Source organism: Cherax quadricarinatus, chromosome 30, assembly GCF_038502225.1.
Source record: "Cherax quadricarinatus isolate ZL_2023a chromosome 30, ASM3850222v1, whole genome shotgun sequence".
NCBI lineage: Eukaryota > Metazoa > Arthropoda > Malacostraca > Decapoda > Parastacidae > Cherax > Cherax quadricarinatus.
The window spans coordinates 37,263,345-37,335,433 of NC_091321.1; the positions used below are offsets into that span (position 1 = coordinate 37,263,345).

General features: G+C 41.4%; 2 protein-coding genes across 2 annotated transcripts; one reads left to right on the forward strand and one right to left on the reverse strand.

Annotated features, from left to right (window-relative positions):
- Nucleotides 1-41,948: 41,948 nt before the first annotated feature.
- Nucleotides 41,949-44,551, reverse strand: LOC138853441 (uncharacterized). Its single transcript, XM_070090114.1, has 3 exons — nucleotides 42,941-44,551; nucleotides 42,539-42,684; nucleotides 41,949-42,444 (listed from the first exon to the last, which is right to left on the reverse strand). Exons 1-3 carry the CDS (start codon nucleotides 42,969-42,971, stop codon nucleotides 42,034-42,036), a joined length of 588 nt encoding a protein of 195 aa, XP_069946215.1. The 5' UTR covers nucleotides 42,972-44,551; the 3' UTR covers nucleotides 41,949-42,033.
- A 7,034-nt stretch (nucleotides 44,552-51,585) lies between these two features.
- Nucleotides 51,586-56,736, forward strand: LOC128701023 (uncharacterized). Its single transcript, XM_070090128.1, has 4 exons — nucleotides 51,586-52,211; nucleotides 52,313-52,369; nucleotides 52,621-55,920; nucleotides 56,699-56,736. Exons 1-4 carry the CDS (start codon nucleotides 52,067-52,069, stop codon nucleotides 56,734-56,736), a joined length of 3,540 nt encoding a protein of 1,179 aa, XP_069946229.1. The 5' UTR covers nucleotides 51,586-52,066.
- The last annotated feature ends 15,353 nt before the right edge of the window (nucleotides 56,737-72,089 follow it).

Sequence of the window (72,089 nt, forward strand, 5' to 3'; positions counted from 1 at the left end):
ACATTCGCTGCCTGACCATGGTAGAGTGCGGTTGTGCTCTGCACCCCTTTGCTGTTTGTAGGCGAGCTCCCTTGTCAGTTACCTGGCTGCAGTGGTGTAAAGTGCTGTCACGCCACTGTTAACAACATAGGTGCACTGTGATTGTCAAGATGGCGGTTAGTCTGAGACGCCGGATAAATACTGTAGGCAATGAGCTACTAAAAGGAACGATAACGCCTAGTTCTACGCAAGTCTTATTGCCAAAGATCATCCAGGAGACATATGGCATACAAGATAGTGACTTGTATGGTGTAGAATTAAACGGAGGCCAAAGAATTTTCGTCAAACTGCTATCAGCTACGGTTTATGAATCGTTAGTCACCAGGTTTCAGGACGTAAGTCTTAGCGTCACACCAGCTGTCAGTGTAAGAATGGTAGATGTTTCACGGCATTATACGTGGATCAAGTTACGCAACGTTCCCTTTGAGGCGGACGAGGCGGATATAAGGAAAGTTTTTCAGACGTATGGGACGGTGCATTATGCTCAACATGGTACGTGGGTGGCAGGTGCCTATGCTGGTTTTCCAGAGGGTTCTTTCAACCTCGAAATGACTTTGAGGCACCCAATACCGTCCTACGTGTATCTCCAAGATTTCAGGACGTAGGTCATGGTAATGTACCCAGGACAACGACGTACATACCGCCTATGTGGTGAGTATGATCACATAGCGGCGACCTGTGACAAGCGAAGACGTGTGCCTGGACCTGTGGTGGACGTCGCAGACCCTGCTTCAAAGGTGGCAGGTGAGAAAAACAAACATCGGATGGAGGGCGTGGTGTTTTGTGGAGCGAGATAGTGGATCGGGCACACAGGACTGGCGGTGAGTTGGAGTCCCTCCCCCAGCTGCCTGATCAGGTATCGTCTCCTGTGGATAAGGAGGAGCAGCAATTACAGGAGAAGGTTCTTGAGATTGAGAAGGAATTGGTGGAGGTGTTGAAGACTTTGTCACCGCCAGAGAGGGACGTTACATCTGAGCGAGGTGTCATCGGAGAGTCGTCGCTTCCAGAAAGTCGGAGACATGATAGTTTGGGACGTGATGGTGGTTTGGAGTCGTCCGTTGAATCATTAAACCATTCTCAGGTAGAGGTGGAGGTTCATCGAGAGGCAACATCTGACCAAGAATGTGTAACATGACGGTCACGAGAAAGAGGGCGGCTACGTCAGATTCTGATGACGTCCTTACGCCTGCACAATGGCCTGGGAAACAGACTGAGGTGAAGTGTGAAGGTAGTGGTGTAGGTGGTGGTAGCCATGATAGGAGGCACCGGAAGAAGGGGGGAGGGAAAGAGAGCACTCTGAAGGTGTCAAACTTAAATTCAAGCTCTGGAGTTGTAAAGAGTGATGAGAGGAAGCAGGGGTGGAAACTTTAATAGGCCTTAGGTGTATGTCTGTAAATGTTAATGGGTTATGTAGCGGTATGAAGAGAAATTGGTCTCTTAATTTCCTGAATAAATCTAGAGTGGATGTTGTGTTCCTGCAGGAGCACAATTTTAAAGAGGGCAGGGTGTTGGAGGTGGCAGGATTTCGAGTAGTTACCCTGCCATCTCCCCGTCTAAAAGGTGGTGTGGGAATTTTAATAAGGGAGACGAGCCCGTTTGTTTTGCAGAGAAGCGAGGGAGGAGGGGAAGGGAGGATGTTGCGTGTGGATGGGTGGTGGATGGGTATGCGTGTGTCTTTTGTGAGTGTATATGCGCCGGCAGAAAATAACATAAAGGTAAAGAATGATTTTGTGTGAGGATCTTGTGTTTTTCTTAAGTGCACTGCCAGAGGTGGCAATAGTTGGTGGGGATTGGAATAGTGTAATCAGGGTGGCTGATGTGGACCCAAAAGGGGCTGGATATATGTCTGTGGCTCTTAGGTATTTATTAAGGGATGTTAGGTTACGTGATGCCTTCGGGGGGGGCGGTGTGGGAGACTGAATATACGTTTGTTAGGAGTGGATATGCTGCGAGACTAGATAGAGTGTACCTTTCTCAGGGAGTGGATGTGAAATCTTTCAGTACTGTTGAGGCTACAATGTCAGATCATAGGGCAGTGGTGGTGGAGGTTGGGTGGGGGACGCTCACGGACATATATAGAAGTTATTGGAAATTAAATATAAGTGTGTTAGGTGATGAGGAGGGGTTGGAGGGGTTTTCAGTCCTATGGAGGGAGCTTAGTGTGGAAGAACAGGGAGTGGATGACATTGTGACATGGTGGGATAGTGTTGCAAAGGAAAGGATTAGAAAGTTTTGTGAGAGAAGGATAACGTATTAATAATTTAAAATATGGACTGGCTAACTATTTAGAGGATAGGTTAAGAGGTTGCTATGGGCGGGGGGTGGGGAGGAATAATTTTCCTATGGATGAAATAGCTGAAATAAAGGGGAGGTTGAGGGTGTTGCAAAATGAAAGGTTTCAAGCTGTAAGGGTGCAGGCAGGGGTGGAAGAGGTGCTTTGGGGCGACAAGCTGTCAGCTTTTGTTTTGTGGCATCAAAAGCAAAGGCAGGCGGTGACAGCTATTCCATGTTTAGAGGTAACGGAGATGGTTGGGAATTATAGAGCAGGGCAGGAGATACGAACCACGAAGGGGATGTGTGTGTATGCGGAGGCTTGGTACGAGAAGTACTGGAACAGTGGGGGGGTGGGTGACGTGGCGTTGGACAAGGTGTGTACGTATGTCATGTGTAATTTAGGAAATAGTGAAAGAAAGGCTTTAGGTGGGACTATTACGGCAGAGGAAATAGAGAATGCGTTAAGGGGAATGAGGAAGGGGAAAGCGCCGGGTATTGACGGTCTCCCAGTAGAATTTTATTTACAACATTGGACGTTAATAAGGGGATTTATAGTTAGGTTATTTAATCGTATGAAGGAGAAGGGTAAGTTGGGGGAGAAGCAGGTAACAGCAGTTGTAGTGTTGGTCCCGAAGGTCAAGGGGCAGCCCACCCTTCGGGAGTACCGAGCCATATCACTGATGTGTGCAGACTATAAGGTGTTCGCAAAAATTTTAGGTAATAGGTTCAAAGGTGTTGTGGGAAGGGTCGTGTCAAAATCTCAGTTTGGGTTGCCGGGAAGGTCGATGACTGAAGGACATGGGATACTGAGAAGTTTTGTGGAAGCTAAGGGTGGGGGTGAAGGGGCGGCTTTGTTGGCTCTAGATTGGCAGGGAGCATATGATAGAGTGGAAAGGGGAGCTTTGCAGGTTATACTTAGGAGACAGGGTTTTGGGGAGGAAATAGAGTGGGTAAATACGTTATACAAGGGGGCGAAAATGAGGATACAGATTAATGGGTGTATGGGGAGGGATATTGCAATGGGTAGAGGCCTTAGACAGGGATGCCCCATGTCACAAATATTGTTTGCATGTTTCCAGGACCCCTTTTATAGAATGGTTGACTGCAGCTTATGTACGCCATGTGAGGGAAGTCTGGGGGGTGGGAGGGCCTGGCCGGGTTTAATTGGATATGTTGACGACACCACTGTTCTTATTCGTGAAGGGATGTCAATGGGAGTGTTGGACGAGGTTGTGCAATTATTTGGAAGTGCCACGGGTATGCAGGTAAATAGTGCGAAGTCAAGGTGCATGGGGTTGGGTTCTTGGGTGGGGGGTGTGGGGGGGAGATGTAATGTTGTTAAAGAATGGGCGATGTCTTTAAAGATTTGTGGTATTATTTATAAGGATGACATGGTTGCGGCGCGGGTGGAAAACTCGGATAGGTTATTGGAAAGGATCGTGGGGCGTCTAGGTGTTCTGAGACCCCAGCACCTAACTCTTATACAGCGAGTGATAGTCGTAAACATTTTATTGTATAGTAAGATTTGGCATGTTGCAGCTGTTCCCAATTACAGGGACAGCGATTGCGGGAATTCTAAGACGGATGTACAAATTTTTGTGGGGTTCACGTTGTGATTGGTTACGGAGGGAAGTTGTAATGTTACCTGTAAGTCAGGGTGGCTTGGGGTTGATGGATTTGAGACGGAGGGCTAAATGTGTGTTTATTAAATGGGAAGTGTAGCGTGAGGGTGTGAACGTGGGGCAGTTGGGAAGGATACACGACAGGCTGGGTGTGTGGTATCGAGGAATGGAGTTGAGGGAATGCAAAATCGTTTTGAGGGCTGTGATGTTGGTTAGGGAACTGAAAAAGGTTCGTATAAGGATTTTGTGTAGGTTACTTGTAGGTAGGTGCGTTATCCCAGTTGAGGGTTTGTTCCCCATGTATGCATGGAAGAGTATTTGGTTTAGATTTAGTAAAATGAAGTTAAACCCTCGTGCGCGTGAGGTGATGTTTCGTTTCCTGCATGGGATCCTTCCGTCTGGTGAGATACTACGAAACAGACAGGTTGTAGAGGGTGGGGGGTGTGGCATCTGTGGAGGGGATGAGACCGCGTTCCATGTAGTTTACTTTTGTGAAGGGCTAGAGGAGGTTAGGTGCTGGTTAAGTAGGTTGGTACAGAGGGTGAGGGGCCGTGGGGTGTCGGTTCTGCGTGCTTTAAGTCTAGATATAGGTGGGTTAGACGAGGGTGTCATAAGAGCTTTAGATTATATCATGGTAGATTATATATGTATGTCGTGGGTGATGAGGGGGAGAGGGGATAGTGAGGAGAGAAGGAAAGTTCTTGCGGTAACGTTCTATCGTACGATGTGTCGTAACAGATTTGTATGGGAGGAGGTGGGATCAGGCTTTCTCAGAGGGGTATAGAATGCTAACGTTAGGGATTCTCGTAAATCTGTGATTGATAATGAGTGAGTGAAGGGGTTTTCATAGGTTGGAGGGAGTCAGGGGGTCACAGCTGGCTCGCCTCCCTTGGGGGGGGGGTCGTGAGAGTGTTGTGAATGTGGGTTTGGAAAGGTTTTCTGGTTTTCATTGAGACTTTATGGCAGCCAAGTGTGGATGTAGAGCTCAAGGTCTCGTTATGTTAGATACACACTTTTCAGAATGTAGGTATAATATAGTAGATTTTTTATGTATAATTTTGATATGTTTCAGTATTGTTGGACACGATTCTTGAGTAATAAGTTCTTGGCGACATGAAGTGTTTTAATTTGTATTTATGTTACGTGCTGGGGTTTTACATGATGAGATATACTTAGATACTGTTTTGCTTTGTGCATACAGTGCATCTGATTAATGTGATTTTGCGAAACTTTTTGTGTGTACGTGTGTGTGTGGGCGTGTGTGTGTGTGTGTGTGTGTGTGTGTGTGTGTGTGTGTGGGTGTGTGTGTGTGTGTGTGTGTGTGTGTGTGTGTGTGTGTGGGTGTGTGTGTGTGTGTGTGTGGGTGTGTGTGGGTATGTGTGTGTGTGTGTGTGTGTGTGTGTGTGTGTGTGGGTGTGTATGTGTGTGTGTGCGTGTTTGGGTGTGGGTGTGTGTGTGTGTGTGCGTGTGTGTGCGTGTGTGGGTGTGTGTGTGGGTGTGTGTGTGGGTGTGTGTGTGTGTGTGTGTGTGGGTGTATATATATATATCCCTTTCTAATGTATTGAGCCTTTGTCATGGGTCAGACGTTATGTAATACTTTATGTATGATTCGATTCTTTTTAAAGTTTATAATTCTGGTCTGTACCCTGATACCGGTTTGGTGTCAATGCTAAGTTCTTGATGTTAAGTTTTAGTCTGTATGGTATACAGACATATCTAGACAGTTTGTTTTTTCCTATGTTGGTATATGTAAAGCTGTATTGTTAGGGAAACGTATGTAGATGTTCTAGTAAGATTATAATGTTAGGTTTTGGTTTTTTGATTAATGCGAAGGATGGGATTTAACTAATTTAACTTTTTTGTAAATTTCATGTTCAAGTGTATTGAGCCTTTGTCAGATGTCATGTTATATGTACAATTTATAGATATGCAAGGTTTTGCATCAATGAAGGTGTATATGTCAATTCATGACCCTGTGACAGTAATTTTTTTTTTAGTTATGTTCTTGCCGTAAGTTATTATTGTATGTTTTTGCAGCAATATCTTGCGAGCATATAGGTGAAATCTGTCTGGAAATCAATATTTATTTACGATTATGGATAAAGTAACCAGATATCCTGAAGCAATTCCCATGCGTAGTATTAATACTAAAGCTATTCTCAAAGCTTTAACCAAATTCATTTCTTGTTTTGGCATTCCTAAAACTATTCAAAGTGATCAAGGTACTAACTTTACTGCCAAAGCATTTAGGGAAGTATTAACTAGATTAGGGATATTCCACAACTTATCCACTGCCTATCATCCTCAGTCCCAAGGCGCCTTGGAAAGATTCCATTAGACGTTTAAAACTATGATGAGAACTTTTTGCATGCACTTTCCTACAGACTGGGATGAATCACTACCTTTGTTGCTGTTCTCAGTACGAGAGACGGTGCAAGAGTCTACTGGGTATAGTCCGTTTGAGCTGATCTTTGGGCACAATGTACGAGGTCCTCTTCGGGTGCTCAAAGAAGGATGGATGGGAGAAGACGTTAGCTCAACACTCTACAACCCGTCTTCAAGGTTGCAGGTGGCACGTCAGTTAGCCAAGGCTAACCTAAAGACAGCTCAAAGCAAGATGAAACAGAGGTATGACAGAAGTGCACAATTCCACTCCTTCCATCCAGGAGACAAGGTGTTGGTGCAGGAACCTATACCTGGCCACACCTTGAAAGCTAGATTCACGGGACCTATGCAGATTGTAAGTAGATTATCTGATGTAAATTATGTGGTAGCTCCCCTTGATAAGACCTCAAACTAAAATTTACCACATCAATCAATTAAAATCTTTTCATACACCAGATAAAGTCCCAGTAATGACTCTGTCCTCTACCTCTGAGGACGACTCTGATTCTTTGCACTTTATCTCTGAAATTAATATTAAACTTTCAAATTCTGTCCTCCTCAAGGATCCTAGCCCTTTAATGGAGGGATTAACTGAAACGCAAGCAACAAATTTAACTGAGCTTCTACAGTCATATCCTAATATTTTTCGGATGTGCCGAAAAAATGTACGTTAGGTTATCATGATGTAGATGTGGGAAACTCTAAACCAATTAAACTCTCCCCCTACAGAGCTAATCCTGAAAAGCAAAGGTTACTTCAGCAGGAAGTAGAATTTTTGTTAAAGCATGGTTTAGTGGAGGAGTCATCTAGTCCATGGGCTTCACGGTGCATCCTTGTGAAGAAGGCTGATGGAGGGTTTCGTATGTGTACAGACTACCGTAAGGTGAATGAGGTCACAATTACAGATGCTTACCCTCTTCCTCGTCTGGATGACGTAATTGACTTTGTGGGTAAGGCTACTTTTGTGTCCAAGTTAGATCTCCTTAAAGGTTACTATCAGGTACCTTTAACGGATAAGGCGAAGGAAATCTCTGCCTTCGTAATTCCAGGAGGTCATTATCAATACACAGTTACCCCCTTCGGAATAAAAAATTCCCCCTCTTCATTCCAGAAACTTATCCATCAGGCTATTAAAGGATTTGAAGGCACGGCAGCGTACCTAGATGATATTGTTGTGGTCTGATACTTAGGATCAACACCTACTTAGACTTAAGGCTCTTTTTGAAACCTTTCAGAGTTCCCATTTAACAGTTAATTTATCTAAATATTCCTTTGGCCAGGCCACTGTCACTTTTCTAGACCATGAAGTAGGTAGTGTTAAAGTTGCACCTAAACTTGCTAAAGTTCTTGCTATTAAAGATTATCCAGTTCCTCATGATAGGAAATCTCTTCAACGTTTCCTAGGCATGATAGGATTTTGCAGAAGATTCTGTAAGAATTTCTCAGATATTGTAGCCCCTCTTACCTCTCTTACCAGTCACAAAGTTCCCTTTAATTGGACCTCAGACTGTAACAGTGCTTTTAATAAAGCAAAAAGATTATTGTGTACTGCACCCATTCTTTTGTCTCCAGACTTCTCCAAACCTTTTTCATTACAGGTTGATGCTTGTGAGTCTGGGGTTGGGGCAGTACTACTACAAATCGAGAATGAGAAGTTGCAGACTGTAGCATACTTTTCAGACAAGTTCCAGCCACATCAGAGGGCTTATTCTACCATTGAAAAAGAAGCCCTCACGCTAGTACTGGCTTTGGAGCATTTCGATGTTTATGTGGGCCAGACATCGCAGGTGGTCAGTCTACAGTGATCACAATCCTCTAGCATATCTCCAAGCCATGAAGAACCACAACACAAGGCTCATGCACTGGACGCTAAGACTGCAACCATACTCACTCAGAATTAAATATATTGCCGGCAAACAAAATATGTAGGCTGACTCTTTATCTAGAGTCTAATATTTCTATTTATTTAGGTTAGGATGTTATTTGTGGTAACCCCTTTTCACGCTCTTTTTTTTTTTATCCCCTGGTGTGGGTTTTTTTTTAAGTGAGGGGATGCGGGCTACCATCCACCTGTATCTTGGACCTATGCTAGCCTGACTGACTGCTGTCTCACTTTGAGTTTAGGGTTTGGCTTTTTGTCACGAGAAAAGCTGAGCTCTATCTAAGAGTTGGATGGTGGAGAGGAAAGGCGGTCCCATTATTTTGTGCCATGGCGGCACGGTTACCACTGGGAGGTGGTAGCCTAATCCTGAGCCTTCTCGGGGTGGGGGTGTGGCATGCAAAGAGTACGTAACCTTTATTCGGCGCATGTACACACCCTCATTTACAGGCTATCTTCCCCAACCAGCGAACCAGGTTGCTAAGAGTTGATGATGGGGCCCCGTCGTTCAACTAGTGACCAGGTTCTAGCCAATAAGAAGATGGTTTTGGCAATCGCAGAGGTTATGTGGGTACCACTCTCCTGTCTGCCCTTGTCATTCCCATTCTAGAGCTGGTTGAAGCACGGTCTGCTATCTTGTGGCTTCTATTTCTGCCTTGCTTACCGTGGAGTGCACTATACTTATCACTGTACATAGTGTACATATTGCTGTTCTAAATTGGTGAAGGATAATATAAGTCTAAACTTTTTCTGCTGTGTTTATTTTGCTCCCATTACACCCGGGATAACAGGCCATTTGGAATCCTGGGTTGTAATACCTTCTTAATTCTGTTAGTTAGTATCCTTGCGAATAGCTTGTAGTCTCCACACAAGTGAAATGGCCCGATAATCCCATACTGTTGATGGCTCCCCCTTCGGTACCAAGACCACCACTGTCGTCTTTTGCTGTTCCCCCAATTCCCGGTCCCTCTTAAGTATGTTGAACAATCTTACTAAAAACCAATTTTTAACATAAAAATCGCTCGGTAACCCGTCTATACCCGGTGCCTTACCTAAGTTCACCCCTGATAAAGCCTCCCAAATCTCAAACTCCGTGATCAGCCCTCCCAATGCCACTCGATCTTACCCCTCCAGCTCACACTGCACAAACCCTCCCATTTCCTGTAATGCTATCCCACTTATACCAACACTTTGCATATTTGACTTAAACCAAGCATCAACATATCCACTTATACCCTCTGTCGTTGCTAAAACTTGACCTTCTCTATACCCTTCCATACCAACCTGAACATTTAACCCCATCATCTCCATTGCCTTTCTCCTCCTACACTGACTCCTCAACATGCAAGCCGACGGCCGATCTCCCCACAGTACCTCTTCTAGTCCGCCCCTAATTCTCTCCCCATCATACCTCTCATTTTGCAACATCATAATACTTTTCTTTAAACTCTCGATTTTGACTACTGGATAGTTTGCACTGCCTCTTGCATAACATTCACGCAGCTGCCATTCAAGGTATCTTTGTAATCCATACTTTAACGTATTATATTCCTTCCCTCTACTAATATAATATTCTTTGATACTCATTTTAGCCACTGTATCCCACCAAGTTACCAAGGCATCATCCCTAGGTGCTGCAACTACTAAACATTCCCACATTTTTCACAAAAGACTGGCGACATTCCACTCCCTGCAGTAGCTTTACATTTAATTTCCAATAACTTTGACCCCTTCGAGGCAATCCCTCCCAATCTATTACTACTCCCCTATGGTCTGAGAAAACCACATCTACCACAAGCACACTACGCACGCTTATCGCACGGGGCACGTACAAACGATCCAGTCTCGCCGCATAATCACGTCTAACAAAAGTATGCTCTACTTCTCCCTCCCCCCCTCCGCAAACATCCTTTAACCCCACCTCATTTAATAAATCCCCCAGTAGGCCCAAACAATACCCCGCCCCTCTAGGTTCCACAACCTTTCGTCTTATCACACAGTTCCAATCACCACCAATTGCTGCTACATTTGGTAAGGCACGCAAATGATATACTAGAACTTCTTTAACAAATTTAGTTTTAATATGCACATCTCCCTCTGCCGGACCATATACACACACCAAACTTATTTGTACCCAACCCCATAATCCATCCACTCTAATCAACCTCCTCTCCCCCCCCTTCACAACATTTCACTACAAACGGGCTAGTTTCCCTCACCAGGATGGCAACTCCTCCTTTCAACCTTGTCGCATGCATTAAGTACACATTATAACCACTCATTTCCAACTCGTATCCTGCTCTGTAGTTGTGTTCCTGTATGAACGCTACATCCACACCCAGACGCACCAAATACTCACTGAACCCCTTACTCTTTCTCTCAGCTCTCAAGCCATTAATATATATTGTCAAACACTTGAAGACTACTAAATGGGCTTTCCTTTTGTCCCCAGTTTTGACTTATCACCAGAACGTTTTGTTACTCCCTATCCTTCCCCCCTCCCTTTGGAACCACCTTTGCAAATCCCTGCTCCTTGGGGCCACTGGCTCCTCTCTTCATGACTTCCGCCCATAACTTTTTCCCAGTCCGCTGGGCAGGAGTGAGCACGTTGTCTGAGTCCAAAAGCGCCACCGTGCACTTTCGTGACTTACTCTCCACCTGCATTGTTGCAGCTTTTGCCACTTCCTGGTGCACCTCCACCTCCACTGTCTGCACCATCAAGACGTTTGCATCACTCTGCTGTATTGTTCCTTCGCCTCTCACTCCGTCGTCAGCAACAGACCCCGCAGTTAGGCCTGGGTCCCCCACCTGCCTTATAATTTTATCGTCTACCAAGGCGTCTAACGCCTCTGTTAACGACGCCTAGACATCTCCATCACATAAATCTGGTATGTTCTCGTCGCACATCTGATGTACATCCAATGAAGGCGCACCTCCCCTCTTGGTACACCTGCTGTCTCCCTTGCCTCTGCTTTATTGACCTCTTCACTCCATGACAACCTTTGCTTAGACTGGGTCGCATAAGGCGGCTCTCGCTTCTCACCACCCTCTTCTACAGCCTGCCGTCGCTGCTGTTTCGGATTTCCATGCCGCTTTCCACACTGCGCTGCAATGCAGTCATATGACCCACACAAGTGATACGTTCGACGTTGCCCAGTTTGTTACAAATACTTGGGTTCTAAAATCCTGTACCACTACGTATGATGGGATGGGATGAAGTAATGTCATTTTAACAGAAGATGTACCCTCAGGTATCCCAGTATATGGGCCAGCAACCCACCACCCTGCAGTGGCCATGTGTACCGTCCCGTATTTACTCATTTCACTTCGGATGTCAGAGTCATCCACCTCGAAAGGTACATTTCTTAACTTGACCTTGATACATCATGGAGTCGCACTGACACCACGTAGTTGACCACTATGGTGGTCTCCTGGTACTTGTCAACCACCGCCTCATATACAGATGCAGACGTTAATTTCAAGAAGATCCTCGTCGTTCTATTGAGCGCCACTCCACAAATCTCCTCTGATCTGTTTGTGACTTGTGGCAGTGGTGACGTCTACTTAGCTCTGTGAAGACCTGTTTGCACGCGCTCTACGAATTGAAGCAAGATGCCCTCCATCGAGCAACTTTACCAACAGCTTAAGGAAGAATTGAGGATGGCGAAGATGGAGATTCGGCGACTGACCGAGGAAAACAAGAAGATTCGTAGTAGTCCTCCTGTTTTGAGTCCTCAGGTCAAGAAGGGAAACTGGTCAGCGGCTGGACAGCAGGGAACGAAGTTGATGACCAAGAAGACGAATGGAAAGGTAGAAACGATGAAGAAGAAAGAGACTGCCGAGAAAACTGTTGTGGGAACATCTAATACATTCTCAGTGCTACCCGACAAATGTGAGTCGACTACTGGGAACGTCACGACGAACGACATCAAGGAAGGTAAGAATATTGTTGTTGTTGGGGATAGCCAAGTTAGGTATATGGATAGGGCATTCTGCTTGAAGGACAGGAGTAGGAGACAGAGTTTGCTTTCCTGGGGCTGGTATGGAGGATATTGGTAGCCATCTGGATGACATCATGAGAGGTAATGGGAGCAATCCTATTATCTCTCAGTGCTGGAGGCAACGATGTTGGCAGGCGTAAGAGTGAAGACCTGATTAGCAGGTATAGGTCAGCAATAGAAATAATTAGGAGTAATGGGAGCCCTGACATATGTGGTATTTTGCCAAGGAGAGGAGTTGGAAATGAATGGTTGTCCAGGGCAATTGGTGTCAATTGCTGGCTGGACAAATACTGTAAGGAAAATGCGGTAACATTCGTTGACAACTGGGACCTCTTCTATGGCAGAAATGACATGTATGCCAGGGATGGGGTTCACTTATCTAGGTCTGGGGTTGTAGCACTGGCAACTGCAGTGGAGGGAGCTGTTAGAACTTTAAACTAGGAATAGTCAGTGGTATGGGTTTTGGCAGGAAAACAGAGAAGTCCCAGTGTAGTAATATTACGAGTTCTAGGGGAACTAGTAATAAGCAGAACGAGGTAGTTATTGAAAAGCCAGTGACTTTGGGTGATAAGGACAGTAATAGGTTTAGTAGAAAAACAGAAATGAGCAGGAAGGGTAAAGAGAAAGGAGAGTCTTTCAATGTTTATTATGCTAATTGCATTAGTGCTTGGAATAAGATGGACGAGTTGAGATTAGTTGCTAGTGCAGGTAACATTGATGTATTTGCCTTAACTGAGATGTGGTTTAATTCAAAATGTCGGGACATGCCTGCGGAATGTCATATTCAGGGTTTTAAATTGTTCCAAGTAGATAGAAGTATCGGGAAAGGGGGTGGGGTGGCATTGTATGTCCGAGATCGCTTGAACTGTTGCATAAAAACGGGTATTAAGTCTGAAGTAACACATACAGAGTCTGTTTGGATAGAATTTTCAGAGGGGCATGAAAAACTGATTTTAGGAGTGATATACCGTCCCCAAACTTAGATAGGGATTAAGGGAGACTACTATGGGAGGAAATTGTTAAGGCCACAAGGCACGATAATGTAGTAATTCTAGGAGACTTTAACTTTAGTCATATTGATTGGAATTTCTTGACTGGGAATTTAGAATCATACGACTTCTTAGAAGTAGTTCAGGATTGTTTTTTGAAGCAGTTTGTGACAGAGCCTACAAGGGAAAATAACCTGCTTGACTTAGTTATGGCAAACAATGAATCCCTTGTTAATAATTTAGAAATTACAGAGGAACTGGGTGCTAGTGACCACAAATCAATTACATTTAGCATTGAATGGAAGTACGATAGTAGCGATAACTCAGTAACAGTCCCAGATTTTCTCTTAGCAGATTACGATGGGCTTAGAGAACACTTATCATCTGTTGATTGGGGTAACGAAGAGAGCTATCAATATGACAGTTTTCTGAACACTATACATGCTGGTCAAAGAACGTTTATCCCATATAAAGAAATTAGATCAAATAGAAATGACCCAAAATGGATGAATAATAGGCTCAAATATCTACTAGGGCATAAGAAAGGAATTTATAGGCGTATCAAAAGAGGTGAGGGTCATCTTATGAATCAGTATATTGACATTAAGAGGGACGTTAAAAAGGGGATAAGAAAAGCTAAAAGGGACAATGAAATTATAGTAGCTAGGGATTCTAAAACTAACCCAAAAAGTTTTTTCCAGGTCTATAGAACAAAGGTTAGAGATAAGATAGGTCCCCTTAAAAATAACTATGGGCACCTTACTGACAAAGAGAATGAAATGTGCTCGATTTTAAATAATTATTTTCTCTCAATTTTTACACAGGAAGACACTAATAATATTCCAGTAATTAATTTTTATAGTGGGCTACAAGAAGATAAATTATGTAACATCACAGTCACTAGTGAAATGGTTGTGAAGCAGATAGACAGACTGAAGCAAAATAAGTCGCCGGGTCCTGATGAGGTTTTTTCAAGGGTTCTTAAGGAATGCAAAATGGAACTCTGTGAACCATTAACTTATATTTTTAATTTATCTCTTGAAACAGGTGTAGTGTCTGATATGTGGAAGATGGCTATTGTAATTCCTATTTTTAAAACAGGGGACAAGTCGTTACCGTCAAATTACCGCCCAATAAGCCTGACCTCAATTGTAGGCAAATTACTAGAGTCAATTATAGCTGAGATTATAAGAAGCCATCTCGATAAGCATAGTTTGATTAATGATACTCAGCATGGATTCACAAGAGGCCGGTCTTGTCTAACTAATTTATTAACTTTCTTCAGTAAAGCTTTTGAGGCTGTTGACCACGATAAAGAATTTGATATTATTTACTTAGATTTTAGGAAGGCTTTTGATAGAGTTCCGCACCATAGACTGTTAAAGAAAGTGGCAGCTTATGGCACTGGGGGAAAAGTGCTCTCGTGGATCGAGTTATGGCTCACTGACAGGAAGCAGTGTCCATAAATGGGGTTAAATCCGAGTGGGGATCTGTAACAAGTGGCGTTCCACAGGGATCAGTCTTGGGCCCGTTGTTGTTTATAATATATATCAATGATCTTGATGAGGGAATTACTAGTGACATGAGCAAATTCGCCGATGACACAAAGATAGGTAGGATAATTGATTCAAACGTAGATGTTATGGAACTTCAGGAGGATTTAAACAAACTCTATTCTTGGTCAGAAAAGTGGCAGATGCAGTTCAATGTAGATAAATGCAAGGTTCTGAAGCTTGGGAGTGCCCATAACCCTAGTACTTTTAAGTTAAATGATGCGAAAAGGACTTGGGGGTTATGGTGAGCAGCAACCTTAAACCAAGACAGCAATGCCTAAGCGTACGTAATAAGGCAAATAGATTACTGGGATTTATATCAAGAAGTGTAAGCAACAGAAGTTCAGAGGTCATACTGCAGCTTTATACATCATTAGTAAGGCCTCACCTAGATTATGCAGCTCAGTTCTGGTCTCCATATTACAGAATGGACATAAATTCGTTAGAAAACATTCAGCGTAGGATGACTAAATTAATACATAGCATTAGAAATCTTCCTTATGAAGAAAGATTGAAGACTCTTAAGTTACATTCACTTGTTAGACGAAGAATGAGGGGAGACCTGATCGAAGTGTATAAGTGGAAGATAGGTATTAATAAAGGGGATATTAATAAGGTATTGAGGATGTCTCTCCAAGAGAGAACCCGCAGTAATGGATTTAAATTAGATAAGTTTAGATTTAGAAAGGACATAGGAAAGTATTGGTTTGGAAATAGGGTAGTTGATGAGTGGAACAGTCTACCTAGTTGGGTTATTGAGGCTGGGACTTTGGGTAGTTTCAAATATAGGTTGGATAAGAACATGAGTGGGAAGGGTTGGATTTGAGTGGGACTTTCACATCAGAGCTTATTTCTTGGATAGCATTGAAAATTGGGTTGGGCAAATGTTTTGTTAGTGGGATGAATTGTAAAGGACCTGCCTAGTATGGGCCAACAGGCCTCCTGCAGTGTTCCTCCTTTCTTATGTTCTATACCATATGTATCGCGAATAATCGCCGGTAATAACAAATCCATTGAAGATCCTGCAAGAGCCCCACGGATCAGCTCAATACAAATTGTATTGATGCGTCGCCGACTGTTCAGCACCATCTTGAGAAAATAAAGTTGCCACCAACCAACACTAGGGGCAGCAGCAGCATACGTCCTCACCACTCAAAGGTTGTGAGACGAATGACTAACGAATTTCCTTGAGAATTAAAGTTAAGAGTTGACTCATAGTTCACTCACCATTGTTCAGAAGATTGATTTACTCATACTCTCGGGCACTCGAGCAATCTTCAGAGAAATATGTCTTTCAGACAATATTTTGGTGACTGTCTTCTTCATGATAGGAGGCAGCGGTGTTGTTAAACTTTCCACAATTATGTAGTTCATTTCAATACATTGTTTGTCTAGTTGAGGTAAAGTCTTTCATGTTTGTGAAGACTCAAATTGTGAAGTGTTAACATCAGTCATTATGGTTAATGTGATACTGCCATGGGAATTAACTTGGATTTAAAGAGTTTCTTTAAGATTAAACTATTGTAGATGCAATTTTAAGTTGTTATATTACGTAAGAAGAAAAGAGGAAAGTATTGTATTTAAATATTTCACTATTAAAGACCGTTAATATTTATTTTATTGAATATAGTTTACTGGTAGAAATTAAAACATAATCCCTACACTCTAAAACATGCTAAGATAACTTTTGTTCCAATACCTCATTGCCTGTAAGGGGTGACCTTTGTTACAGGCCAAATACTAACGTAGTTTCTTAATACAATTCCAAGGAATAAATATTTCTCTTAAATCCTATACTTGCAATATTTATAAATGCATACATTTAGAAAGATGGGATACCTGGAGGGTATTCCGGGAATCAACGCCTTCGTGGCCTGATCCATGACCAGTGGGTCAGGGCCTGAACAACGAGATTATTACTGCTGGCCACACATAGTCAAACGTACAAACCACAGCCCAGCTGATCTAGTACTGACTTCAGGTATCTGTCCAGCTCCCTCTTAAAGGCAACCAGGGGTTTACTGGTAATTCCCCTTATGGTTTACCTGGAGTTTATCTGGATAGAGTTCCGGGGGTCAACGCCCCCGCGGCCCGGTCTGTGACCAGGCCTCCTGGTGGATCAGAGCCTGATCAACCAGGCTGTTGCTGCTGGCTGCAGTTGGTGGGAGCTGTTGAACAGTCTTGGGCCCTAGACACTTTTGGGGTCAATTCAGATATTTCTTTCATTTTCTTTATTTTTCGTCCGATTTCTTTTCTTTTTGGTGTACCTTTAGAAGCATGTATGTAAAGGAATGTGACAAAATTTCAATAAGATCGACCAAAAAACTGAGAAAAAAATATTTACTGATTTTGACACTTGACAGCATGAAGGAACAGACTGGCACTACGAGTGCATTGCCGACACTCCCCACTGACAGAAGACGTCTAACACGACTTTCTGGCTGAAGGAATGAATGTAATATACCTTATCTTTATGCCGAAAAAAAATACATTTGGTACGCTTTTGAGATTCTCCAAAATATCTGCCTTTTACCACCCCCTCCCCCCAAGAAATAAAAAATATTTGAGATTTTCCAAATGTCTGTTCACCAAAAAGTCAAACACACTTTGTTTCATATTGTCTGTGAGAATCATTTCAATATAATCATTAATAACGGCGTATCATCAAGAAATATGCCAAAATCTTACTTTCGAGGTATTGGGGAAAACTCGCGCACATCTCATTACCTCAAAAAAATTACGAAAATTGAGCGACTTTGGGCTTTTCCTATACAATGTAAGTGATTTCGTATTGTTACCATTGTATATTACACCATTTTCTTTAGTAAGAAACCAGAGATAAGAGAGAAAATCTTTCTATTTAGTGGGGTACCTAAGTAAATTGACCGCGGGCCACCACCCACACCCTCTGGAATAATACGACAAATAATATTATTTTGGCCGTTTTTATTATGCTTTTAACTTATTCATCTTATGTCTGCTATAATTATTGAATAAATAGTAGAAGCAGATAAAGTTTGAAGAATTGAGACACTTATGCGACATATGGGAATCTTTATTGAAGAAACGTTTCGCCACACAGTGGCTTAGTCAGTCTTATTCAAAGCAGGAAGGTATAAGGAGAGGAGGAGTTTGAGGTAATCAGTTCCTCAGCCTGGATTCGATATGTTCAGTCCATCAGTCTTGTAGAGAGTACAGCATAGGGCCGTAGCAGTGGCTTATATGTCGGTTTTCAAAACCATTCATCACAACTGTCAGACACTGCATCATCATGGGATCTTGATAGAAAGAATTCTTCAAACATGTCCAATCTTTGGACGAAGACCTACTTAGACCAGTGGATGGTACCACTATGACCCCGCCTCCGAGACAAAATTAGACTTCGACTCATTCTCTGGGAGAGAGCAGACGATTCTGCTGTTGACTCTCGCCCTGGCAGGTCATAGCAGCTCTCCTTACTTGCACAGTATCCCTACGATCCCCGTTGGGGAGGGGAACCTCTACCATCTCCACGATGTCTCATCGTGTGAGAATTAAGCCCAAGTCTGCTGTCGTCGATGACGCCACGAAGCTTGAGCTTGCAGCTTCTCTCAACACTTGTCTGCACGCAAAGTTCTCCAAGATCACGTCATTGAAGGAAGCTTTCATCGTCACTTTTCTCGATGATACTGAAGCTGACAAGGTGCTTACACCTACTGCCATGAAGACCTTAGAAGACCGAGGCTTTACCATCTCTACGTCACCATACATGCTTGCAAAACGTTCAGTGTTTATGAAACGTCTTGACAAGCTGATCACGAACATGACCATCCAGGAAATTACTACGTCACTTGAAGACCTCAACACCTGGGCCAAGATTGACACTGTAGTGAAGATCCCCAACGCTTCCTCAATGCTCAAGGTCACATTCCTGGACGTGACCATGGCGACCAGAGCACTGTCGGATGGCCTGGCCATCTCTTACTACTACATCAACCCTCGACAGATTGACCCTGAACGCTTCACGTACATAACAACTTGCTGGACATGTTACTCGTACAGTCACTCTACTGCCGACTGCCACGTGAAGAATAAGAAGATATGTTCCACCTGTGGGTCTGCAGGACACGATTTTCGTTCTTGCACTTCCACTGCAGCTCCCACTTGCATCAACTGTAAGAGTGATCACCATACTCTTGCAGCCAAGTGTCCAGTGCGAAAGGATATCCTTTCTAAGAAGCTAAAGGAAGAAACAAAGAAGTCATCTGGAACCTCTCCTACATACGCTGCAATTGCCAAGATTCAATCTACAACATCCAAGATTCTACAAGCTACTCAACAGTCGTCTCCACCACCTCTCACTACCCAACCTTCACCTGATGATATCTCTACCAAATTCTATTACTGCATGATGTTTGCCCACATGCAAAATGCTGCAAAACCTGGCTCTTTCAACACGACTATCAATGAACTTCTTGCACTCAACAACATGCCATCATTTAACTTCCCTGCAAGTCCACCATCAGCTGAAATTTTGAAAATAATCCCGAAGATCGTCAGTTTTGAAGCGCCAGATGACTTGAAGGAATTAATAATTGACAATGACGACGCATCCTTTTTTGAATCCTCCAATCAACGTTCACCTGATAACATCCAAGTCAGCACTACGCCTCCTATTCGTCGATCGCCTTCTACTCGTCGATTGGCTCGTCGTGGCGGCGTACCTCCTTCACCTCCACTCACCACTACTCATATGGACCAATCAGAAGCCACGATTCTACCACAGTCTTCTACACACTCTCTAGCGGAGACACCAACATTGAAAGACCCTTCAATGCTGCAACCACCAACAAAAACCTCTCCAGTCATCACTCGACGTATTAATACAGAAGACCAACATCGAGATCAATACCTGCACTGGAAAGATATAACTTTTTATACGACTCCTGACCAAGAACCCACCATGAATGTCGACACTTTGTACGAGAAATTACACGACAGAACAGTCAAGTTTACAAATCGTAAAGGATCCCACTGCTCCTTCACTACACTCAAGATGACCCTTGACCAGTTACAAGCCGACCCAGCATTTCGACCCAAGATTACAAGACTACTCATCGTTTCCTTCCAACAACTGCACAACATGAGGAATGCCTCCCACACTGAAGAAATGAAGTAACTCCTGACACAATTTAACGACACCTGACCAATCAAGAAGCTAGCCTCCCTTGACCACGCCTCCAGCTTCTGCCAGCCGCCAATCAACATCAAGATGCAGCAATCTTCCATCCAGCGAGTTGCAGTCAGCGCCCGCAGAGTTCCTGCTGTCTTCTATGTCGTCTTCGTTATTGTTATCCAGGCTTAGCAGTTGGGTCTAGTCCTGACTCTTCTCTCTTCAACTCAAGACATTCCTCTCACCGTCTATTCTTCGCACTGTCCCCACTTGCCCCTCGCCCCTCGTGGGTCCTTACCTGTGAGTCCTTGATTGATTGATTGTGCTGTACTTTCTACAAGATTGATGGACTGAACACATCGACTCCAGGCTGAGGGACTGATTACCTAAAACTCCTCCTCTCCTTATACCTTCCTGCTTTGTATAAAACTGATGAAGCCACTATGTGGTGAAATGTTCCTTCGATAAAGATTCCCATATGTTGCATAAGTGTCTCAATTCTTCAACTTGTCGGTTTTCAAAACCATTCATCACAGATAAAGTTTATTAGTAATAATAGCATCAGTATAAGCCATGTTGAGATCGGCGACCACAATAGGTCACAAGTTCTCGCTTCAAACCGTGAGGGTCCGGGTTCGATTCTCGGAGAAGGGGTAGAAACATAGGAAGTGTTTCTTTACACCGGTTGTCCATGTTCACCCATCAGTAAAATGGGTACCTGGGTGTTAGTGGACTGGTGTGGATCGCATCCTCGAACGAAACTGATCTAATTGTCCCCAAATGCTCTATGTAACAAGCGGCTTTCTATATAGTAGTATGTCATTGATGTCAGCTATGGTCTGTATACCTTGTACATGTACTTGTAGTAAATAAAGACATTATTATTATTATTATTATTATTATTATTATTAAAAGCAGTTCTCGTTCTTGCTTCTCCTCTTGTCCTTCCTACACTGTAATGATGCTCAGTAGTAATTTTAGTGTATTATTATTTAATAATGTTCAAATAACTATAATTTGCTTTAGAAACATCTTATTACAATGGGATTTTCACCAAAATGTTGCCAGATACTTAAACAATTTTTCTGTAAACGAAACACATTTTTCCATTTTTTCCGAATAATTTTCTCATCCGCCACCAAGAACCTTGTCAGGCCCCTTATTGTGTTTTCTTTTAGTATATTAATGGCGCCCCTACTTTTCACTGGTAATATGTTGCATCGCCTGCCAAATCTTTTGCTTTCATAGGGAGTAATTTTTGTGTGCAGATTAAGGACCAGTCCCTCTAGGATTTTCCAGGTGTAAATTATGATGTATCTCTCTCGCCTGCATTCCAGTGAGTACAAGTCAAACGCTTCCAAGCTTTCCCAGTAGTTAAGGTGTTTGATGGAACTTACACGTGCAGTAAAGGTTCTCAGTACATTCTTTAGATCTGCAATTTCACCTGCCTTAAATGGAGATGTCAGTGTACAACACTATTCCAGCCTTGAGAGAAAAAGTGATTTAAAAAGGATCATCACTGGCATGGTATCTTTTGTTCTGAATGTTCTCATTATCCATCCTATCAGTTTCCTCACAGATGTGATAGTGGCATTGTTGTGATCCTTGAAGGTGAGATCCTCAGACATTACCATTCCCAGGTCCTTCACATTACTTTTCCGCTCTGCAAATATTGTGTGATTTGCGTTTGTAGTATATACTCACTTCTAGCTATTATTTCCTCCAGTTTCTTATTTAACTCTGGTTACCACTACTCTTTGTGTTCGTCTGGTTAGAAAACTGAAGGTCCATCTGCCTACTTTGCCAGTTATCAATTTAGCACGCATTTTGTGCTATTACACCATGCTTGCACTTGTCAAAGGCTTTTGCAAAATCAGCGTATACTACATCTATATTCTGTTTGTTTTCCAATGCATCCAAGACCATATCATAGTGGTCCAATAGTTGCGAGAGGCAGAAGCGACCTGCTCTGAACCCATGTTGCCCTGGATTGTACAACTGTTGGGAGTCCAAGCGGTTTGCAATCCTGCTTCTTAGAACTCTATCAGTGATTTTTATGACGTGGGACGTTAAATATATTGGTCTAAAGATTTTAGCCATTGCTTTGCTGCCACCTTCATGGAGTGGGGGTATATCCATTGTTTTTAGTGACACCCGAATTTGCATGACAGTGTCCTCCAGTGAAAACACCGCAAGATTCCAGGCGGACATTAAACAAATCTTTAAATGGGCCGCAGAAAACAATATGAAGTTCAATGGTGAGAAATTTCAACTACTCTGATGTGGAAAACGTGAGGAAATTAAAATTATATCGAAGTATAAAACAAATTCTAATCACACAATAGAGCGAAAATCTAATGTGAATGACCTGGGAGTGACCATGTCAGAGGATCTCACCTTCAAGGACCATAACATTGTATCAATGGAATTACAACCCAGGAGTCCTGCCCATGGCATTGGGGGAAAAATGCTGTCATGGATCGGGTCATGGCTCACTAATAGGAAGCAGAGTGTGTGCATAAATGGGGTTAAATCTGAGTGGGGATCTGTAACAAGTGGCGTTCCGCAGGAATCAGTTTTAGGCCCATTGTTGTTTATAATATATATAAACGACCTTGACGAGGGAATTACTAGTGACATAAGTAAATCTGCTGATGACACGAAGATAGGTAGGATAATCGATTCAGACGATGATGTCTCACAACTTCAGGAGGATTTAGACAAACTCAGTTCGTGGTCAGAAAAGTGGCAGATGAAGTTCAATGTAGATAAATGTAAAGTTCTAAAGCTCGAAAATGTTCATAACCCTAGCACCTACCAGCTTAATAATGTTGAACTTAGCCGTATAGAATGCGAAAAGGATTTGGGGGTTATGGTGAGCAGCAACCTTAAACAGAGACAGCACTAACTAGGCGTACGTAATAAGGCAAATAGATTATTGGGATTTATATCGAGAAGTGTAAGCAACAGAAGTCCAGAGGTTATACTGCAGCTTTATACATCATTAGTAAGGCCTCACCTAGATTATGCAGCTCAGTTCTGGTCTCCATATTACAGAATGGACATAAGTTTGTTAGAAAACATTCAGCGTAGAATGACTAAATTAATACATAGCATTAGAAATCTTCCTTATGAAGAAAGATTGAAGACCCTTAATTACATTCACTTGTTAGACGAAGAATGAGGGGAGACATGATCGAAGTGTATAAGTGGAAGACGGGTATTAATAAAGGGGATATTAATGTCTTGAGGATGTCTCTCCAAGAGAGAACCCGCAGTAATGGAATTAAATTAGATAAGTTTAGATTTAGAAAAGACATTGGAAAGTATTGGTTTGGAAATAGGGTAGTTGATGAGTGGAACAATTTACCTAGTTGGGTTATTGAGGCTAGGACATTGGGTAGTTGAAGGAGGAGGTCTTGCTTCTCCAGGAGGAGATTAGGAGGCTGAAGGTCCACCTCAATGGGTCTGGGAGAGAGTGTGAGGTGGCTGGAGTTGTGGGGAATGAGGCTTCTAGCAGCGAGGTGCAGTCTGTCTCTCGCTGTGAGGAGGCTGTAGTTGGGGAGGCAGCAACGGCTACCAGCAGTGAGGTGCAGCCCAGCACCTGCTACAAGTGGCGAGTAGTTCACAGTAATGGAAGGCGCATCAGAGTAAGGAAAGTTAAGAGTGAAGATCTGAAGGTAGGAAATCGCTTCTCTGTTCTTCAGGATGAATGTACTTCAGTGGCCAGTGAAGGTAAGGGTACTACTGCCCCTGCTAATGGAGGTAAGCGCATTCTTGTGGTTGGTGACTCTCAGGTAAGATACATTGACCGTGCTTTTTGTAATAGGAATAAGAAGATGAGAGATAGTGTGCGCTTCCCTGGAGCTGGTGTTGGGGACATTGTCAACAGGCTGGATAATATCATGTCAGGTAATGGGAGCAAGCCCATTATCTGTCTCAGTGCTGGTGGAAATGATATTGGGAAGGGTAGGAGAGAAGAGCTGCTAGATAAGTACAGGTCAGCTATAGATTTCATTAAGTCTAAGGGAGGGATCCCAATCATATGTAGCATCTTGCCTAGAAGGGGAGTAGGAAATGAATGGTTGTCTAGGGCAATTGGTGTAAATTGCTGGCTAGACAGATACTGCAAGGAACTTGCAATCCCATTCATTGACAACTGGAACAACTTTTATGGCAAACATGATATGTATGCAAGGGATGGGGTACATCTCTCTGGGGCTGGGGTGGTAGCACTTGCAGACTCGATTGAGAAGGCCATTGGTGAAATGCCTATGATTTTAAACTGATGGAAGATAGAGGTATGGGTGTGTGTGGGAAACAAGCAGGTTGCAACACTTGGGTTGGAAACAGTAAATGTATAAAAGGCATTCAGCATGAAGTTATAAATAAAGACAATAGATCAGGTCAGCAAACAAAGGGGGACAGCAGAGGGCAGCAAGGGACTAGCTCCCTTAAGGTTTACTATACTAATAGCAGGAGTGTAAGAAATAAGATAGATGAGCTAAGATTAATTGCAAGTGCAGGAAACATAGATATTATTGCTATAACAGAGACCTGGCTCAATCTGAAAGATAGAGAGATGCCCTCTGAATGTCACATACAAGGCTATAAATTATTCCACACTGACAGGGTCAACAGGAAAGGTGGTGGAGTAGCGATGTATGTCAGAGACAATTTAAATTGTTGTGTTAGACAAGATATTAAATTAGAAGCGTCAGCCACTGAATCTGTTTGGTTACAGCTTCTCGAGGGCCGAGAAAAACTAATTTTGGGTGTGATTTACAGGGCCCCAAATCTTGATAGGGAGTGCAGTAAACTTCTATGGGACGAAATTCGTAAGGCATCTACATACGAAAATGTTGTGCTAATGGGAGATTTCAACTATAGACAGATTGACTGGAGCAATTTGACAGGAAATTTAGAGTCAGGTGACTTTCTTGATACGATCCAGGATTGTTTTTTAAAACAGTTTGTGACAGAGCCAACTAGGGGAAATAACCTCCTTGACTTGGTTCTTGCCAGTAGGGAAACACTAATTAATAATCTTGAGGTTAATGATGAGCTTGGGGAAAGTGATCACAAATCACTCAGTTTTAATATATCATGGAATTCCCCTAATAATGGCAATCAAGTCTCCGTCCCTGACTTTCGCTTGGCTGATTTCATAGGACTGAAAAATTACTTAGGTGGGCTGAACTGGAATGACCTGACTAAGGGTCAGGTAGGTGGTGATGGTTGCCGATATGATGCTTTCCAGGGCATAGTTCTAGCTGCTCAGTCAAATTATGTTCCAAATAGGGAAATCAGATCAAACAAAAATGATCCTAAATGGATGAACAATAGATTAAAATATCTGATTGGTCAAAAGAGAGGCATATATAGGCAAATCAAAAGAGGAGAGGGGCAATTGAGAAATCGATATATTCAGTTAAAGAGAGAAATAAAAAAGGGAATTAGAAAAGCAAAAAGAGATTATGAGGTTAAAGTTGCAAGAGAATCGAAGACTAACCCAAAAGGATTCTTTCAGGTATACAGAAGTAAGATCAGGGACAAGATAGGCCCACTCAAAAGTTCCTCGGGTCAGCTCACTGACAGTGATAAGGAAATGTGTAGAATTTTTAACACATACTTCCTCTCAGTTTTTACACAGGAGGATACCAGCGATATTCCAGTAATGATAAATTATGTAGAACAGGACGATAATAAACTGTGCACTATTAGGGTCACAAGTGACATGGTCCTTAGGCAAATAGATAAATTAAAACCTAACAAATCCCCAGGCCCTGATGAACTGTATGCAAGGGTTCTAAAGGAATGTAAAGAGGAGCTTAGCACACCTTTGGCTAATCTTTTCAACATATCACTACAAACTGGCATGGTGCCAGATAAGTGGAAAATGGCAAATGTGATACCTATTTTCAAAACAGGTGACAGGTCCTTAGCTTCGAACTATAGACCAATAAGCCTAACCTCCATAGTGGGAAAATTTATGGAATCAATAATTGCCGAGGCAGTTCGTAGCCACCTTGAAAAACATAAATTAATCAACGAATCTCAGCATGGTTTTACAAAGGGGCGTTCCTGCCTTACGAATTTATTAACTTTTTTCACTAAGGTATTTGAGGAGGTAGATCATGGTAATGAATATGATATTGTGTATATGGACTTCAGTAAGGCTTTTGACAGGGTCCCACATCAGAGACTATTGAGGAAAATTAAAGCACATGGAATAGGAGGAGAAATTTTTTCCTGGATAGAGGCATGGTTGACAAATAGGCAGCAGAGAGTTTGCATAAATGGGGAGAAATCAGAGTGGGGAAGTGTCGCGAGCGGTGTTCCACAGGGGTCAGTGTTGGGCCCCCTGCTGTTCACAATCTACATAAACGACATAGATGAGGGCATAAAGAGCGACATCGGCAAGTTTGCCGATGACACCAAAATAGGCCGTCGAATTCATTCTGACGAGGACATTCGAGCACTCCAGGAAGATTTGAATAGACTGATGCAGTGGTCGGAGAAGTGGCAGATGCAGTTTAATATAGACAAATGCAAAGTTCTAAATGTTGGACAGGACAATAACCATGCCACATATAAACTAAATAATGTAGATCTTAATATTACGGATTGCGAAAAAGATTTAGGAGTTCTGGTTAGCAGTAATCTGAAACCAAGACAACAGTGCATAAGTGTTCGCAATAAAGCTAATAGAATCCTTGGCTTCATATCAAGAAGCATAAATAATAGGAGTCCTCAGGTTGTTCTTCAACTCTATACATCCTTGGTTAGGCCTCATTTAGATTATGCTGCACAGTTTTGGTCACCTTATTACAGAATGGATATAAATTCTCTGGAAAATGTACAAAGGAGGATGACAAAGTTGATCCCATGTATCAGAAACCTTCCCTATGAGGATAGACTAAGGGCCCTGAATCTGCACTCTCTAGAAAGACGTAGAATTAGGGGGGATATGATTGAGGTGTATAAATGGAAGACAGGAATAAATAAAGGGGATGTAAATAGTGTGCTGAAAATATCTAGCCTAGACAGGACTCGCAGCAATGGTTTTAAGTTGGAAAAATTCAGATTCAGGAAGGATATAGGAAAGTACTGGTTTGGTAATAGAGTTGTGGATGAGTGGAACAAACTCCCAAGTACCGTTATAGAGGCCAGAACGTTGTGTAGCTTTAAAAATAGGTTGGATAAATACATGAGTGGATGTGGGTGGGTGTGAGTTAGACCTGATAGCTTGTGCTACCAGGTCGGTTGCCGTGTTCCTCCCTTAAGTCAATGTGACCTGACCTGACTAGGTTGGGTGCATTGGCTTAAGCCGGTAGGAGACTTGGACCTGCCTCGCATGGGCCAGTAGGCCTTCTGCAGTGTTCCTTCGTTCTTATGTTCTTATGTTCTTATCAGAGCTTATTTCTTGGGTAGCATTGAGGTTTGGGTTGGGCAAATGTTTCGTTAGTGGGATGAATTGTAAAGGACCTGCCGAGCATGGGCCAACAGGCCTGCTGCAGTGATCCTCCTTTCTTATGTTCTTATGAGTCCCAAGGGCCTGTTATCCTGGGTGTAAAGGGATCAAAATAAACACAGCAGAAAATTTTTTGACTTGTATTATCCTTCACCAATTTAGAACAGAAGTATGTACACTATATACACTATGTACAGCAATAGATATTAGTGCACTCCATGGTAAGCAAGGCAGAATAGAAGCCACTAGAGAGCAGACTGTGCTTCAACCAGCTCTAGAATGGGAATGACAAGGGCAGACAGGTGAGTGGTACCCACAACACCTCTGTGATTGCCAAAACCATCTTCTCATTGGCTGGAACCTGGGTACTGATTGAATAACGGGGCCCCATCATCAACCCTTAGTACCTGGTTTGCTGGTTGGGGGAGATAGCCTTTCAATTAGGGTGTGTACATGCGGCGAATAAAGGTTACGTACTCTTTGCATGCCACACCCCCACCCCGAGAGGGCTCAGGATTAGGCTCCCACCTCCCAATGGTAACCGTGCCACTATGGCACCATATAATGGGACTGCCTTTCCTCTCAACCATCCAACTCTTAGAGCTCAGCTTTATTTGCGACAAAAAGCCAAACCCTAAATTCAGAGCGAGACAGCAGACAGTCGGGCTAACGTAAGTCCAAAGTGCAGGAGGACGGTATCCCACACTCCCTCACTAAAAAAAAACCAACCCTCACAAAGGGACAAAAAAAAAAGAGCTTGAAAGGGGTTACCAAAGGTCCCTAACACATCTTAAGATAAGATAAGATAAGATTTCGTTCGGATTTTTAACCCCGGAGGGTTAGCCACCCAGGATAACCCAAGAAAGTCAGTGCGTCATCGAGGACTGTCTAACTTATTTCCATTGGGGTCCTTAATCTTGTCCCCCAGGATGCGACCCACACCAGTCGACTAATACCCAGGTACCTATTTGCTGCTAAGTGAACAGGACAACAGGTGTAAGGAAACGTGTCGAAATGTTTCCACCCGCCGGGAATCGAACCCGGGCCCTCCGTGTGTGAAGCGGGAGCTTTAGCCACCAGGCCACCGGGCCACGGTATAGATAGATAGGAAGCTATCTCCTGCTATTTTCCAGCTATCTCCCATAATGGCCAGAGGCACAGTATGGCAGCTGCTGGGAGGGAGCTAGCTCCTGTTGGAGACGTGAGGCCTTGGAAGCTTCAACCGTCGCTTTAACCTAATATATAATTATAATTATGATTTTTAGACTCTAGATAAAGAGTCTGCCAACTTATTTTCTTTGCCGGCAATGTGTAATATTCTGAGAGAATAGGGTTGCAGTCGTAGACTCCATCTCATGAGCCTCGTATTGTGGTTCTTCATGGTTTGGAGATATAGTAGAGGGTTGTGGTCACTATAGACAGTGACCACCTGCAAAGTCTGGCCCACATAAGCATCGAAGTGCTCCAAAGCAGCACGAGGGCTTCTTTTTCGATAGTAAAGTAAGCCCTCTGGTGCGGCTAGAACTTCAGTGAGAAGAAGGCTGCAACTCCTTGGCCCCGTTTTGCAATAGTACTGCCCTAACCCCAGACTCACAAGCATCAACCTGTAATGAGAAAGGTTTGGAGAAGTCTGGAGACAAAAGAATGGGTGCAGTACACAATAATCTTTTTGCTTTTGTAAAAGCATTTTGACATTCTATGGTCCAATTAAAGGGAACTTTGTGACTGGTAAGAGAGATAAGAGAGGCTACAATGTCTGAAAACTCTTCCAGAATCTTCTGTAAAATCCTGTCCTGCCTAGGAAACGTTGAAGAGATTTCCTATCATGAAGAACTGGATAATCGTTAATGGCAAGAACTTTAACAAATTTAGAAGCAACTTTGCTACTACCTACTTCATGGCCTAGAAAAGTAACAGTGGCCTGGCCAAAGGAAGACTTAGATAAATTAACAGTTGAATGGGAACTCTGAAAGGTCTCAAAGAGAGCCTTAAGTCTAAATAGGTGTATATCAAAATGGTATACAATACCGACAGGTTGGTAGGTAAGACACATAGGCAATAGTTAGGCAAATTTATTTCAAAACGTTTCGCCTACACAGTAGGCTTCTTCAGTCGAGTACAGAAAGTAGGCAGGAACAGTAGAAATGTGAAGACGATGTAATCAGTCCACTGACAACCTCAAATCTACGACTTCAAGGGTGATGGACTGATTACATCGTCTTCACATTTCTACTGTTCCTGCCTACTTTCTGTACTCGACTGAAGAAGCCTACTGTGTAGGCGAAACGTTTTGGAATAAAGTTGCCTAACTGTTGCCTATGTGTCTTATCTACTAAATAGGTGTTGATCCTAAGTATCAGACACCACTACGATGTCATCCAGGTACACTGCCGTGCCTTCAAGCCCTTTAATAGCCTGATGGATAAGTTTCTGGAATGAAGAGGGGGAGTTTTTCATTCCGAAGGGGGTAACTGTATATTGAAAATGACCTCCTGGAATTACAAGGGCAGAGATTTCCTTCACCTTATCCATCCAAGGTACCTGATAGTAACCTTTAAGGAGATCTAACTTGGACACAAAAGTAGCCTTACCAATAAAGTCGATTACGTCATCCAGACGAGGAAGAGGGTAAGCATCTGTGATTGTGACCTCATTCACCTTACGGTAGTCTGTACACATACGAAACCCTCCATCAGCTTTTTAACAAGGATGCATGGTGAAGCCCATGGACTAGATGACTCCTCCACTAAACCATGCTCTAACAGAAATTCTACTTCCTGCTGAAGTAGCCTCTGCTTTTCAGGATTAGCTCTGTAGGGGGAGAGTTTAATAGGTTTAGAGTTTCCCACATCTACATCATGATAACCTAACGTACATTTTTTTTCTGCACATCCAAAAAAATATCAGGGTATGACCGTAGAGGTGCAGTTAAACTTGTGCTCGAGTTTCAGATAGCCCGACCATTAAAGGGCTAGGTTTTCAAAACCATTCATCACATCCTTGAGGAAGCTTGACATTAATTTTAGAAACAGAGTGCAAAGAGTCAGAGTCGTCCTCAGAGATCTTAGGACAGAGTCATTACTGGGACTTTATCTGGTGTATGAAAGGATTTTAATTGATTGATGTGGTAAGTTTTAGTTTTTGAGGTCTTATCAAGGGGAGCTACCACATAATTTACATCAGATAATTTACTTACAATCTGCATAGGTCCCGTGAATCTAGCTTTCAAGGTGTGGCCAGGTATAGGTTCCTGTGCCAACACCTTGTCTCCTGGATGGAAGGAGCGGAATTGTGTATTTCTGTCATACTTCTGTTTCATCTTATTTTGAGCTGCCTTTTGGTTAGCCTTGGCTGACTAACGTGCCACCTGCAACCTTGAAGACGGGTTGTAGAGTGTTGAGCTAACGTCTTCCATCCATCCTTCTTTGAGCACCCGAAGAGGACCTTGTACATTGTGCCCAAAGATCAGCTCAAACGGACTGTACCCGGTAGACTCCTGCACAGTTTCTCTTATTGAAAACAGCAACAAAGGTAGTGATTCATCCCAATCTGTAGGAAAATGCATACAGAAAATTCTCATCATGGTTTTTAACGTCTGATGGAATCTATCCAAGGTGCCTTCGGACTGAGGATGATAGGCTGCGGATAAGTTGTGGATTATCCCTAACCTAGTTAATGCTTCCCTGAATGCTTTGGCAGTGAAGTTAGTACCTTGATCACTTTGAATAGTTTTAGGAATGCCAAAATAAGAAATAAATCTGGTTAAAGCCTTGAGAATGGTTTTAGTATTAATACTGCGCATGGGAATTGCTTCAGGGTATCTAGTTACTCTATCCATAATTGTAAATAAGTATAGATTTCCAGACTTGGACTTAGGTAGTGGACCTACACAATCTATAATTAATTCTGCAAAAGGTTCTCCATCAGCAGGTATAGGCTGGAGAGGCGCAGGTTTAATGGAATGTCAAGGTTTCCCTACTTGTTGACATTCTCGGCAACATTGGATATGATTCTTCACATCCTGCCTTAATTTTGGCCAATAGAATTCTTTTGTGATTCTATATAAGGTTTTAGTAATTCCTAGGTGACCTCCTAATGAAGTATTATGAGCTATATTCAATATATGAGGTCTAAACTTTGTTGGAACCACTAACCTGTCTGACAGTTGCCGGCTCTCTATCTCCTTACCAGTCTCAGTGCAGATCAAATAGTCGTTTTTAAGTTTATACTTGACCGGATGATCCGAAAAGGATGTACCCATGGCAGCCTGAAAAGCGAAATTCAAAGAACGGCCCTTTCGTTGTTCCTCCCGGAAGGACAGTCCCTCGGGCATGGAAACAGAGATATCTGGCAATCCTGCAACCCTGGAATAGGAAGGCTTGATCTGGGTCTGTTCACTTAATTTACGAGGCCCTGGCCAGTTTTCCTTGTAAAACAAGTTGGCTATTCCGAGATCAGAGTCGTCCAAGGATACCTGGAGTTTACCTGGAGAGAGTTCCGGGGGACAACGCCCCCGAGGCCCGGTCTGTGACCAGGCCTCCTGGTGGATCAGAGCCTGATCAACCAGGCTGTTACTGCTGGCTGCACGCAAACCAACGTACGAGCCACAGCCCGGCTGATCAGGAACCGACTTTAGGTGCTTGTCCAGTGTCAGCTTGAAGACTGCCAGGGGTCTGTTGGTAATCCCCCTTATGTATGCTGGGAGGCAGTTGAACAGTCTCGGGCCCCTGACACTTATTGTATGGTCTCTTAACTTGCTAGTGACACCCTTGCTTTTCATTGGGGGGATGTTGCATTGTCTGCCAAGTCTTTTGCTTTCGTAGTGAGTGATTTTCGTATGCAAGTTCGGTACTAGTCCCTCTAGGATTTTCCAGGTGTATATAATCATGTATCTCTCCCGCCTGCATTCCAGGGAATACAGGTTCAGGAACCTCAAGCGCTCCCAGTAATTGAGGTGTTTTATCTCCGTTATACGCGCCGTGAAGGTTCTCTGTACATTTTCTAGGTCAGCAATTTCACCTGCCTTGAAAGGTGCTGTTAGTGTGCAGCAATATTCCTGCCTAGATAGAACAAGTGACCTGAAGAGTGTCATCATGGGCTTGGCATCCCTCGTTTTGAAGGTTCTCATTATCCATCCTGTCATTTTTCTAGCAGATGCGATCGATACAGTGTTATGGTCCTTGAAGGTGAGATCCTCCGACATGATCACTCCCAGGTCTTTGACGTTGGTGTTTCGCTCTATTTTGTGGCCAGAATTTGTTTTGCACTCTGATGAAGATTTAATTTCCTCGTGTTTACCATACCTGAGTAATTGAAATTTCTCATCGTTGAACTTCATATTGTTTTCTGCAGCCCACTGAAAGATTTGGTTGATGTCCGCCTGGAGCCTTTGCAGTGTCTGCAATGGAAGACACTGTAATGCAGATTCGGGTGTCATCTGCAAAGGAAGACACGGTGCTGTGGCTGACATCCTTGTCTATGTCAGATATGAGGATGAGGAACAAGATGGGAGCGAGTACTGTGCCTTGTGGAACAGAGCTTTTCACCGTGCCTGCCTCGGACTTTACTCTGTTGACTACTACTCTCTGTGTTCTGTTAGTGAGGAAATTATAGATCCATAGACCGACTTTTCCTGTTATTCCTTTAGCACGCATTTTGTGCGCTATTACGCCATGGTCACACTTGTCGAAGGCTTTTGCAAAGTCTGTATATATTACATCTGCATTCTTTTTGTCTTCTAGTGCATCTAGGACCTTGTCGTAGTGATCCAATAGTTGAGACAGACAGGAGCGACCTGTTCTAAACCCATGTTCTAAACCCATCTTGCCAGACAACCCTTGGGATGTTGCCAAGTTATGGCCAACACCAGAGAAGAATTAAACATTATGGGTTCAGGACATACACTAGCAGTGGTAATGTTATTACCCAATAATAACATGGCATCTTTCATAGGAAATCCCTCGGATACACTCACAGTCAAGTATCCAGTGTAATATTTGCACTGTACATAAATTCTATGCAAGGGGACAGAAAATATCGCTCCTCCGAATGCTTCCAGCAAAACAGAGGATTGCAGGGAGGTGTTCTCTGAAAAGGGAAGTACTCCCTCTCTTATAAGTGAGCAATATGCTCCAGTATCTCTAAAGCTTCTGACTTCAGTTGTTTCTGAGTCTTCCTGAAGGGAATACGACTCTGACAGTAATAAGGAGCCATCCCTTTCTCTACTTCTTTCAGGGACATGTTACTAGGGACGCTATAGATTTTCCCTATGGGTTGGGGTTTTTGGGGTCAGTTGGGACGGATGTGACCTACTTTATTACAGAGGAAGCAGACGACAGGCTTGCCCTTAACTCCCTGCTGACGTTGCAACTGGTGTCGCTCTGGCTGGTGTCTCTCTGAATACTGTTGTCGAGTAGCACCATGTTGAGTGGTTTGTCTCTCAGCAGGTGGACCATAAGTTGAGAAGCGTGGCTCACCAGGTTACTTAGTTGGCTGACGTAGACGTTATCCCTCCGGCTGGCACTTCATCCTCAAAGGTTGGCTATCTCTGCTCATGCCACGCTGTTGAAAAGAGAGACGGGACCGCTCGGACAAAGAGCGTTTAGTTTCAAATGTGTCAGTCAACCTGGCAGCCTCCAATGCAATGGTTAATTCACGATCCTGCAGAAAGACTCTAACCTCTGGTCCCACAGTCTCCAGCAGGTTGTCAACCAGAATAAGCTGTACGGGATCATCGAAGGTAGGAACACCACTTGCTTTATACCATCTGGTCTGCTGTCACACAAAATCAACTAGGGATTGACCAAGCTGTCGTCTACCTAATTTAAATGACTTTCTGTACTTAGCTGGGATACACGTATATGCTTCCGAAACTGTGGTCTTCACTACTTAATAATCAGAAAAATCAGTGTCATTTAACAGTTTAGTTAGTTTAATATGTTTATTATGCACCCCATACCCATTCTGTGGGCGGTAGTCAAAAAATTACAAAGGTACATAATGGGTCCAGTGACTGGACCCCAAAGTTATGATAGCTGAACTAGTTACAAAGGTAATGAACTCCAGGTAGATCTGGTCACAATCATGGCAAGTTACAGAGGTAATGAATCAGCCTCACTCCTATACATGGTTACAGTCATGAACAAATTACAAAGTAATGAACCACTGATACGTCCACACCTGGTCACAATTGTAATGAGTTATAAATACAAATATTAAGTGGGTCATACACCCACACGAGCGCGCACGCACAGACACATGCACATGAGCGTACTAATATATGCATACACACAAGCACGCACACCCACACACACACACACACACACACACACACACACACACACACACACACACACACACACACACACACACACACACACCCACATCCACACACCCACACCCACACCCACACCCACACATACACACAGACACACACACACACACACACACACACACACACACACACACACACACACACACACACACACACACACACACACACACACACACATGGTAATGCATTATTTACAGCTAGCAAAGTCAGGGTATTTCTCCAGAATGGTCTGTAATATACCACTGTGGATAAAATACTTTGCCATTTCTTGAACATTTCTGAGTGAGTTGTTTCTAAATTCATTAATTTGATCACACTCCAGTACATAATGACGCAAGGTGTGACAATAGTCCATCTGGCAAAGTTTACATTTCGTTTGGTCTACATCTGGTGGTGGTGATTTAACCTGCCAAAGATACTTGTAACCCAGCCGGAGCCGGGCAGTAGTGACATCCAAGAGTCTGCTTATCTTGTTGGATGCACCAAAGACATGTGGCTCCTCCTGCATGATGGAATGATGATAGATGGACTGACTTGTGTCAATCTCCCTAAGTCTTAAGTCAATAAAGTTCATTGAAGTTCTTTTCGTATTATTGTTCTCAAACTGCTAACTGACAACCCAAGATTGTAATCTACCCCCTCTTTGAAAGCATACAGCTTAGCCAATTTATCAGTTCTATCATGCATCTGAAGACCAATGTGAGATGGATTCCACTCACATGACAGGAAAAAAGACTTAATTATTGCATCTATTAAAGTAAAGAAAGAGGTATACATAAACGAGTGTCTTACCAAAAAACGTCAGAACCTCCTGTATAGAGTCAGAAAACTTAAGCGGGAGAATAACGACACAATACACCAATGCTTCACACGAGATGGGAAAATTCTTGTTAGGAAAACAAACGTAGGTCAACTGTACACAATAACGAACGAGAATGATCTATCACGATTTCTCAGGGATACTAATCTTACAGAGAATAACTAAACAATGTCCAACCTAAAAGCCTACGTAATGTAGTGTGTTTTGCTCCATTATTGTTCAAATTTCGTGGTACAATCTCTTAGTAATTAAATAATCAACTACCTCATTATGTGATTTTACTAGTAAGCATAAGTCACCTTATGTAATTTTCTTATTTACTATTGTTTGCTTAAATATTAGCTGAATTGATACTTTCTCTGTCCATATTATTACCTAATATTTTTTTTAAATACTATCAATTGATATAACTTACTAAAATTAATAACTACCATTTTTACTATCAATACAATTTACTCTTAACATTTTTGACATCATTTAATAACCATTACTTGTCTAATTACCTTAACCTTACCTTAACTTGTTTTGTAATCATTATTACTTACTAAAATTTTATTGAACACCATATTTACTACCAGTCAATTTTACTTTTGTACATTAATCATTATTTTATACTTCCCATAACATTTTGTTGCCAAATTTCCAAGTTTGTATATTCAACTCCAACCTTTATATTATCCTTTGTACCTGTGTACCTGTGCACTTGTGTGCCTCTGTACCTGTGTACCTGTGTACCTGTGTATCTGTGTACCTGTGTACCTGTCTACCTGTCTACCTGTCTACCTGTCTACCATCTTACTATCAAATTATAACCAAGACATTGCCATTGTTATTTTTTACTTATTATCCTTTTGGTACTCTAATTTGTGAATTTTATTTTGTCAATTTAAATCTAGTTATACTCTTGCTCTTGTCAAGAGTATAACCAGACCCTAGTACAATTGCAAGTACCATTTCAATTTGTATTTTTATATTATAAGTTTATATTATAATTCCTACTCTAAGATTGTTTTCATATCTTAGTGACTATATTGTGTGTGCAATTAGTGTATATTTCAGTTATATTATTGTTCAAGGCCCTTAACTATCTTTTGCTAACTAGTACCAACTACCTCATATATTTTTTTTTTCTACTTTTTTTTATTCTTTTGCTACCTTAACTTGTATATTTTATCTTGTCAATTTAAATCTAGTTATACTTTAATTCTTGTAAACAACTTATATAACACCTTAGTGCAATTACAACTGAGAGTCTTGTGCCTTTTTTATATCATTAGATTAAACTCAGTTGTACTATAGCTCATTCTAGCTCAATACATAGTCAATACCAAATTCATTATATTACACCATAGTGTAATTACTAGTGAGAGTCTGGTGCTATTTTTAATTTGTATTTTTATATTATTAGATTAAACCTAGTTGTACTATAGCTCATTCTAACTCCATACATAGACTATACCAAAGTCATTACATTAGACCTTAGTGCAATTACAAGTGAGAGTCTTGTGCTATTTTTAATTTGTTTTTTTATATTATTAGTTTATACCTAGTTGTACTTTAGCTCATTCCAGCACAACACATAGACAACATCAACTCCATTATGTGTGTTAGTGACTATACTCTACATGACCAAAATGCTATAGCTATACACTTGTCCAAACTTCCCACCACTACAGATATCAGTACTAAAACAACTCAACTCACAACTCAGGATATAAATAACCATAATTTAAACCTAGAAGATGATTGATCACGTTGACCCTGATCTAAACCTCCATAATCTGACACACAATCAAAACCTATTGGAAAGTAACTGCCTTTACTACACAGCATCACAAGCCAGCACTATCCTAAACAATGATAAAAGTCTATCAGTACTTAACTACAACATAGGTCCTTAAGCAAACACTGTGATGACCTCCTGGCACTCCTTGAATCACTAAAGACACCCTTCTCCTGCATTATTCTTACTGAGACCAGGATACACAGCAATTCACAACTGCAGACCATACCAAGTTGGGGGTGGTATTGCAATCTGTTACTCTAACCAGTTATCTAGTATTAGCACCACTTGCTTTAGTGATGAATATGGAGAATACATTTTTGCTAATTTTACTGTAAAAAGCCTTAAGACGCCTAAAACAATCAGTGCCATTTACCAGATACCCCACAAAAACATCCCAAATTTCAGTGAGAAATTAAAGTCACTAATAACAAACAAACAAATGAATAAGCACCACCTTCTCTTAGCTGGAGACTTCAACATCAACCTTGGCCTACTAGATGATCAGCCTGTAACTGATTTCATCAACAATATGAACAACACACTTCTCATACCAACAATAACTAAACCAACCAGGCTCACTGAAACAAGTGCAACCATAATAGACCACATATGGACCAATATACTAGTCCCCCTTAAATCAGGGATAATCACAGATAGCACTACACACCACTACCCTACCTTCCTCTTGACAAACATTAGTAAACCACCACTTGAATACAACAAAGTTTCATTTAGACTCCATGACGAGGCCTCAATAAGGAAGTTCACAGCTGACCTAGAGACTGTTGACTGGCCCACAAAATTCTCCAAGGCCAATGGTATTGATGACTGGACAGACATTTTTCTTAACAAATTACTTAGACTATACAACAAACATTGTCCAATAAAAACGAAACAGATCACATACAAACGGCTTGGTTGCCCATGGCTAACCAGCACCATTCTGAAATCCATTGATAAGAAACACCAATATGAAAAGTAATGTAGACAGGGACTAATGCACAAAGATATTCTTAAACACTATTCATCAGTCCTCACCAAAGTAATAAAGAAAGCCAAACCACTATACTACTCCAGTAGATTCACTGACACAAGAGGAGATATAAAAAGGACCTGGAAAACACTCTCTCAGATTCTAGGGACCCACAAACTGAAAAAACCAAGAATATTGTCCTAACTAAACCTAATGAAATACCACTGCATCCCACTGACACAGCTAACAAGATAAACGACTTCTTCTCAACCATAGGTTCTAATCTCGCCAATAAAATCCCACGTACCAATGCCCATGCCGGGGACTACCTAGATGGGAATTTCCCAAATTCCTTCTATCTTGCTCCAACTGAGCCCACGGAAGTCACCGAGATTATAAAGTCACTTAAAAATAACTCAGGGAATCTGTCTCATGTCCCACCATTATTGTACAAGAGAGTGGCCCATGTCCTCTCGCATGCTATCTCATTACTTTTTAACAAGTCACTAGAAACTAGCACCTTCCCGAAACTACTCAAGACGGCAAGGGTTACACCAATACATAAAGATGGTGACCCTACAGATTTAAACAACTATAGGCCAATATTAAACTTACCATTGCTATCCAAAATCTTTGAGAAACTCGTGCACAGGAGACTATATTCATTTATAACAGCACAAAACATACTCAACCCCTGCCAATTTGGATTCAGGAAAAATAAAAGCACTAACAATGCAATCATAAAAATGCTAGATCTGCTTTACACAGCATTGGAAAATAAGGAATATCCACTAGGAATTTTTATTGACCTAAGAAAAGCTTTTGACACAGTAGACCACGGCATCCTACTCCACAAACTTGACCATTATGGTATAAGAGGCCATGCGCTTGCATATTTCAAATCTTACCTTACTAATAGGTGTCAGTATGTCACCATTAAAGACACAGCATCAACAACACAGCCACTTGATACTGGAGTTCCGCAGGGAAGTGTCCTTGGTCCCCTGCTCTTCCTCATATACATCAATGATCTTCCAAACGTATCTCAACACCTGAAAACCAATCTCTTTGCTGACGACACGACTTATGTCATCTCCCACCCTAATCTTGCCACCCTCAACACCATTGTTATTGAGGAGCTGATCAAAATATCGACTTGGATGACAGCCAATGAACTCACGCTTAACACTGACAAAACCTACTACATTATGTTAGGTAAGACACATATGCAACAGTTAGGTATCTTTATTTCGAAACGTTTCGCCTACACAGTAGGCTTCTTCAGTCGAGTACAGAAAAGTTGATAGAAGCAGAAGATACTTGAAGACGATGTAATCAGTCCATCACCCTTAAAGTTTTGAGGTGGTCAGTCCCTCAGTCTGGAGAAGAGCATTGTTCCGTTGTCTGAAACAATATTGTTTCAGACAACGGAACAATGCTCTTCTCCAGACTGAGGGACTGACCACCTCAAAACTTTAAGGGTGATGGACTGATTACATCGTCTTCAAGTATCTTCTGCTTCTATCAACTTTTCTGTACTCGACTGAAGAAGCCTACTGTGTAGGCGAAACGTTTCGAAATAAAGATACCTAACTGTTGCATATGTGTCTTACCTAACAATCTGTCGGTATTTTATACCATTTTAATGTTCACTACTACATTATGTTTGGTAGCAGAGGAGGAGATGCGCAAATTAACATTAAGATCGACAACACTCTAATTGCCAGGCATAATGAGGGTAAATTCCTAGGCCTATACCTCGACAACAACCTGAACTTCAGTACCCATATCCAACACATAACCAAAAAAGTATCCAAAACGGTTGGGATCCTCTCCAAGATACGATACTACATGCCGCAAACTGCCCTTCTCACACTATACCATTCACTTATATATCCATACTTCACCTATGCTATCTGTGCTTGGGGTTCAACTGCAGCAACACACCTAAAGCCAATAATAACCCAACAAAAAGCGGCAGTAAGAATTATCACTAAATCCCATCTCTGGCAACACCCCCCCCCCCCACTCTTCATAGATCTAAACTTACTCCCTGTTCAGTACATCCACACTTACTACTGTGCAATCTACATCTACAGGACCTTAAATTCCAATATTAACCTTGACCTAAAACGCTTTCTTGATAGTTGTGACAGAACCCACAGGCACAACACCAGACACAAACATCTCTATGACATTCCCCGTGTCCGACTAAACCTTTACAAAAATTCAATGTATGTCAAAGGCCCTAAAATCTGGAACACCCTACCTGAAAATTCTAAAACTGCAGACACATTCATCACCTTCAAAACTACCATCAGAAAACATCTTATCTCCCTGATACACCCTGTCAACTAATTACACGAATACCACCTGGTGGTTAACACTTACTCTCACCCATTTGACCATAAACCTAAATATCAATCTCAATCTCAAAATAATGAATCTTAACTAGTCATAAGTTGGCCTGTGATACTCCAATACTGAAACTATGTATAGTGCCAAAACAAAAGCATTCACATTGCTAAAATCACAAACTAGTATTTAGTAGTAGTATAAGTTGGTCGATCTAGGAACACTGCCGGATAATGACCATGGAAAATGCGATAATGATAGGGTCTGCATGACAGGGTAATTGTTTAATATGTTTAATCATGCCCCAAGGGGATAGAGAGACTTATTCCTATACATTAATAAGTAGGTACATAAAGTAGAACAAAGGATTCGGGTGTGCAGGTGGCAGATTCCGGGATAATGAGTGTGGAAAAGAATGTGATAATGGGTGGTCTGCATAAGCACAGGTGCTGTCAGGGGGTACAAGTTTAATATGTTTAGTCATCCCCCCAAGGGGATAGAGAGGCTTATTTCTGTGTAATTACTAAGTATAAGAAGGTAAGGTAATGATCACTTCTGACACCCCAAACTCAATCACTCTGATAGATGGGAGAGGCAGTACAAAAAAGGATTCAGGTGAGCAGGTGGGCAGATTCCCAGGATAATGAGTGTGGAAAAAGAATGTGATAATGGGTGGTCTTCATAAGCACAGGTGCTGTCAGGGGTACAAGATTTAATATGTTTAAACATCCCCCAAGGGGATAGAGAGAGAGGCTTATTTCTGTGTAATTACTAAGTATAAGAAGGTAGGGTAATGATCACTTCTGACTCCCCAAACTCAATCACTCTGATAGATGGGAGAGGCAGTACAAAGGATTCAGGTGACTGGGTACAAGCTTACCATCTCCGAGGGAGTCCCCCCCCCCCCTTCCCGGGGCTGCGACTCACTGACGCGACTGTTGCTACTTCACAACAACACTGCTGGGTTTAAAGAACGCGGTAATGGATGGGTAGCTGGTCGCCCGAGGGAGTGTTGCTCGCCCGTCCGTACCTCAGCAAAAAAAAAAAGGTTCTTCCGGGTGCTACGGTAGTGTTTATTCTTGCCAGCTGCTAGATCTTTCCAGGTGGGGGAGGCTTAAAGCAGTGAGAAAAGGTCATCTAGGGAAGACCTTTGTGCTGATAGAGGTCTTATAGGAACTTTGTCATATACATTTTCCTCTCAGATGGGGAGAGGCTTAAGTGGTGCGATATTGTTTATATATATATGTTTAGACTAGAGAAGATAGTAATATATAGTTATATGTAAATAAAAATCAGAGTTTGTCAATATTTTTATTAATTCACATACAAAAGGGCAAAAAAGCTGTGCAAAGTTTTTTAGCGCGAGCAAAGGGGGCGAAACTGTGCGAGTTTTACTGGTTAGACTGAATGACTGCGCTCCTCCTGTTCACTTTCTGTAAGATTGATAACCTCCCGCTCGAAAATGATTTCCTTTTCAGGTACATCAACATCTGCCTTTACTCCACCTGCCGTCTTTACTCCAGCTGTCGGCTTTACTGCGTCTCCAGCATTTACTCTCACGTCGGAGGTTTTCCCTTCCTTCTCCGACTGACCGTCAGGGTGCGCTTCAAGGTCGCCAGTTTGTTCAGCACCTGCCGCGGCAGTGACCTCAACAGAGTCATCAGATTGAGCAGTATCGAGCGTAGAGAGGTCCACAACGAGGTCATCAGACTGACATGAGGGAAGGCTCTGCGTTTCATCGTTGTCGAGATCTGGTTCTTTCTTCATAGGCTCCTCTATATCAGATGAACTGATCCCATCTTCCACAGGCTGTAAGTCATAAAGAGAACATATTTATCACTTTCAAATAAAGGAGTGGGACTCGTCTCTAATCTACCAAAGGAGGGAACATAGAAAGACATACCCTTTCCTGAGGAAGTCTTTGTTTGCGTTTCCTGCTATCATCACAATGACACCGCTTTAGGAGTTTGAAGCCGGTGTGTTCCTTCCCTTCCAATCTACCAGCCGATAAAATCAAAACTTTACAAATTCTGACTGGCCCAGTGAAAACTGTTGAAGAAAAAAAAGGAGACTCAACTTTAAAATTATTATAAGTCTCTTGCGCTCGTTTTGTTTCGTTAATATTCAAAGAGAAGTATCCAATCTACCAGCCGATAAAATCAAAAACTTTACAAATTCTGACTGGTCCAGTGAAAACTGTTGAAAAAAGAGACTCAACTTTAAAAATTATTATAAGTCTCTTGCAGTCGTTTGTTTCGTTAATATTCAAAGAGAAGTTTTTAGCAAAATAAAATGTCTCGCTTACCAGAATCGAGAATGTCTGCTTCCTTCACCATGATGAGAGTAAAAAGGCTATGGAGAGGTCAGCCTCTATCTTTTTGCGGGGAAGACAGCTTCAGCGGGCTCTTATATACAGCTCAGAGAGGGCCTTACCAGCCAGGAGGGGTATTTGGGGGATACTCTCGTCAGAGGTGACCTTCCCCACAGAGGGAAGCACAAAGATAACCTTGACTTAGGCAAAATGTTTTTTCACAAGGAGGTAACATTTTAAAATTCTCTCTAGCATATGCTATCACTAATCTGTCATTGATAAAAAGCGATTTTTCCGAGAAATTTTTTTTTAAAAAATATAAAGCTCTTTCTAATCCCACAAGGCTTGCTTTATGAATAAACATCATAACATATAGACCGCAAGTGAGTGAAAAATCACTTTGTGTTCTGCCAGATAAACGATATAAATATTTAATTTTATTTAGTTTTAAAAAATTTTTTAAATTTATGCCATAATTCTCTGGTTTTTTCCCGTAACTGTCAAAGAAGAAGGATAGACTATTTTTCTTGTCCAAGAGAAGAGAAAAAAAATGACCCATTACTTTTGAACTGTACGAAGGAAGAATATTACTTACAAGCACTATGGGCCTGTCTGAGGGATAGTCATCTAATCTTATTTGCTGTAGAGCGTCTATAGTGAAACAGCCAATATATGTGACTTTATTTCCTAGGGCGGGAATTAAACTATTATTTATTTCTGCGCAATTCATTTTTTATTTATGCTCGCACATCACAATGAACAGATCTATTCTGGTCGATGGATAAAACACCAGTGGTCTGAGCAAATAATAAAACTACCTTATTATGAGGGGCGGGCTTAGAGAACTGTAATTCAATTCTCAAGTTACCAGATTTTTCAATCGGGAGAGCGTCTTCCACTTGGCTGTCTGTTAAATTGAAAATATTGATGGTTCGCCCGGAGGCGAATGATTCATAGAGAATTAAATTTTCTTCCTCAATGCCCAGAGAGTTAATTGCCTCATAATATAATTTACTATAATGATGGGGGAAATCACTGCTTATGCGATAAACTGTATTATTATTAATACATACAGATAAACTGGCTAGATCCCCATGCTCAAAATATAGTCCATTCTCCTTATGTTTTCCTGCATAGGCTGTCATGGGCAAAATTACCATGAAAATTTTGGCGGGAATTACATGACCCCATGGCTGATCTATTAGGAGGCTCGTTTGATTGTGACCTAGCACATAATTTTTACTTAGAGTGCGATTAAAAGTATATATTATCGGCTTTGCGTCTAAGGCTAGAGACTTGTTCAAGGCCATATAAGCTGATGTATATGGGTATACTCTATTAAGCCATAATTTAGCGTAATTAATATGGAGCTGGTATGTGCTGGCTTCATCGTCTGTTTTCAGAGTCCACGCTTGAGGGGATAATTCCAGCCTAATTTTTAAATCGATATTGTCAAGCAGATATTGGTCCAGAGTGGATATGTCCAGAGCCAAGGGAAAACACAGAGTTATGCCCTGTTCTTTATCATTCTTTGTCAGTATCTGTGGTTCTTTTGCCGATGTGCGGGCGAAATAGGCTGTATCGAACAATTTAGTTATACCTTCTCCTCCTTTAAAGTCGAGCAAGAGATACCCCAGTCGGGCGATACTCGGCAACTGGCTTCGTTTTACTGAGCTGCAGAGTTTAATGAATGACCAGTAATTAAAACTAGAATTTGATTCCGTTATTTGCTCGCCCAGGAAACACTGGACACTTTTAAATAACGTGTTGGAAAATCCATTGATGAGTGCAATGTTGCTTGTTTCCCCTAGTGGACTTTGCCCATCGGCCTCTGTTAGAGTCACTCTAAATTCTATAACTATTTTGCCTAAATCTAGAAATGCTCCGGGAACTCCAGGAATTCTAAATTCTAGAAAATTATCTTTTAGTTTTTGAGAGAGAGGAAGGTTTACTGGTAGAGTATCAAAACTCTGTGTGCGAGCTATGGAACTCTCAACTTGTCTCAGTCTATGCGGTCGCGGGAATTGATTAATGACGCTGGAAGAATAATCATTTAACGGGACTTTGAGTCCACTGTTTTCAGCCCCGACACCCGCCATGGCTAATAAGCGACTGTTTATACGAGAGAGAATACATCCGTTTTATAAGCAACTCGGCTTCGTCGGCGTTTATTTATCTTGCATTTATTATTTACCCGTCGCTTAGTCACCCTGCTCACTCTGCCGCCCGTAATAACCTTCTTTGCAACACCTTTTAAAGCATCTATCCCGTGAGATTTAAGAGCAGCTTTCATGTCTGTTTTTCCAGACTGATAATCATCGAGCATTTTAGTTCCAAATTCTACTGCACTTGGCGCAGCCACTCTGAAAAGAAAAGGTAAAGCTCTTTTAGCTAGGCCCGCTAAAGCCGAAAAAAATCCCCCACCTCGGACTCTGTATGGCGCGTGAAAAGTTTGTATATCTCCCAGGCCACCCCCCACCTGGGAGGGTTTTAGGGAGAATAAACTCCGAAATTCCTGCTCAGAGGGCACTTGAAAGGGTACACGCATGTTTGGCGGTTAGAGAAACAATAACCATTTTTACGCTGAGTTGGTTCTATTTATTTATCGGTCTTACATGTAACACTACGGTAGTGGAATGACCGCTTTCAAAAGACAGATTACGACCAAACTGATCTGTCATTTTGATAGCTATTTTATCTAATTTAGTTACGCATAGAGGTTTGTACATCATAGGATGAGCACCTTTTGAATAACTCTCCTGAAAGGCGAAAGCATCCAGAATATTGACTAACTGACTACCGTATATTTGCGGTTCCACAATATCACTATATATTAAAACATAATCAACTCCGGCAGTGGGATCAGGCTTGAATGGGGCAATCTGCTTGGGGAAGGAGGTCCCCTCGGGCGCGTCACTACGAAATAAATAATATTTTTCAGCGCTGCTAAGCCCAAGCACCCGAGCTATTCTCGGTTTAAATTGAGCTTTAAATGAAGTGGCAGCATTGTTTTTTCCCGTAAAGGTTCGCGATCTCGTCGAAACTAAAACCCTCCCAATTCCGACATCATAATTGAGTATTTTCCCTTTCGGGAAATGTGCCGAATAATTATCTCTAAAGGCTTTTTTTAAATCTGCTGTTAGCTGTCGATTAATTTCTTCAATAATATGGCTGGCATCTGTCGATAACACATCATTTTTTGGTAGAAAGTGATGGACTATTTCTTCTGTACTTATTCCTGTTTCAGTAATGTGATTTTGTATAATGTCAATACCGCATTCGGCATCGTCTCTTGTTAGAACATTGAATTTTTTGGGATACAAAACATTAAGCAATGCTATTTCGTAGTTCAAGGATGGATTTAAAGGCGTTGCAGTAATTATATTTTGAAAGGCCGAAGCTGTATTGTCGAAAATGTCAATATTTTCTAAACTGCTCAAATAGATATATTTCCCCGGACCCCCTCTGTCCATGTTGAGGGACAGAGACAGTATGAGGCAAATACAAAATATAGACCATTATATATATTTTTTAAAGGCTTAAAAAAACTTTAGTTTGAAGAGTTTACATTTTTATTTTTTTATTAGTTACAGCATTTAGGAATAAAATATCCACATCATCGTGCTGTCGTTTGCGTTTTCCGCGTGAAGTGACCTCGACTCCATCAGGCATGTCCATTTCACGCATGCCACTGTCTCGTTTAGTTCCAATCCCACCGGCTGGTCCGACGTCTGCACCGCCGCCGCCGCTGCTGCAGCTGCTGCTGTTGCCGCTGCCGCCACCGGCACTGCTGCCACCGCTGATGCTGCCAGTGCCTTGCTTCTCCACAGACAGCTGTAGTATTTCCCGTTCTAGAGCTTCGGGGGAGGCGCCGCGTTCAATTTCCACCTCATCTAGGATGATTTTAGGTACTGCCAAGTATGGGCTCACTGACGGTACGAGCAAGCATGTCTGAATTTCCCGTTTCAGTAATATGTCTTGAAATATGTTAATGAGAGGGAGATATTCAGTGTGCCATTCATCGGCCTGTTTTCTGCTCATGCCAATGTACTGGGGTAAAATTACCCGTTTGATGTTGCCATTGGCTATCACTGCCCGACCCAGGGACACCAGACATAATTTAAACCAAATTCGTCGATTCTGTTGTGTGTCCTTGCTCAAACCGCGTACATAATGCGTGTCGAGACTACGCTCTAATTGCTGTTGCGCAATTTCATTCTTTTCAAGACAAGGACCCGCTGAGAACTGACATATTAGTGCTGCAAGGTGGGGTCTTAAAAAATCCTCTGGCCTGTCGTCAAGGGTGTTGGTGCATGGTGGGGGTGATTTTAGGACAATTTCCCCGGGTGTGCCCCGATCTGCAGCTATGGCGCGGTTCACCAGGATTAGCGATTTTCGCTCAATTTTGGAAAAAGGATATTTTTCCCAGAGTGAAAGAGCCGGCTCGTAGGGGCGAGCAGAAGTAGCGTTGTGGGGATACACGATACAATCCCCATATTCCAGGAATTCTTCACCCGTTATTCCCCCGACAATTACTGGAAATTTATATTCCATTCTCGTCAACAGTTGGGTTCCTTAGAGTCCTCGCTGAGGGAGTGAGACGGATAATGTTTATCGGTACGTCGGCGGCAGGGTTTAAATACCGCGCTGCTGTAGCCTCCCACTCCTGCGGGTGGGTTTGGTAGGGGTTTGGGGGACCTCTCTAGGTCGACATTCGCCTAAGGTGCTTATACAAGCTTTGGGCCCCTTCAAAAGCTTCTATCATATCCCGGAAATCATGCGTAGCATATTCTAAGCGTCTGATTTCAGCCGTCAGTTCTTTCTGATTAAAATTGTCATATAATTTTTCAATTTCATCAAAAGTCTTAGTAAATCTGGTCATGGGGCAATTGACTTTGAAGGATTCGTAGGTTTGCCATAAACTTTGTATCACACGAGCTTTGTAACACACTTGCTGATAAATCTTTCGTCTTGACGTTAATTGATGTAATAATATCGACAAACTGGGGTCCTTTTCTCCTTCTTCATTCAACGGGAGATTAATTCTCTCGGGATAATCAACTGATGGCTGGTCCATTTTTTTTTTTTATGAATAGCACTTCGAGAAGGAACTTCTTGTCTCTATCCTGACCCGGTATTTACTAAAGCAGGCAAAGCTCTTCTCTCGACTTTATGAAAGCTTAAATTTCAATAGGCTAGCCAGAGCGGCTTTTTTTCCGCGGTCTTTTTAACATAAAAACCGCCTAATAATTGTTTTCTCGCCTTGTGATTTTTTATAAATCTTGGCTCTAATCTAATAAGGCTCACTAATTCCCCTACAACGGGCAAAAGTTTTTTATCGATGTACGCTCGACTGCTTGTCAAAGATTTAATGATTTGTAAGATGTTTAAATTATGGTATGGAGGGAATAAAATACCTCTCTTATCCCACCGAATGAAAGAATTATTATTCTTGAATAGATTTAGCATAGATTTCGCGTATGGCAATTCTTCTCTCGTGAAATACAGATCAATTATTTCATTTAAATTTGGGGAAGAGTCCTCAGGCGAGAGAGAAAGACTGTTGTTTTTTCTTGATATTAAAGATAAAAGTATTTCCGGCGGGAGTTTATTATTATTGGCTATTATTTTCTGTTTCGGATTTTTTTTTTTTTTACTCTTAGACTCCTCGCGGCAACTACCGCGGGCGCGCCCGCCACCGCAGCCGCCGCAGCCGCCGCCACTGCCGCCACTGCCGCCACCGCCGCGGGCGGCATTACAGCGAGCGAGCTTATTTTTTTTTTTTTTTTTTATGGGGGACTCGCCAGTCTCAACAAAGAGCTCGGGTGGGTGCCCGCTCGTGGGAGGTGGTAGCTCGAAGCGGTAATTACCCTTATGAGGGCGAGTTGCTATGCTGGGGCAGGAGCTGACCTTCTCATCCTTGCTTTGGGCTGGTTTCACTTTCACTCTCGAGAGGCTGGAAGATTCCTTCCTACGCGCCATAGTGGTGGTTGCAGTGCTTCTGCGAAGGCGGGGAAAAGGAGATTCGCGCTTAGGAGTGGGTAAGATATTTGTTCCATTTTTAAAAATATATTTTTCGGCGGTTAGCCGAGGGATGAGACAAAATTCCTTTACCACCATTTCGATTATTTTTTACTTTATAAAACTACTAATCAGCGAGATGACCAGAGGTAAGAGTGTAGTTAAGATGGCTCCTCCACGCTTCGAAAGAAGAATATTTTTTTTTTTATAAAGTGGAGTTCGTTTACGGGCAACGGTGAGAATGTCTCCTCTAAACTTCTTTAATTTGCTCAAAATAGTCGGTTCTACTGTTAGATTTTTCTTAAGAAAATTAGTAAATATCTCAGATATGCAATTAATTTCTTTTTTTTTTAATTCCTTAATAATACGATTGCGAGCTTTAGCTGGAAGTTTGTTTAATAAAATTAATAACTCTCTGTGTTGCACTGCTAGGGGCTTACCCCTGTCTGACATTTTGCATGTCCTTCTCGTGCACCCAGCTATCTGCACTTCGGGGATAACCCACCCAGCTCACCAGATATTCTCTACTGCCGTCAGTTTTTCTTCTCCGTCTCAATATTTTAATGGGAAAAAATTCAGGTAGAGATGTTTCTATTAATTCCTGAGCGTAAAATTGCCCGAGTATTTTTTCCCCGCTCAGGTCGATAAGAGAATATGTGGGGATTACTTGCGAATTATCAACCGATTGGATTTTAAAAATTTCTTCGGTGTTTTGAGGCCAATAACTCTTGTGAAATATCCCCCGGTGGCTAGTTATCCGCACATGCGCTCCAGGAGTCAGTCGTGGACTAGTACGAGGCTGATGAGGACGGGCATTTAAATACATTAGCCCAAACTGCCGACGAATGTCTCGAGGAAGACTCAGAGAATGCACTTGTTGTGGAGTTTGACCTTTCTTGAGAGAGGAGTGAGGAGTTGAGTTGTAAGTTTCTACTATGGCTGGTAATACCTCTATATATTTTAAAGAATTTGTTAAAGTCATATAGCGGTAGATTCTATGCTTAAGCGTGCGAATAGCTCGTTCCGCTATTGCAGCCTTAGTGTCCGAGAAGGTACTGTATAATTTAATATTTTTTTTTTTTAGGTAATTCAGAAGAGGACGGTTATAAAACTCGGTCCCTCTGTCTGTGTGTAATCTCGAAATTCCACGGAAGGTGGGGCTTTCTATAATATTTCGTAAGGCTGACAAGACGCTTTTTGAGTTTTTTCTGACTAGTCCTACCGCCTTCATTAACCTTGAAAAGACATCTATGCATAACAAAATATATTTAATGCCACCATTGTGGGAATGTAATAAAGTCATGTCCGCCAAGTCGCAGGTGAGTATAATGCGAGGGGCAGCGGCTATGATTTTCCGTCTGGGAAATCGCAGAGGCTGCAATTTATGCAAAGTATAGGCCCTCTGAGAAGAGAGATAATCTACTACGTCTTTATAAGTAATAGAGGCGTTTTTCTCCCTAGCTGCTCTAAAAAGTTTGTTAACATTCCCAGTAAAGCCCCCGGGGCTATTGACGTCTCTATATACTTTTTCTAGAATTTTCTTTTTATGTGAATTTAAGGCCATTTTTGTTTTTACCAGCGGTATACAGTTTCACAGTTGCCCTCTCCGGTAATGAAGCTTCGTAATTGAATTTCCTCTGGAGCGGTTAAATCAACCAGAAGATAGCCGTATTTATCCGCAGTGACGTGACGATATATCTCAACAAATTTCGGGGCTAGATTTTTTCCATAAATTTGTCGCCCGAGACATTCCAACTGAGACAGATCTCGTTGTCTTAATAAAATATATTGACTACAATTAAGCGTGATCGTGCGAGCGTATTTTCCTTGTGGAAATAAATTTTGAGATATGAGAATTACGGATATTTGCTCGTGTCTTCCTCTAGTAAAAATATTAGCTATAATATCACTCTTAACTGCTTCATTAAAAAGGTCATCAATTATATACAGAGAGCTATTGTCTGTCTCAAGGGGATTTTGGTAATCCGCCGGGTTAATGAGACCTTTCACTAAAATGATTTTCTCACTAAGAGAGGTGATTTGTTTCAAAGGGTGAGTTTTATCATCCAGACTGGAAATGATTATTCTCGCGAAAGAACCGGCATATTTTTTACATAAACGCTCCACTAGACTGCTCTTGCCTGCTCCGCTAAAACCAGCAACAAGTATTCTTGCAGGCTCTCTGAAAATATTCAACTCTTCCTCTGTAAAGGTACAGACCTTGTCCATCTTCCCATCTCAAATGAGCCTTTTTGTGGAAGAATCATCTTATATATAAACATTTCTTTTTAGTTCAAAGCAGAGGGGAGGGAGGGGGGAGTTTATCCCAGAGATGAAGATAACAATGGCGGCATGGCCTTCTCCCGCCAGAAGACCATAGAAAAAAAGCCCGACCGACAGTGAAGGTCGTCTGGATATTACGCAGTTTCACTACCTTCCCTACGCCAGGTGGTGGTGGGTCGAATGGAGGTCACAGACAAAGAGAAGCAGGCTCCGCCACTTTCTGCCGGCTGATGCCTATTTATTTTTATTTTGGGGAAAAAATATATTATTATTATTATTATTATTTTTAAGAATATTTAGTTTTGGCGATGGACAAAATCTATAAATTAATTAAACTTTCCCTCGCCTCGGCTTTATACAAATGGGAAATTCACATGACTATGGCAATTTACGTAATCCTCCCTACTTGCCCGGTCTAAATTCTTATTTTTTCGTTCGGGAAAAGAGTTCTTCCCAGATTTTATCCCTCTTACTTTATTGACAATAAGAAATCTTTTCTAGATTATATTTATAATATATAGACTTGCAGGGATTTTTGTTTAAAAGATTCTCGTGAAAATAGAGAGAGACTGATGTGAAAAACTGTACCTCTACTTTGGGGAAAATTAAGCATCTTATGAGCACGCTATCCTAAAAGCGTGCTATAAATACGCTCACCTTTTCGTCTAGGGCGAAAGGTGCTCTTCCCGCTCACTCAAGAAAGTTACCAGCTTAGATTAGAGCAGGTAAAAACTTCTCTATCTATGGGAGATTAAAATATTATCTATAATTTAAATAATTTATGGAATATGAGAGTGAGAGAGTGTATTTACAGATATGACTCGTCACCCAGCTCGCAGATGCCACCTATGCGGGCGATTATACCCTCAGGATGCAGCTCACCACACATTCCCCTGTAGTTTCTGCGGGCTATCAGTGTGTGTAGCGAATGTCACAGCTCATCGCAGGAGATGCGTGACAGGTGAGATTACCAGGTTATTGCTCTGAATTGATGTTTTCTTAAAACTGCTATTTTCAGATAATGAAATAAGTCTTTGAGCTAATAATAATTTTTTCCAACAGTTGGGGCGGGGCAATACTCCAAGCAGATGATCCGGGGGGCGGGCCAGGAAGAAAGAGGTCAGCGCTCTTTTCTTAATCAATTATTTTTATTAACAGTCAAACATTTTTAAGATATGTTTATAAAGTATCTCACTAACAAGAATAAAAATCATTTTGAGAACCGCATATATTCCATAGATTGCTTAGCTTCTCCCAGTTTTATACTTTAACAGTAACATTTTTTTAAAAGATTGCTCGAGTTATAATTAGTCTAGTATGGCTCTAAAACAAAATAATAATAAATAACTTTCTCTAATTATATTATGCAGATCAGTCTGTGTCCCCCGATGAATCTTCGACCGTAACACTCCCACAAGAGCAAGTTGAGCCGATTGCCGGTCCCAGTGGATGGAGACCAGCCGCCACAAGTGACAGCTCCTCTTCCAAGGATCATTACTACTCTTTCTTGGGTTCCCCCTCCTCTGCTAATCGAAGGTTCACTTCAGGTAAAAAAAATTTTTGTTCAGATGAGGAAGAGAGTGAAATGGGAGACGATTCCATTTCAGAGGAACCACACATTACGAGTCGGTCGGAATGTTTTCAAGGTCACTTCTGTCGAATAAAATATTCAATTCCTGCCTCTCATAAACACGACCCCATATTATTTCTTCAGTCCTTCGCAACAACATTTATGCGGCACATATTACAGTTTTTCACTGTTCTATCAGGACGAGCACTTTATGAAAATGCTCTTAGGATTTATGCCGAACTGAGCCTTATTTTGCGCAGACAGTCGCTACTGGGAGAGGATGACAGTCGTGAGCATTATATAACTTTTCCCGCGCAACTAGTTACACGAGATGATATATCTCGGCTCTTACGGTCATGGAGGGAGTACCTTAGCACGCGATTAGAAACTGAAATTTCATCGGGCGAGGGATCAGGCTTCATACTAGATTATATAAAGGGTTTTCATATTGTAATATGCAAGAATGGAGTGCGTGGATACCTAGGAGACTATATAGAATATCCCACATCTTTACGAGGGAAAAATCAGATATTTAACCCGAGAGGAGTAAAAAATAGCTGTTTTATTCAATGTCTGGCGGCCTTTTTCTGTCGTAGACTTGGCTGGGGCTGGTATAAAATCAGACGATATTTATCTAGATGTGATAGCCTTCAGAAATTTGTCAATTACTCGCGAGTGACTCTCCCTGTCCAGTGGAGTGACATCCACAAACTCGAGTCTGACAACAAAATATCAATATTTATTTATTGCTTAACTTCTCATGAAGGGACCTATCATGCTACTTTATGTCGTAGGGGTAGTAATAAATATTCACTGGTAGTGGCCCTGTTATTGTTGGGAAAGACTCATGTAGCTTTAATCAAACACTTCCAGAAATATATGAGAATTTTCTCCAGAAAACATTCACGCAATAAGCACTTTTGCTTGAATTGTTTAAGTGAATATAGTGACATTTGCAACTTAAAAACTCATTTCAATTCATGCGACAACCAACAAAAGTTGATTTTTCCCCCAGCTGGAAGCGTTTGCAAATTCAAAAATACTCACAAGGGCTACTTGCCCTCTCATACTGCCTTTGTGGATTTAGAAGCCTATCTCGATAATCGTAAGCCAGAGGGGGTAATAACAGCTAGACACGTAGCAATAGCTTATGGCTATATAGTGATAGACAGAAATAGCACTATAATAGATAGATATGTCCATCGGGGGGTACAGTGTATTGATCATATGTATGATAGACTTTCGTCTTTATGGGATTGGATAAAGATGAACACTCCCTGTTATCCACTTCATATGACCAGGGAGCAGCATATACATTTTGCCATACAGAAGAAGTGCAACTTCTGTCATCAGGACTTTACTCTTACCAAACCAAAGGTGAGGCATCATGACCATCTAATGCCTAAGGCTAATTATTTAGGAGCACTCTGCAATAATTGCAATTTAAGGCAGAAAAATTCAGGTAAATATTTGCCTGTTATTATTCATAACCTATCATATGATATGGCTTTGATAATTAAAGAACTAAGTGTTAAAGCCCCAATCAATGTTTTAATGAAACAGGGATATAAATTTCTAAAGGTAGAAATAGGAGCACTACGTTTCCTGGATAGTCTAGCCTTCTTGTCCGCTGGTTTGGCTAGTTTGGCTCAGGCGCACATAGCTTCAAAATCACCCTTGAAATTCACAGAGGCGATGATAAGTCATCTACCCCCCGAAAGTTGGGGATGCTTATTAACCGGCAAACAAGTGTTTCCTTATGAATATTGCAGCTCCCCAGAAAGGCTCGAAGAGAAGACTTTACCCCCAAAAAGAGCTTTCTACAGTTCTCTGTCTAAGAAGCATATTAGCCAAGAAGAATTCGATCATGCTCATCTGGTTTGGGAGAAAACAGCTTGTCAAACTCTAGGAGACTATCTCCTAGTATATCTCAGCTGTGATGTAGGACTTCTGGCTGACATATTCTCCTTGCATAGGAGATTATTATACAACATCTATAATCTAGATGTTGTTCACTATGTTTCTCTCCCCGGCTTTGCCTATGATGCCTTCTTAAAAACCAGTGGAGTGGAATTAGAATTAATTACTGATCAGGAGCTTTATAACATCATACAGTCTAATATAAGAGGCGGCTTCACTACTGCTGTTAGGACGTTTGCTCAGGCCAATAACCAGTTCATTAATCCCAATTTTGATGAGAAAAACTTAGTAAGTAAATTTTTGCTATACTGGGATTTTAATTCTCTTTATGGTTCTTGCATGACTGAGGCGCTGCCCTACGCAAACATTCGAAAACTCTCACCCGCAGAAATGGCGAGTTTTCTCGCAAATGGCGGTCTTCTCCAGAAGAATCCTCAAGACTCTATAAAAGGTTACTGGCTTCTTATAGACACTCTAGGAATAGCCCCAGAATTAGCTCGCTACACGGATGACTTACCACTATGTCTCTATCACAAACAGATAACATTAGATGATCTATCTGAGTACAGCAAACAGCTATTGGCTATCAGTAATCAAAAACTACCCCGTAAAAATACTAAATTAGTGGGGGACCATCTCCCCAAACGAAACTACCTAATATCATTGCCTTTATTGCAGTTGTTCTTGGAGATAGGTCTACAAATTGAGAAAATTCATAGCATATATGAATTCTCACAAGGAAAATATCTGGCGGGCTTTGTTGAAACGAACGTGAGGCAACGCAATAGTAGCACTAGTAAAGACTGTCAGCGATTATTTAAATTGTTGACCAATTCTGTATTCGGCAAGACATTGTTTAATCCATCAAAATATGCCAACAAAACGAAGCTCATAACATCAGCAGGAGCATTTTTGCGAGCGGTGAGTAAGCCACTATTTAAGAAAGCCATAAAGCTTTCAGAAAACAAAGTATTGGTTACGACGGGGACGCCAGCCATAAAACTCACTTACCCTAATTACATAGGTTACCAGATACTAGAACTTGCCAAATTTAAGCTGTACCATTTTTGGTATATGATTCTTAAGAAAACATACCAAGACAAAATAAAACTAATCTATTCAGATACCGATAGTGTCATCGCCTGTTTAGAGGGCATCAAAAACCTTACTGATGAGATCGGTAAGGAACCATTGAGGAAATGGATAGACACATCTAATTTCCCCACAGATCATCCTCTCTACAATGACTCAAGGAAGGGATCTCTAGGCTTACTTAAAAGTGAGGTGGGGGACCGCCTTATTTCAGAAATAGTCTGCATTAAACCCAAAATGTATAGCATCCTGCTAGCAGATAATAACAACACTATCGCTGCGAAAGGAGTTCCTCAGTCTGAACAACAATTATTAACTCATAATAACTTTAGAAGAGTGCTGGAAGACGGTTCTAAACATACCTTCCAATATAGTCAAATTAGAAATTTAAAAGGTCAGATGACCACTATCACCACTAGGAAACGAGGTCTTAGCTCATTTGATGATAAGCGCTTTTACTTAGATGCCTATCACTCTGTATCCTATGGTCATCCAGATGCCAGAGAAACAAAGTTTAAATTATTTAAAGATAAAACAGATGACAAAGTGGAGGAAGACGAAGAAGCTAATAGCAGTACTGAAGAAGGGAGTACAGAAGAAGAAGAGGAACTAGAGATGAGAGACAGTTGCAATCTTTGGCGGGGAAGAGAAAAAACCGTAAGAGATTTTTTCCCCAGGGTCAAGCATCGACGCGAGAGAGGTAGATCTTCCGCCACTGCTCGTAGTTTCATGCTCTTAGAAGCTAGCTGTTCTGAGGGAGAGGAGGAATAAAACAATGTAATGTTAACTAATAAATATATTTGCTAAGAGAGACTTTTTTTGTTTTCACCCTTTGAAAAATTAGGTTATTATCCTTTTTCACACAGATGCCCCCGATGTAGCCGGAGAGCGGGCGCAGGGCTGATAATCACACCCGATGACCTCCAAAGAAGCAGGCCCGCCGCAACACTCCATCAGAGACGCCAGTCACCTGAATCCTTTGTACTGCCTCTCTCTCCCATCTATCAGTGTAATAGAGTTTGGGGAGTCAGAAGTGATCATTACTCTACTTCTGTTCCTACTTAGTAATAAGACTCTCTATACCCTTGGGGGATGATTAAACATATTAAACTCCTACCCTGTCAGCCCTAAGGTCATACAGACCCCCCATTATCTCATTATTTTTCCATGGTCATTATCCCGGAATCCGGTTCCCTCGGGCGACCGGCTGCCCATCCATTACCGCGTTCTTTAAACCCAGCAGTGTTGTTGTGAAGTAGCAACAGTCGCGTCAGTGAGTCGCAGCCCCGGGAAGGGGGGGGGGGACTCCCTCGGAGATGGTAAGCTTGTACCCAGTCACCTGAATCCTTTGTACTGCCTCTCCCATCTATCAGAGTGATTGAGTTTGGGGAGTCAGAAGTGATCATTACCCTACCTTCTTATACTTAGTAATTACACAGAAATAAGCCTCTCTCTCTATCCCCTTGGGGGATGTTTAAACATATTAAATCTTGTACCCCTGACAGCACCTGTGCTTATGAAGACCACCCATTATCACATTCTTTTTCCACACTCATTATCCTGGGAATCTGCCCACCTGCTCACCTGAATCCTTTTTTGTACTGCCTCTCCCATCTATCAGAGTGATTGAGTTTGGGGTGTCAGAAGTGATCATTACCTTACCTTCTTATACTTAGTAATTACACAGAAATAAGCCTCTCTATCCCCTTGGGGGGATGACTAAACATATTAAACTTGTACCCCCTGACAGCACCTGTGCTTATGCAGACCACCCATTATCACATTCTTTTCCACACTCATTATCCCGGAATCTGCCACCTGCACACCCGAATCCTTTGTTCTACTTTATGTACCTACTTATTAATGTATAGGAATAAGTCTCTCTATCCCCTTGGGGCATGATTAAACATATTAAACAATTACCCTGTCATGCAGACCCTATCATTATCGCATTTTCCATGGTCATTATCCGGCAGTGTTCCTAGATCGACCAACTTATACTACTTTTAGTCACTTAGCCATAATACCAACTTACCTCATAATTTTGTAATATTTTAAACTTAAGATTTAAGTCTGCCCGAAATGCCTAGCCATGCTAGGTGTTCTAGTGGTACACTCTGTAATTATTATTTTACTACATGTAAACCACACAATAACCAAATTCTGTAAACTCAGCATTGTAATCCTTATAGAGAATAAACTTTGAATTTGAATTTGAATTTGAATGTGCACTCTGACTCCACTGTCCATAATCTTACCATACCTATGTCTGGCTTCTGACACAAGCATGCCACAATTTATACTAAATGAGTTGAGAGCATTTATGGATGACGGAGAATCAGTTACAATTAAAGTGTCATCCTTAGATACATGGACGCATTTGAGTGCAAGGAGTATGGCAAACAGTTCTGTTTGAAGGGTAGAGGCCCACTTATTGATGCGTGCTCCAATTTCTTTATGAGAGCCATCACTCTGTATGACAACAGCAGCACTACCAGCTGCACCAGTGGACTGGTGAAGAGAACCATCAACGTAAATAATTTGTGAACTAAGTTATTTGTGACTAAGTTATCATTACAGCTTAAGGTATCATGTTTGGCTTCAAGACGAAGCTTTGGTTGTGATTTAAGAAGAGTTTTGGGGGAAAATGGAGGAATGGTAGTTTGGAATGGGGTAATATCCCATGGAGCAGGGAAATGTCTCTGTTGTCTAACTTGACATAGATCATGTAGCTGGTTCATGCGGAGGTCGGTTCCAGTTTTTTCGAGTCATCTGGAAGGATGTTCACCAGTGCTAAGGAAAGTTTGGAGGGCTTCTGTGCAGGGGTTTGAATGGGCTAACCTAAGCATATTGACCCCAATAAGGATATTTCTTTCAGTAACACAATCTCTAATGCTTGGAATATTAAGTTCCTTACGCATATTTAAAATTTTGGCAGTACGAGGGCATCCTAGGATGATCCTCATTGCTTTGTTTTGCATTTTTCCAGCCCTCCAAGCTTCCAGTCAGCCACGAGTGCAAGTAGTGGAACACCATATTCAACGAATGATCTAATATAAGCAAGATACATCATTTTCACAATTTTAACATTAGCTCCATACCTGGGATGAAAACCTGCCACAACTCTAAGTGCTCTCAGCCTTTCTTTGTATTGGCGACAAAGTCTCGTTACAACAGGTCCAAGTAGTGGAACCTCAAAGCCTAGATACCTGTATCTGCTTAAATATTCTAGAAGAGACCCACCTGGCAACTGGATCCGACGAACTGTGCCTCTCTGTCGAGGAGGACGCCTGTTGTAAGTATCTCCAGGAGGAAGTTGTATCTCAAGGCGGAAGTTGTCAGTAGCTCCAGTAGGAACTTATCAGTAGTTCCAGGTGGAAGTTGTAAGTATCTCCAGGCGGAAGTTGTCAGTAGATCCAGGAGGAATGTTTTATCCACTGAGATTATTAACCCCAGGTCCTGACACGAGGCTAGTACATGATTAAGAATGTTTTGGGTGTTGGAGAATCCGGTGGTGTGAATCATTATATCATCAGCAAAACTAACCATATAATGATGGGGGTGGGTAGGGATGGCATTAAGTAAGGCATTAATCAGAATATTGAAAAGGGCGGGACTAAGCACACCTCCCTGTGGGGTTCCTAATTCAAAGTCTTTAGTTACACTTCTACGTCCCTGGAACAACACAGACGACTTTCTGTTGGACAGGTAACCTTTAATCCAGCGGAGAAGCCATCCTCCAACATACATTCTGGCAAGTTCACTAATGATTACATGTCGGTTGGCTACATCAAAAGCGGATTTAAGGTCAAGGAAGATAGTGTATGAGCTGTCAGTGTGCAGAGTGAGAAAGGTGGTAATGCAATGATGCACACTCCTTCCATGCATGAAGCCATGCAACCGGGGAGACAAGAATAACTTAATTCTGTGCATAAGACGATTAAGAATCATCCTTTCGAATGTTTTACACAAGCAGCTAGTAAGGGACATTGGGCGAAATGAATTTTGTTGATTGGGCTTCGGAATGGGAATAATGAGGCTGTTGGTCCACGACTTAGGGAGCTCCCCAGTGACATAGCTCATGTTATATAATTCAAGTAATGGATTACCTGGTACTCGACACAGCAATATGAGTATGTTGTAGGCAATACCATCCTCACCAGGCGACGTGGAGTTGCCCTTAGTTAGTGCTGCATCAAGTTCATAATTAGTGAAAGGAATGTTGCAGTCATCTGCCTTGCTGAACATAAAGCAAACAAGTCTCTTCCCTGCATCATATTTGTCCATTAATTTCGCCTGTGTGGTACTAGGAAGATTGTCATAGCTAGATGTAGCAGCCCAAGCACTGACTAACTCATTCGCCCTATGTAACGGATGAGAGTGCGCGATCTGCCCAGTTCTGTTACCCTTAATTCTATTTATGTCCTTCCATGCCCGGCTAAGTGGTGTGTGAGCATTGAGACCATTAACAAATTGTTCCCAGTCTGTTTGCCGCAGCTCTGTCATACGCTCTCTGGCAGCAGCAAGGGCAGTTTGGAAGAGGCTCAGCATTTCAGGGGTACGATGGTTTCTATAGGCTAGGCCTAGTCTGCGAGCAGTAAGTTTCAATGTTCGAAGTTTATAATCATTGTATTATGTATGGTTTTTATAAGACTTATGATTATTATGGAAGTCATTTGGATTTAGAGTAGTAGGAGGTTTCAGAGGCGGCTCTAAGAAGTTCTGAATACTGCTCACAAGGTCATTGTTAAAAGTCTCGACAGAGGTACACTCATAGGAATTATACCAGTCAGTCACATGTGCAGCAAAGTCATCCTGTTGTTCAGGGGAAACATTAAAACGTTTCCGTTTGAATATTCCACCAGGGAGGATAGTATTACCAATATCTAGGGAGGTTAGCCTTGGGAAATGATCTGATGATATATCTGTTACAATGGAAGACTCACAGCTGGCAGAAGTAATGTTGAAGCCCAGGCACAGATCAAGGATGCCTCCATAGATATGTGTGGGTTCAAGGTCACCTACAATTTGCACATTATCATGGCTGTTTAAGAGTGACAACAGTTGATTACCATTACGATTACCAAACTGAGAGCTTCCAATGCTTTTGTGTCTTGCATTATAATCACCAATAATAAGAATAGGCTCAGACTGAGCACAAGTTGGGAGCTCCAAGTAATTAAACTTAGCAGCAGGAGCATACAAGTTAAATATGTTGAGAGCAGAGTTCCCAATGTAAATCCTAACACCGTGATACTGTAGCCCCTCTGTTTTCTTATGTGCAAGAAGTTGATGGGGAAGTGATTTTTTAATATATAGAACAAAATAATTAGTAGATTTGAGGTTATATGCAACAAATGATGGCAATTTAGGGGGTTGGGATTTTTCAGGGACTCTGCACTCTTGTAGACACACAATGTCAATGGATTCAGTAGTTACTTTATGATGAAGGTCAGAAAATCTTTTTCTAAGTGACGCAATAATCCAACTTAAAATGGGAATTTTTGTTTACAGAGGGCACGGCGTTCTTTGTCTGTGAATGTATGGAAGGTGACACTATCCCTCGCACTCACCTCTCCACTTTTATTACACTCATCACTATCATCACATGTACCACTTCCCTCATCATTATGACCAGCGATACATACACACTGACGTAAATTCCTGAGCCTTACCAAACAATGCTGTGTGAACCAACGACTCTCAATGCTGTTCCGGCCACCTCAAGGCCCGAGCCTGATTTTCGAAAGCTTCGAAAAATTGTTCTGGTTCTGCCTCATTGAAGCGGGGAACAAGTTGTACTACTTTCTGTAAACTAAAGTCATTTACAACTTGCGAAAACTGCCTTCTTTCTTATTCCCTATCAAACTCTTCCTTGGCAAATGCCTTCTGTTCCCTAGTCTGCTCAAGATTGATTTTCACCAACTAAAGTGCCAACGCAGCTGATTCGCTTTCAGACTAACGAGACTAACGATTTTGCTTCGTTGATGTATCATTTTCCTCCTGCGAGAACCTCGGAGATTTATTCCTGGATCCCATAGAGGGAGAAGTCTGATGTGCCATCTCCTCTTCCTGAAGTTTGTCACTTATAATTGTATGTGGTTGCGCAGCTGTGAGAGTGTGTTCGTAATCAATGCCAATGGAATGACCAATTTGCCAACAACGCTGTAGGGACAATTTAGGCAAGTTAAATAAAGTATATGCCAACACCAAACGTGTGACTCGTCTAGGTGGCATACCCCAATGTATAAGTTATTTGCTATACACAGTGTGATTGCAGAATACCCCAATGTATCACGTTACTTGCAGGATGCACTTAGCTATGCACAGTACGACTGCAGAATACGCACATACGCTTGCAAGGTGGACACACAATAGCAAAGCTGACTGCAAAATCTTCACACAACATTAAGATTGACCGTAGCAAAGCGAGCACACCGAACAAGCTAGTAGCGAGCTGTTGAACGATCATACAATAGCAAGGCTGACCATAGCAAGGCAATTGACACACAAAGTTTGTGAAATGTTGCCAAAGGTAATGCAGTGCCAGACAGCAAGCTACACAATGTTCCTGCTTCCAGCGTTACCCTAGGCTCAACCCGTGCTCAAAGTCCAGCTCCAGCTCCTGGGCAGGCCCCCATGTTACAACCCTGGAGTCCCAAAGGTCTGTTATCCTGGGTGTAAACGGAGCAAAAAAAAAAAACACAGTAGAAAAACTTTTGACTTGTATTATCCTTCACCAATTTAGAACAGAATTATGCACACTATATACACTATGTACAACAATAGGTATTAGTGCACTTCACGGTAAGCAAGGCAGAATAGAAGCCACTAGAGAGCAGACCGTGCTTCAACCAGCTCTAGGATGGGAATGACAAGGGCAGACAGGTGAGTGGTACCCACAACACCTCTGTGATTGCCAAAACCATCTTCTCATTGGCTGGAACCTAGGTACTGATTGAACGACGGGGCCTCATCATCAACCCTTACCCCTTTCAGGGTCCGTGCCGTAGATCTACGGCTTTACATTGAGGGTCCAAACCGTAGATCTATGCCACGAGCTCAGCTCACTCTGATAAGCTGTGAGCAGTAATTTTGGGCCTAGATATGAGAGAATACATCTATGTGGTATGTGTGCACCACATAAAACAAATCCTGCAGCACACAGTGCATAATGAGAAAAAAACTGAAACCGTAATTTTAGATTAAAACAGCAACTTTGCAGTGTTTTTTCGTATGTTTTTTTATAGTTGTATTTGCAATTTCTTGGTCTAATTTGATAGAATGTAAGATATAATACAGAAATAGAGATGATTTTGATTGGTTTTAATAGTGAAAATGGCTTGAAACTGAGCTCAAAGTAGTGGAAATGCTAAATTTTTGCCGATATTCAAGAGTAAACAAATGGCCTCACACGTCTAATACACGCCAGCTGGTGGGTCTAATATACATTCACAAATGTGCTGATATTATTTATACAATTATTACAATATTGCATGACAGTAAATCTTCTACTTTTTGGCTTGAATAAAAATTAATTATCTGAATTAAAAATCAAAATGGAATTCATTTGTAAAGTCTGAAAACATAGCTAATGAACAGAGAAAATGTTAGTTTAGTGCCAGGAATTTCTGCATTGTTTATTCTTGACCCTATTTTGAAATTGGAATATTTTGAACTTTGTACTAAATTGGCTAAATTACCAATTTCCAATCACTTTATTTTGTAGTTGAAACAGTTGAGTTGGCAATTTCTTGTGCTCAATCGATAGAATAAAAGTAATACTAGTGAAATAGCCAAGAATTTGGTCTACTGAAATAAGGTAATTGACCTAAAATGGGAGTTAAATTCGGCAAAATCACCGATGCGTAAATATCGCTGACACATCAAAATTCGCGAGAGCTTAATTTCGTCAATTTTCCATCAAATTTCGTACTTTTTGTTTTATTACCTTCAGAAAAAGATTCTGTACCATTTCATAAGAAAAAATAATAAAATTACTTTTTGAAAATTCTTGGACACTGGTGCACACTTTGAAATTTGGCCGCTGGACCCTGAAAGGGTTAGTACCTGGTGTGTGGGTGTGTACATGCGCCGAATAAGGTTACGTACTCTTTGCAAGCCACAAATGGCATCTGCTAGAAAAATGACAGGATGGATAATGAGAACCTTCAAAACTAGGGATGCCAAGCCCATGATGACACTCTTCAGTTCGCCAGTTCTATCTAGGCTGGAATATTGCTGCACACTAACAGCACCTTTCAAGGCAGGTGAAATTGCTGACCCAGAAAATGTACAGAGAACCTTAACGGCACACATAACAGTGATAAAAAAAACCTCAATTACTGGGAACGTTTGAAGTTCCTGAACTTGTACTCCCTGAAACGCAGGCGGGAGAGATATATGATTATGTACATAAGGAAAATTCTAGAGGGATTAGTACCAAACATGCACACGAAACTCACTCCCTCTGAAAGCAAAAGACTCGACAGCCGATACAACATCCCCCAGTGAAAACCAGGGGTGCCACTAACATGATAAGAGACAACACAGTAAGTGTTAAGGGCCCAAGATTGCTCAACTGCCTCCCAGCATCAAGAAGGCGCTGGACAGGCACCTAAAGTCAGTACCTGACCAGCTGGGCTGTGATTCGTTCGTCGGGCTGTGTGCAGCCAACAGAAACAGCCTGGTTGATCAGGCCCTAATCCACCATGAGGCCTGGTCACAGACCGGGCCGCGGGTATGTTAACCCCCGAAGCCCTCTCCAAGTATACTCCAGGAATCTCACCTGTGTTTATGCTCCTTCTCCATAGCATACTTAGAGCCCGCGAGAGGGGGTTTCTTGCGGTTCTTAAAGTACACAGAGTTCCACGAGTCTGAACCTGGGGCTGAGTGCATGGGCATATTGTCAATGGCTTACTCAAAGTCTAATGGAATTTGAGTTATGTCAGAAGTTTAGCATACATTGACAGGGTGTTGAGACTCATTCATAAAGAAAATATTTGGATTGTCTATCTTTAGACTGAAGAGTGGCAAGCTGAACACGGTCTCATATTGAGATTTTGGTATCTCACTCATTTCTTTGTTATCATCTGCGTAGGATCCATCTTGTCTGAGCAGGGACACAATACTAGATGTGGTTTTTCTCTTGTTTTTGGTGTATGAAAAGAAATATTTCGATTTTCTTTCTATTTCACTAATCGCTTTTAGCTCCTCTTGTCTCTCCTGGATCCTGTATGAGTCCTTTAACTTATGCTCAATATTTTCCACTTCCCGGGTTAGCACTTTCTTCCGTGTTTCAGATAATCTAACATTCTTGAGGAGCTCAGTGATCCTTTGCCTTCTTCTGTAGAGGGAGCATCTCTCTCTTTCTAGTATTGCTATGTTTCTTACCAGGTCCTCATTATTTGTAAAAATAAAGTTAAGTGAGTTCTTCAGTCTTGTTGGCTCCACTATCCGCTTACTTAGGGTGCGTTTATCACAGAAATTCAGCAGCTCATGTGTGTGTGACTTTTCATCTGAACTGCCTCTAGGGATTATTTCTGCTACAACAAGATTTGCTTCATTCATTCATTTTGTATGTCTTAGCCTGAAGTCACCAAGCAGCAAGGTGTTTGGGGATGGGGTTGGAAGATTTTCCAGACAGTAGTAAATTTTCGATAGCTGTTCCTTGAATTGCTGGGAAGGTGCATCTGGTGACGTATATACAAGTATAATGACTATGTTTTGGTTCTCGATTTATGTTGTTAGAACTTAAGCTACATCATTTGTGGTGTTCAGTTTCTTCGTGAACATGAGCGAATTTTTTGACATACAGGGCAATCCCCCCTTGTTGCCTGTTCTTTCTGTCACATCTGAAATGGTTGTACCCAGTTAACCATATTTCATTATCAAAGTATAATCTATTGTGTGGGTCTCTGTGAAGGCTGCCAGTATTACATTTGACTTCCCTAGAAGTCCACTGATGAAAGATATTTTTGTTGTTAGTGGATGGCTTGAGGCCCTGTGTATTGGGAAATATAAATGAGGTCGTGTTGCATGTTTGTTGGGGAGATTTTGTTTTTGGCATCAGTAGTTGGGAGTCTGGAAGGGCAACTGGCTGTGCCTTCAGTCCAACAAGGCTCCTAGGTGGTGAACTATTTTGGTTATTTCTATTTTCTTTCTTAATTTTCTACCACTAAAATAGCTTGGAGTAGAGTTGTTTTAAGTACTGTAATTACTATTTGTTTTATGGGGTGTGTATCTCCTGGTCCCTTTTAAGTGGTATGCAGAGTGGCACATCTCAGGATGGAAGAACCTACAAGAAGTAGAATGACACACTCCTTTAGACAGGAGGTCGGCACATTCTTTGGGATGCTCAAAGTTGCATGTCCCATTTGTTCTCCCCGGTATTCCATGCTTACAGATGCCCCAAGGACAGAATTTGCACCGTTTTGCTTTTGGTTGGATATAATTTCTCTTGAATGTATTCCCATTTTTTGCAGTTCCTAGAACTGCTCTACAGTCTTTGATAGCCAAGCCAGAGACTTCACCCTCTGTTATAGGAGGCCAACATATTCCCTGGTAGAGGACTCCTCCTCTTCTACATTTGTAATAGGGGCTATTGCTGTGGTGGGTGTGGAAGAGTTTCTAGCTGAATCCGGATTTGCACTATTACTGGGGGCTGAGTCTGGGTCAGACCTAGGCCTGGGGGCTGAGTCTGGGTCAGACCTAGGCCTGGAGGCTGAGTTATCTGATGTTTTTGTTTCCCGTGTTTCTTTTTTTCCATTGAGTGTCTCTTTATTTTAGGGTCAATTGTTATAGACTGGACATTCTGAATATTAGACTTTACCCCTTTCCCATCCTCCTACGCTCTATATATTTTGGGTAGACCATCCAATAGTTCCTCTTTGTTTCATGCTTATTGTTTATTAACCTCCTGAGTACTTTCCTGATACCTGTCTATAGTACCACATCTTTTTTGCAGATCCAGAAACACATTTCTAGATGGATGTCATTTTCGGATGCATTGTTTATTCTTGCATGTGATTCTGAAATTTTTCCAAAAAGTCTTTTCACATATCCCACAGGTATACTGTACTGCCGTTATGCTAGTGAGAGGTTAAAGAGTTATGGGGTAGATTTTAAAAGAAATGTAGTGTTTGAGTGTTAAGCAGAAGTGACAAAAAGAGAGAGGAGAATATTGAGAGAAAGAGAGGCTAGGAGAGTGGTGAAGGAATGTAGGAGTTGAGCAATTAAGAGAGTGAGAGAGATGCTGTCAGCAAATTTTGCTGAGAGTAAGAAACATTTTGGAGTGTGATTAATAATTTAAGAAAGCCAAAAGAAGTTATTAGAGAGGAAGTTAAAGGTATCGGGAAGGAGGGAACTTTTTGAGGAAATGTTAAATTTTGATGAAGATAATGAAGCTGTAATTTGTGCATTGGTCAGGGAGGTATAACATCTAGTTGGAGTGAGGTGGAAATGGAGAGTCAATCTTGAAGTGTTCAGTCTCTCAGCCTTGACAGAAGGTGCTCAGTCCCATAACGTTCGTCTTAAGCTTCAACCAAGATGAAGGGACCGAACAGCTTCTATCAAGGTAGGAAAACTGAACTTCTCAGCATCACCTGTCCCTTTCTTTCACTGTCTCCTCTATAAGAATTACCTCTATCTAACTGAAGGGGTCGACAAGGCAACTTTCCGCGCGCTCTCAAAAAAGAATCGAAAAATAATGGAAATTCAGTTATTCATATAGAAAAATAGCTTAACTCTTTGGCAACACAATGGTACCAGAATCAATGTTCTACGACGTTTCTACAAGAAATTATAGTCATTTATATCAGGTATGGTGACGGCGATATGGGTAGCGAGTCTGCTCACAGCCCATATATTTTTTGGAATTTTTTCCTTGTTTTTTATCACTTTTTCTTGCATTATTCTTTCTCAAGCGGCAGCGGCAGCGGCAGCAGCGACCTCCGAGCTCCGTACTTTTCTCCAACTATCAGAGCTACCAATGCTCCTATGATGACCTAGTTACATGCAAAACTGCACTACCCAACGTAGCACCCAGAATGACCAAAGATTACCAACAGTGAAACCTACAAATCGAACATAATAGAGATCAAAGGAAGACTGCCCACAAACCGAAAGCAACACCCCGCTGCCAGCCGAACAATGTAACCCTAAACTTTGTATAACTACAACTTCTTCTTAACTACAACAACTCCTGTAGTATTATGAGGCGCAATCTAAGAGGAAACAGCACTAAGGCCAGCAAGAAAACGCCGAAAAATCAACTATTCAACAAGTGTAGCCAGGAGGACGCCGGCCCAGCAACCACCCCACTCACCACCACTCAAGGCGACACCACAACAATAACAACAAACATGGCTGCCACCAGCCCATCCTCCCCTCTCTTCCCCGGATTCAACCTACCAAGTAGTCTCTCAGGTATGACCAACGATCCAGATACCCTAAAGTCATGCATCTCCAACTTAGTTATTGAAAATATGAATCTTCGAGAGACGCTAACAAAACAAGACACCAGGATGACACAACTCGAGAACAAAATCCTCAGTCTTGAACAAAAGTTATCAACACCAGGAATGACAAACTGTGGCAAGACCATCCAAACAGTCATAGATAGCCATACCCAACAAATAATATCTCTTAATACAAAGGTTGAAGAAGCAGTAAAAGAATGGAAGAACAACTTAGATAACCAGTTCAGTGACTACTTTGCTCTCCAAGAAGATAAAACTGAACAAGATAAACTATCGGACGCAGTAATAGTTAACAGTCCACTTTCTCCCAGTGATATGAACCAAACAAACAGTAAAGAAATTACTCTGCAGATCATAAAGGACCAAACAAGTGTTATTGTACCTGAGTCTGAAATAAAAGAAGCCAGGTTACTAGGATCCCATGGTAGAAAAAGTGTTATGCTTAGATTCCACTCACATGACAGGAAAAAAGACTTAATTATTGCATGTATTAAAGTAAAGAAAGAGGTATACATAAACGAGTGTCTTACCAAAAAACGTCAGAACCTCCTGTATAGAGTAAGAAAACTTAAGCGGGAGAATAATGACACAATACATCAATGCTTCACACGGGATGGGAAAATTCTTGTTAGGAAAACAAATGTAGGTCAACTGTACACAATCACGAACGAGAATGATCTATCACGATTTCTCAGGGATACTAATCTTACAGAGAATAACTAAACAATGTCCAACTTAAAAGCCTACGTAGTGTAGTGTATGTTTTGTTCCATTATTGTTCAAATTTCATTGTACAATCTCTTAGTAATTAAATAATCAACTACCTCTTTTTGTGATTTTACTAGTAAGCATAAGTCACCTTATGTAATTTTCTTATTTACTATTGTTTGCTTAAACATTAGCTGAATTGATACTTTCTCTGTCCATATTATTACCTCATATTTTTTAAATACTATCAATTGATATTACTTACTAAAATTAATAATTATCATTTTTACTATAATTTCAATTTACTCTTAACATTTTTGACATTTAATAACCATTACTTGTCTAATTACCTTTACCTGTTTTATATCACATTTACTATCTTAGAGTACTCTTAATTACCTTGTACTGCCATATAACCTCTAGTATAACTACCAGTGCAATATTGAATGAAATAAACATTACTTTTTCACTTTTTTGTAATCATTATTACTTACTAAAATTTTATTAAACACCATATTTACTACCAGTCAATTTTACTTTTGTACATTAAACATTATTTTTTACTTCCCATAACATTTTGTTGCCAAATTTTCAAGTTTGCATATTCAACTCCAACCTTTATATTATCCTTTGTACCTGTCTACCATCTTACTATCATATTATAACCAAGACATTACCATTATTCATTGTTCTTACCTGTCCATTTAACTTTGTTTACCACTACTTGTTTTTTTAGTCACTTTTTATTGTGTGTGCAATTAGTGTATATTCCAATTACTTTTTTGCAAGTACCAATACTATCTTTTGCTAGCTAGTACCAACTACCTCATTTTTTTTTACTTTTTATTGTGCAATAAACTGCTCAACTTATTTAATATTACAAATCAGATCTTACTCCTAAACCAATATTATTTCATAGTGACTATCTATCCATTTAACTTGTTTACCATTACTCAATTGTAGTCCCTTATATATTTTTTGTCCTTTATTTTAGCTCTATATAACTACCTTTGATCATATATTCGCAATTGTTAAACTAATCAAGGTGCTATTCCCAGGTGCTAAAGTTAATAAGTTCACTATTTTGCCATTATACTCCAAAGCTCATTTATTTGATTACCACTTTATTGTTCACCACAACTTATATTAGTCCCTTTTATATTATAATTTTATATTATAATTCTAACTTTAAAGAATTACCTTTAAAGTACTGCCTACTATCATATTCCCAAGCTCCATTATTTGATCATCACTTTATTTGTTCACCACATATTATTTTAGTCCCTTTTATATTGTCTCCTTTATTTTAGCTTTAAAAAACTACCTTAGCTCATTATTTTTTACATTTGTTAAATAATTCAGGTGCTATTTTTTTTAGCTTTAGAATATTTACTTTATTTTTTACTTAATTCTAACTGTAGATTCACTACAAATCTTATGATTACAAGCATTGATCCTGATACCAACCTCTTATTTAATGACTTAAATGATTCGAACAGTTACTGTAATTACTACACAGCAGAACAATCAAAGGTACTTCTCAGAGCCAACAACAACATAACTATCTTTAACTACAATATCAGATCTTTAAGCAAGCATTATATGACCTCCTAGCATTACTAAATTCCTTGCATGCCAATATGTCCATTATTACACTAACTGAAACCTGGCTAAAGTCTGATACTACAGATGTCTATGCCATTCCTGGTTACACAGCCATACACAACTGTAGGCCAGACCAACAAGGGGGTGGCACAGCTATATACTACTCAGACCAACTAGAATGTATCACTAATACTTGCACAAGGGATGAACATGGGGAATATATAATAGCTAAATTCAAATCCAAATACCTACAAAAACCTCTCACAGTGATAAACATCTACAGAATTCCACAATCAAACATTAGCCAATTTAGTCAAAACCTAGGAAGTATGATAACTGATGCACGCATGAACAAAGATCACTTACTACTCTCAGGTGACTTCAATATAAATCTCCTGCAAGACCAGGACCCACACGTTACTGAATTCACAAACACAATGAGTAACTGCATGTTGCTACCAACAGTAACAAAACCTACAAGAGTTACAGAGACTAATGTTTCCCTACTTGACCACATCTGGACCAACACCATATCCCCTTTAAAATCAGGCATAATTACAGATAATACCACAGACCACTACCCTACTTTCCTCATAACAACTCTTGGTAAAATACCCCAAGACACTACTAAAGTCACCTTCAGACTTCACAATGAGGCAGCCATTAATAACTTCACAACAGCAGTAACAAACATTGACTGGCACACTGAGCTAGAAATCTATACAGATATTGACGAATGTTTTAATAATTTTCTAAAAAAGACCCAATACCTTTATAACAAGCACTGCCCTAAAAAAACTAAACAGATGACAGCTAAGAGACTGAACAGTCCCTGGCTAACACCCAGCATTCTCAAATCCATAAATACAAAACACCGATATGAAAAACAGTACAGAATGGGTCACATAACCAGAGACCAAACAAAACGTTACTCGTCAATCCTAACCAGCCTGATAAGAAGGGCAAAAAATTGTATTATGAGAACAGATTATCCAACTTACGAGGTGATATAAAAAAGACCTGGAAGACCCTATCAGAAATTCTGGGAACAAAAAAGATATCACGACATAGCGAAATAAAATTAGCAAAATCAGATGAACCCCAACTTCCACCAACAGAAACAGCGAACAGACTCAATGATTTCTTCTCCACTATAGGTCAAAACCTTGCCAATAATATCCCAAGCTCAGATACCCCACCAAATGACTACCTCACTGGCAACTACCCGAACACACTGTTCCTAGCTCCGACTAACCCATACGAAGTCTCCCTTATTATCAACGCACTGAAAAACAAGGCAGGAGATTTAAATACCTTACCACCATTTATATACAAAAAAGCGTCACAAGTACTATCACCAATCATTGCAACACTCTTTAACAAATCCATTGAATCCTCCACCTTCCCTACAGTTCTCAAAATAGCAAGGGTCACCCCGATCCATAAAGGAGGAGACCAAACAGAG

What these genes read in the sequence shown, in the direction of transcription:
- LOC138853441 (XM_070090114.1), bottom strand. Translation starts at nt 42,971, where the DNA reads ATGGTGAAGGAAGCAGACATTCTCGATTCTG. An exon ending in AGCAGACATTCTCGATTCTG is followed by an intron (nt 42,685 to 42,940) that starts GTAAGCGAGACA and finishes TTTCTTCAACAG; the next exon opens with TTTTCACTGGGCCAGTCAGA. An exon ending in AAAGACTTCCTCAGGAAAGG is followed by an intron (nt 42,445 to 42,538) that starts GTATGTCTTTCT and finishes TATGACTTACAG; the next exon opens with CCTGTGGAAGATGGGATCAG.
- LOC128701023 (XM_070090128.1), top strand. Translation starts at nt 52,067, where the DNA reads ATGACTCGTCACCCAGCTCGCAGATGCCACCTATGCGGGCGATTATAC. An exon ending in TCGCAGGAGATGCGTGACAG is followed by an intron (nt 52,212 to 52,312) that starts GTGAGATTACCA and finishes TTTTTCCAACAG; the next exon opens with TTGGGGCGGGGCAATACTCC. An exon ending in GGCGGGCCAGGAAGAAAGAG is followed by an intron (nt 52,370 to 52,620) that starts GTCAGCGCTCTT and finishes TATATTATGCAG; the next exon opens with ATCAGTCTGTGTCCCCCGAT.